The sequence below is a fragment of the Indicator indicator genome, chromosome 18 (genome assembly GCF_027791375.1).
Source record: "Indicator indicator isolate 239-I01 chromosome 18, UM_Iind_1.1, whole genome shotgun sequence".
In the NCBI taxonomy this organism is placed as follows: domain Eukaryota; kingdom Metazoa; phylum Chordata; class Aves; order Piciformes; family Indicatoridae; genus Indicator; species Indicator indicator.
Window position 1 is genome coordinate 6,567,218 of NC_072027.1, and position 60,948 is coordinate 6,628,165.

The 60,948-nt window shown below is 43.1% G+C and overlaps 2 protein-coding genes across 14 annotated transcripts in view; both read right to left on the reverse strand.

Annotated features, from left to right (window-relative positions):
- The window catches only part of EBF1 (EBF transcription factor 1), a 279,795-nt gene extending 277,103 nt beyond the window's left edge, over positions 1 to 2,692 (reverse strand). For all 13 annotated transcript variants that reach the window (XM_054389196.1, XM_054389201.1, XM_054389198.1 and 10 more), the window contains exons 1-4: positions 2,559 to 2,692; positions 997 to 1,153; positions 648 to 711; positions 332 to 387 (exon numbers count right to left, since the gene is read on the reverse strand). In XM_054389196.1, the coding sequence (XP_054245171.1) occupies positions 332 to 387; positions 648 to 711; positions 997 to 1,153; positions 2,559 to 2,692 (411 nt within the window). The remainder of the gene's footprint in view (positions 1 to 331; positions 388 to 647; positions 712 to 996; positions 1,154 to 2,558) is intronic.
- A 17,874-nt stretch (positions 2,693 to 20,566) lies between these two features.
- RNF145 (ring finger protein 145) lies at positions 20,567 to 55,679 on the reverse strand. Its single transcript, XM_054388925.1, has 10 exons — positions 55,496 to 55,679; positions 45,021 to 45,129; positions 38,822 to 38,913; positions 34,147 to 34,382; positions 31,348 to 31,523; positions 27,236 to 27,376; positions 26,083 to 26,265; positions 24,207 to 24,354; positions 23,140 to 23,496; positions 20,567 to 22,024 (listed from the first exon to the last, which is right to left on the reverse strand). The coding sequence occupies exons 1-10, from the start codon at positions 55,677 to 55,679 to the stop codon at positions 21,581 to 21,583; spliced, it is 2,070 nt and encodes a 689-aa protein (XP_054244900.1). The 3' UTR covers positions 20,567 to 21,580.
- Positions 55,680 to 60,948: the final 5,269 nt, after the last annotated feature.

A 60,948-nucleotide genomic window follows, 5' to 3' on the forward strand; every position in this document is an offset into this window, starting at 1 on the left:
GGAGGTGTCCTCTGTACTTTTCGGAGCTCCCAAGCCCGCTGGCTGGTAGGGTCCGGCGAGGACCCTCCGCACTGCCCCAACGCCGGGGTCAGTCCCTGTGGCTCGGCCCTGCAGTCCCCGGCTCTGCGCGGGTGCGCAGCGGAGAGTGCGGCCATGCCCCGCGAGAGGCGGCAGCCCCTTTCCCGCCGGGAGGGAGCCGCTCCGCGCCGCGGCGGGGGCGGGTTTCGTCTCCGCGGGCCGCCCCGACCGCTGCCCAGGGCCGCCCCGACGATTGCCATATTCCAAGCACACCCCGCCTCATCCTCCTCCGCGGGCGTCCCGCAACACCTACCTGTTTGGTCATGGAGTCGATGAGTCGAACGTAGAAATCCTGCTCCGTCCTGATCCCTGAAACAAGGCAGAGGGGTGAGGAGCGGGCCCTGCCGGCGACAGCGACCTGGGGCTTGCCGGAGGGCTCAGGACCCCCCGACGGGGTCGCCCGTGTTCCAGCATTGCCGGCCGCAGCCGGGCTGTGCCCAGGCACCAAGCGCAGGGATGCGCAGAGCGGAGCGTAGCCGGGGCAGCGGCTCCACGGCCTCCAGTAGGCTTCCCAGCCGAGGAAGCAGCGGGGGGTGGTGAGGCTGACCCCGGGGGCTTCTGGCCCTTACCATTGCTGTAGAGCAGCTGCAGGCGGTAGTGGATCCCGTTGTTGGTCTTTTCACTGTTGGCTTCCTGAAGTCAAAGAGGACACGGGAGGCCAAGGGTAAAGGAGGAAAAAAAAAATATATCATATGAAGCTTCTCCATCACTCGCACACCGGGTGCCCCCAGGGTTGAACAGTGCAGCTCTCAGCTCACTTCTCTGCCCCAGGGAGATCATGGAAGACCCCCATCCCAGGTCCCCTCCGGGACAGGGAAATAGAAAGGCGCCTGGGAGACGGCGGTGGGTCCCGGGACAAGCCAGTGCCGCGGGCCCGGGAGAGGCGGCCGAGACCCCGCGGGGCGCCGAGCTACTCACCTTCTCCTTCTCCACGAAGCCCACGAAAGCAGTACGCTCGATCTCCACGGGCTGCCCCTGCCGGTCGTACAGAGCCAGGACGAAGTGGAAAAAGTTGGACTTCCTCAGGTTGGAAGGAGGCTGCTTCTCGAAGTGAGCCCGGGCCAGACCCACTCCGCTGGGACCAGAAAGAAGCGGATTAGTGGCAGCCCCAGCGTTGCGGCCTCACAGCCCCCGCAACCCCCACCCTCCTCAAGCCGGTTCCTGGGCCCGTATCTTCTCCCGCCGGGACTCAGCTGAGCTCCCCTGGGGCTGAACATCCCCCTCCTCCCCCGAGCCGTCCCGGGGCTCGTGCTCCAGCACAGCCACGCCAAAAGCCCGAGTACACCAAATCGGACACCATCCTGCCCTGAGACGAGCCTGAAACGCCAAGCAGCCCCCACGACACCCACCAACCCTCCCCGGAGGCCGTGTCCGCTCGCAGCCGGCCCTGCATAGCGGAGGAGCCGCGCTCAGAGCCGCCGGAGCGTTGCCCCGCGGACCGGCATCGGTCCTGCCACTTCTCAAACTCGGCTCGAAGCTGTCACCCAAGCAGCGCCCATGTGCCTTATCTTTCAGTTTCAGTCCTGCAAGCCTTTCCCCCCCGCGGCGGGGTGGTGGGTAAACAGCGCGACGGCAGCCGAGGAGACAACTTGAAATATTTCAGGGTTGTCCCTGCAGAAACTTTCCTTTCCTTAGAGGGCTCCAAAGGGAGGGGTGCGGGGCGAGGTGGGAGACACCGGGAGATGTCAACATTAAACTTCTTCGCTGATGCCGGCTCCGGGGCTCAGGCTGCGAATCCGGCATCAGAGTTTGATTGTTTGGGTTTGGGGGTTGTTTTGGTTTGTTTTTTTAACATGGGGAAGAAGATGGGAAGAAGAAGAAATAGGAGAGAAAGCGAAGCTGAACACAGCTTCACCAAATCCGCCACCTATTTGAAGCTATTTCTTTTTAAAAATCCAAGATAAGTGGCAGAGGTTTTACAAAGGGGCTTCGAATTTAATTTCTCCTCAAGAAAGCTTTGCAAAACTCCCTGGTTATCGGAGGAGAAGAAGAGAGACTGCTGATTCTGACAAGGATAAGGAAGCGAGGTAGCGAAATATACTTTGGATACATCCGTGCAGAACTCACTGCTTATCGAAGAAGGAAAGTGTCATTTGGAGATCTTAAGACGAAATCAGCAGCAAACATAGTTTTGATAACTCCTTCCTCCGCATAAACACAAGGAGCTCAAGAGATTAAAACTCACCTATTCCTACCCAGCGAAACTCGCCGCTTGCAGCATTATTATTATTATTATTATTATTATTATTATTATTATTATTATTATTATTATTATTAATGTCATTCCTACGGAGCAAGAAGAATAAATATTTAACTGGCAACACCAACACGAAACTCACTGCTGTTAGCAGAGCTCCAAAGCTAGCTTTTTGTTGGCTCAGGGGTGAAAGGCGCTGCCCGCCCGCGGGGAGCCTCGCTGGAGGCGGCGTGTGCCCCGGGGCGCGGAGCGAGGCGTGGAGCGGGGCGCGGAACCTGCCTACCTCTGAGCGGCCGTGCTGGCGTCCAGGACGCCAGCTCCCTGCATCCACGTCCGCACTGCGTTCATCCCCGCGCCGAGGGGTTCTTCCTTCATGCTGCTCCCACTCCGCTGGATGCTTTCCTGAATCCCAAACATGAATCAGAAACAACAAGCGCAAATCTTCCTTCTTTACTCAAAAAAAAAAAAAAAGTGATAAAATCGCCAAGCAGACTCTTATGTATGGGGCTTCTCTCTCCCTTTCTCTTTTTTTTTTTTTTTTGTCTTTCTGCAGCTGATATCTGGAATCAAAGCAAGTCAGAGAAAGCAAACACAGGCACGCAGGTTAAAAAAAAAATATTAAAAATCCAAAAGCAATCAGAGCCCGGTTTTGTTGCTGTTGTTCGCTGCGTGTGCAGTTTGTTTGGGTGCTTGCAGGGGCTGGCGGGGTGCTGGGGGTGGTAGCAGCGCTTGCAAGCCGGAGGAGTACTTGAAGTCCCTTTTGTATGAAGACACCCCTCGGATGGCAGCAGGCAAAAAAAAAAAAAAAAAATCTCGGATGGCAGTTTAAGAAACAATAGGACGAACGGGAGCTGCGGCAGGCTCTGCTACATCAAGTGTCATTTTCCAGTGACAAGAGAGGCAAGTTCCCCCCCCCCTTTTTTCCCCCCCTCTCTCTTTTCTTTCTTTCTTTTCTCCCTCTTTCTTCTCTGCTCTCCCAGCCGAAGCGCTCTCTCCACTCTACTCCCTCCTTCAGCTGCGCAGGAAGCGAGTTGCCGGAGCCGGGCGCACGCCGGGAAGGCAGCGAGAGGGGCGCACCCGCGGCGGTGGCGGCAGCGCGGACGCTCGGACGGCCGGAGGGAGACCCTGGGGCTCCCGGTGCCCGCGCCCCCTCCCTCTCCCGCAGCGCCGGGGCGGACTCGCCGTCTCTCCCTATGGGAGCCACTTTGACTGTCCCCGCCGCCGAACACGAGCCCCGCAGCCCCGGCGGGCGGGGGGCGGGGCCGCCCCAGCCACGCCCCCTCATTTGCATCGCGTCACTGCTGGCCCCCCTTGCGGCCGCGTCGCCGCCAATGGCCGTCCGCGAGTAGCCGCCGCGGGGGCGAGGCCACGCCTCCAATATTAACATAGCCCCGCCCAGACGCCCCGAAGGGCTTGGGAGAAAGTTGCCCCGAAGACCCCCCCCCCAGGGTGGGGGCATTAACACAAACATGACTGGGCCTTTGTTCATCGGCGAGGCGGCGCCGCTGCCCTCCCGGACCGCCAGGTACCTGCGGGGGTTAACAGGGCAAGACAGCACGGACACACACCCACCCCCTTCCTGAAGAGGGACACCCTGCTCTCCGCACCGATATCCCCCCCAGCCACTGCCAACCCTCGGCAGACACAACCCGCAGCACCTCCTCTCTCCCGCACTGCCCGCAGCCGGCGGGGATAAGCGACAGCGGTAATTACGAGGGTGGACGAGTTCTGCCCGTTTCCCTCGGGCCGGCCCTGCGAGTCTCCCTGCCAGCCCCAACTGCCCAAAGCTGGGGGTGCCCTGCCGGCGGTGCCTGGGAAAGAGAGGCCGCCGCACGCAGTGTGTTTATCCTCGGTACAAATGCCGCTGAAATCACGCGTGGAGCCGGACCTGCCCCGGGTCCAGCCAAGTTCCCCGCTGCAAATCCCCCGTTCCCCGTTTACCCCTACCCCTCGCCTTCGTTCCTGCCCTATCCCTGGGCATCTGTGCGCTGCTTTGTGGCAAAAGCACACAACTTCCGAACAGGACAGTTTAGGGATAAAGTCTGATTTTTTTTCCTAGGAAGTCTGATTATCGTTTTTTTTTTTTTTCCTAGGGAAAATAACAAAACCAATTTCTGCCCTCGCTGTGGAAGCGCTGGGCTGGTTGCGCGGAGGCGGAGCAGGCTCCTGGACCTGCTGCCCGTCCGTCTCCCTGCATCGACCCCCTGTATCGAGCCCCGTCCGTCCCCCCCGCGCCACTGGCTTTGCTGCCGAGCCGCTTCCCTCGACTCCGCGGTCTGGCCACCGCCTCCCCCGCGAGTCCCTGCCGCGGAAGGGAGGTGGCTGTGCCTGCTGCGTGGTTTATGCCTCCCCAAATCCAGGCTTGCGCAGCATTCACTCATAAAATAAATTCCCGCTAGCCAGGCTACTCGCCTTCCCCAGGGCGATGTCAGACCCCGGAGGCTGGGGAGGGGACCTCCAGACCCCTCTTTGAGGAGAGAAACCTCTGAAGAGTTTGGGTTATCTCTTAATTGCGCCCCATCACACATACCCTCCCCGCCCCTGCCGCTCCGAGGTGCTGAAGATGGTACTCCGAGAGCGGCGGGGGATTGCGGGGCGAGCGGCTGCTCCCCGCCCCTTCCAGTGGCTACATGGAGAGCAGTGGATCACACCGGGCGCGGGCAAGCCCGCAAATGCCCCATGAAGAGCACAGCTGAGGGCCTGGACCCGGCCCGCAGAACAGGCTGCTCAAGTACAACATGGTATAAGCACCAGCACACAGCTCCATGGGCACTCTAAAGCAGTCTGAGCCTCTTCCAGCAACCTGTACGTCACTTGGTGTGAACACAGAGCTAGCTAAACCTGAGACAGAGAGCTCTGTCCCTAAAGCAGGCACACAGTCCACTGACAGCACCCCACTGGCAATGAGAAACTGCACCCCATCCTTGGCCGTAGGCAAGACACACGAAACATCCCCATCCAAAGTACACAGTATTCTCACAGAAGAACTGATGCACAGAGCAAGTTTTCAAATTCCCTGCAGATGATATTTGAATCTTCACATTATCCTACTGTGTCATATCACAGGGATATGTGGAAGAACACAGACATACATGAATATTTATGCTATAGGTATTGCATAGGAGCAGTTTGGCCCCTGCAACGCTCTGTCTTATTGGTGGTCTTCAGGCTGCTGCTGTATCACTTGTATCGTATCCTGCCTAAATGCCTCCATGGTGAGATACATTTTGCAATTAAAAGCTATTTGCACCTGCACTGATTGCTCCTTTCCCCGGGCAGGGATCTGCCCAGGGAGGAATAATGCATTTGAATCAATATACTGAGCAGTTGGCAGATTTTGGCCTTCAAATCTGTTCAGGGGATCAGGGGACTGTTTCCATGCCTTTTCCAGGATGCTGAAGGGAACATCATCCCAGCAGCAGTCTGAGGGCACCTCCACAGGGCAGGGACAGCCGCCGCAATACAAGTGACAAGTTCTCCACTACTTTCTTCCTTGTACACAGACATATGCACCTCTGTGCCCCACACAAGCAGGCTCCCAGGAGGCTCCCACTGAGGGCTGGGCGAGATGCCACACCTGGTAGTGTAGTCTCACATACGGAGTCTCAAAGCCACTAACTAATTGCTGCAAGGACGAAAGAGTTAACACTGGCTCGACCCACACATAGGAGGAGAATGAAAAAACAAACAAACAAAGAAATCAAAAACAAAAGCAAAAAACCAAACCAGAGCTGAAACAAGCAGGGGATGAGAAAGTTGGGACTTTGGAGGGAAAAAAAAAAAAAAAAGAGAGAGAAAGAAAAGAAAGCACTGGCACCAGGCAGGAGACTTCTGTGCTCCATCCAGCCTGCAGAGGCCAACTCTGGTGAACCGAGGCTTTTCTTTTAAAGAATTCCCAGCCCCTTTAGCACTCACTTTCTCCACACTGCCTGGGTCTGGTTTCTGGACCATCACCACTGCACTCCACTGACTGCAGCAGAGCTGCTCCTGCATGCAGGCTGATATCACATCAGCTATGAGGCCAGAGCATATCACTGTGGAAAGCTGAGTTTGTCCTTTCCCCAGTATGGCAAATGGAGCTGGAGGACACTCCGCAGCCTGTCACAGCGGAGTCCTCAGTGGGCTGGCTAGGACTCGGTGCTTAACTGTTCTGCTGCAGAAGGAAACTTGGGCACATTGCAGCAAGGCTTCCCTGCAAGCCCTAATTAAATACTCTCAATATACAATGCAGAATAACCACACATGGACTTGACTGAGATTTGTTCCTAAGAGAGTAAATGCATTGCTCCCAAAGTGAGCGAAAGCCACAGGGCTGGGCTGAGCTGAGCTGTGGATTTTATCCGCAAAGTTTATCCCCTGCAGCTTTGCAGCGCAGGTAAGAGCGGCTTACGAGCAGGAGCAAGACATGGTCACAGCATCCCTAGTCATGGCAGCTGGGACCCAAATGTTGGTGGAAGGGAAAGGAGGAGGAAAGGGTTGTGCCTGAATTACTCATCCTGTATAGAAAGGAAAAAGGGCTCTTGGGGAACAACTCCCTTAGAGGCCTTTGAACAAGGGGTTTATGGAAGTAGGTTTCACTGCAGAGGACAAACATAACCTCGATGAGGATGGAAACAGAAGTCCTGCAGAAGAGGAGTCTCCTGCATGGAGAAAGGCCACTCCCTGCCCTGAGGCAGTTTCCAAGTGGACCCAAGGCCCCTCTTGCCTCTGACCTGGAGTTTATCCAGAACAACGCCCTCCTCCTGCCTCCAGTCCCCACTCCCTCTTGTCACAGGGAGAAACAGTTAGGTCCTGCTTCTCTCTGCCCAGAACCCAGGGGGAGGGAAGAAGTGGTTGAAAATGGGAATTTCTGAGAGAAAAGCCTTCTATCCCCTCCCCCCTGACCTTTGCATCTGGATGAGGCACCCCCAAAGGGACCATGCTCCTTCCTGCCCTTCTGAGAAGAAGGCAGACGAACAACAGATCCATGCCGATGGGGGGAAAGGGAAAAGCAGCCTGCTCTCTCAAGGTGGAACTGAAAGCAGAGCACCCAGGGTCTGAGCACGTACCTGCTCTTTCTGCTGACAGAGGAAATGGAAGGGGTTTCAGGGTTTGGGAACAGTTCACTCGTATCTTTCCCAGCAAAGTTGCTTTTCATGACTATTTTCCTTATGGCCATCAAGATCCCATTCTGATTCAAAGCCTTTCCATCCACAGATAAAACCTGTGTTGACTCTGGCAGGTAATGATACTGTTCAGCTACATGGGATGTTCTATTCCTCTGATCTAGCTTGCTCCTGGAGAAAAGAACAGAAAAAGTCTCAGAGGACTGTGGATTGGGATACGACGCTCTGCCTGCCCTGTTCAAGAGGGATTTTGGATGCCTCTGGGACCAAACAGAGGGTCTGTCCAGTGCAGAAGTATGACAGAACCCCACTTTTACCCTTGCTCTCATGAATGAGCAGTAGCAAGACAATGTAGATGGAAAGGTTTTACTCAGGAGCTTTCCTTCTCATGCCTCTCCTGCCCCTTGGGCACTGGAGCTCAGGATCCACGAGTTGTCCCGGACCAGTTATGGACACGGGGCTATCCCGCTGGGCAGGGGAAGGTTGACAGCCCTGGGGCAGGCGTAACTCCTGCGGGCTGGAAGCAGCTGAGCATTGCGGAAATCCTTTGCCCATCTAGCCTTCATGGGGCAAGGGAGAAGCGGGGTCCCGCTGCGAGACCCCGGGGCAAGGGGCCTGTCAGGCAGCAGCGAGAGATCGGCAGTCAGATTCTCTCCCAGGGAGCAGTTAGAAGGAGAACAGAGCGGAACAGGGGGATAAGCGCCCCCCACCCCGCCCAAGCTTAGCCTCCTCCCATTATCACCTGGGGCAGGAGCCCCGCCAGCAACTCCCTCGGACTGGGGGGCGAATAGAGCTAGGGAACTACGTTGTAGCGAGCCCCGCACGACGTGGAAGGCCGGGGGGGGGGGGGGGGGGTGGAGGGTTTAACCCTCTTCTCCGCTCTCATGGGCCGGAGAGGGTCAGGCGAGCTCCCCCCGGAACCCTCTCCTCCCCCAAGCCCCGGCTCTGCTGCGACCGCGGGGGAGGGGGCGGTGCCGGGCTCGCCTCGCCGTGTGGCTACGGCGCCACCTGGTGGCCGCGCCGTGGCGCCGCTCTCGCCGGCACTGCGCTGGGCTCGGGTAAAGAACAGGGGCGATCCCCGCCAGCCTCCACTGGCAGCCCGGCACACATTCATCACCTTCGTCCTATGGCGTTCCCGAGCAACGCGTCCCCACACCGACAGCAAATCGAGCCTGAGCAGGGGCGGTGCAGAGGTGTGGGGGCGGTGTAGGTCCTGGTTGCTGTGGCCCTCCCCAAAGCCTGGGGGTGCTCGCACGGTGCTGCCACTCGCGGGCAGGGAGCAGAGGCGTGTCAAGCTGTCAGCGCTGGTGCTGTCCTGGGCTAAACACGGCTTCAGCTGTGGTTGGACCATGACCATGGCTTGTTAGTGACAAACTTGTTAGTTCTGTTCCAAGAATCTCCCAAATCCTTAACACATCTCAGGACCCTCGTGGCAGCCCTACTCATGCTAAACAGGCAACGAGGAGATAACACCCTCAGTGTTCACCAATAAGAGCAGGTGAGATCTGTGTCTTTAGTACGCTACTGGAAACTGCGCTGTGCCATGGATGGAGAGCTGTAGGTTTACATTCACTCAGCGCTCACCCAAGCTTGCAATACGTTTAAGGCTGGTTTCTATGTATTTGTTTATCCTGGCAGCCACTGGCCAGGTTATGGTTATTTTATTACACAAAATCTTGCTATGATTTTTACATTGTCAGATCAGCAGAGCATGTAAACATATAATCAACTGCTATTGGCTTCATGGAGATGTAAGTACATGTCTCCCATTTGAGAGGGAAAGGAGAAGCCCAGAGGCATGCACTCCTTCTATGGGAGAGAGGATGAGTTCAAGCATATTACACAGAATGGATTTAAACATCTACTAAAGTTGGCACATGCTTTGCTGAATCAAGACTGAATATTATAATAAGTATGTAAGTGACTCAGGAATCTATAGCTCCTTTTTAGCATTTACATAAACTGTGAGGAAAACTATGAGGACTTTGCATCTTGGGATTTTGACTTCAAAGATGCACAAGCACATAACCCAAAATCCAAGGTTCTTCCTTCAAATAAAGGAGTAATAAGAGAGACACATAACTGGCTGGGCTGGCAAGTGTTATGTTCTCTGTGCCTAGGAACTGATTGCTCAGAATTTGGCTGTTCTTTTTGTGCTGACCATTTTGAAACCTATTTTCTCCGGCATTCAGGTTAACATGAGAAGGTCTTATGTTAACAGAAGAAACAGAACTAAGTTCATCATCTAGGCTCAGACATTTTGCCTGGAGCTGGAGACATACCTTTGACCAGTGAGATTCTGCCAGAAAACAGCACAGAAGTACTTCGGTTGCAATGAAATTTAAGATACAAAAGGATATTCAACTTTCATATGTACTTTCCAGTGTTTTGGATGACTCAGAGGTTGTGTGATCCAGAAGAGGGGATTTCTTTGTTTTATCTTTGTCCAGAATCTGTGTGACTTGAGGCAGACCAAATACATCCACCTGGACTTCTCATGTCCCTTCTCAGGATCTTTTCTCCAAAATATTCAACCTGTGTAAGCAAGCAGTAAAAGTTCTGGTAAAGACACAAACAGACAGTACCCATTACATGGGAGGAAAGGACTACAGTCGTTAGGAACTCTTAGTTACCCTGTGTTAGAAAGTCTGTACATGTTTTAAAGGCTGCATTTTAACAGAGCTAAAGTGCGCCTAAATGCTCTCCAGAACAGAAAACTTTAGAGAGTTGTTGTTCACTATCCAGCATTTGTGCAGGGGCTGAGACACCTTAGTCCTTATTCAAGCACAACTCGCATTGACTTGCACAGAGAAAGGGTTGCCTGTCTGAGCAGGCATCTGTGTGCACGTGAGTTTGTTCCATATGCACACATATTCATTATGGATGATACACAAATGCTGCTCATGCTGCCTGAGCAGATTGCTATGGTAAGGCTCACAGCCCACCGATCTCACTGCAGGGCTTAGAAAGTGTTCAGAAGCCTCCCAAAATGTGCTACAAACGATGTATGGAAAAATTACTTCCTCCAGCTCCGAAACAGAGTCATTGTCACGGTGTGATGAAGGAACTGTTAAACAGACACAGCAACAACACTGGAGCTGGATTCCAGCCAGGGTATTTCAAGCAACTTGTAAAAAGTTCACCAATTCTTTAATGACTCCACCTGGTTAGAGCAGGACCTCTGTTTTATGTGCCTTCCAGAAGATATGTTGCAAGAGAAATGTGTCTTAGATGATATGAATCAAACCAGTTCCTCTAACATCGTGTTGGTCTGGAATAGCTGTTGACCTGATGGAGTGTTAATGGGAACATTTATTTGTTTCTTTATCACTACAAAGATGTCATATATACTTACCCTGCTGCTGCCACTGTTCCCAAAGGGCTGTCAGCACAAGAGCCATTATACCATGACTGCCGGAGGTAATTTTTTTCCCCCCTCACACATTATTTCTTCAAATGATTCTGTAAAAAGAAAAAAAAAAGAGAGAGAGGAAGAACTTGGATACAAAGATTGCTGGTAAAAGAACAGTGCAGTGTGACGTGAGCCAAAGAATCTTTTCTAAATGCCTGTCAGCCTCTGCTTTTATTGCTTATGGAGAGCAACACACACGCAGCCTGAATCTGCCTTGGCACAGGGGGTGTGTGCTGCTCCTGGCACAGTGAGGAGGGGATTTGCCACCAGGACCTTCCAGCGCTCTCCTTCACAGTATATCAGAGGTTGGAAGGGACCTCAAGAGATCATCAGGTCCTTGCTCATAGAAACAACCAGGTGAAGTTTGTGGCCACCCTGGGACTACACACCTGCCCTGTGCAGAGGGGCTACCTTTGGGTGGTATACTGTTATCTTTGTGGGTTTTCAGATTTCTGGCTTACATGAGAGCACAAAAGACTAACACAGAGTGTTTTGCTAACACAGTCATCAGTAAATAAAAGCTAAGCAGAAGCCCCCTGCCTTTACCTGCGGAAGAAAGAAATCCCATTACATTTCCTTTGTGTTATGCAAAGACTTGACAGTTTAAGGAAATTGTTAATGGGACCTTTTACTGCTGGGTCACTAGTTCAAACCTGGCTCTGTCGGTAATGGCCAAGAGTATCTGATGAATGTTTGATGACGTGAGATTAAAATATGGGTCTCGATCCATTTATCAGTAGAAAAACCCTTCAACAACTTGAGCCCCTGAAAGCTAATCCCAACAGAAAAGCCTGCAAGGCTGGAGCATGAACAAGCCCTCCACAGCTCCACACTAGATCAAGGTCAGGATGGGGGCATGCAGATGGAAAAGCTTACAGCAGTGATGTCTGTGCAGAACATTTCTATGCATAAACAAATCCACTAGTTAATGCACTAAAATACTTCAGTAACAGGACAATATGAGAGAGGCAGATCTGGTATTGTTCTCAAAGGGAAAATGGCCCTGGCATGGAGGGAAGATGCAAACATTAAGAAATCCAGGATCAAGAACTGGTTTGTACTAGTGCCAAAACTCAGAAATTCACAGTTTTGCAAGCTGAAAAGTTTTAGTTTTATTTGAATTTCTCAATATTATAACAGTACCATGAGATTGAAACTCAAATGCCAAGGTAATGCGTAAGGAGTTAGTAAATGTCCTTTTTTTTTTTTTTCCCCCATTTGAGATCAACAGGGAAATAATGCCTAATTCAGTACCATCCAAACTGTCCCTTGCTTTCCAAAAGCATAGAGCAACACTGGCAGAATCTGGCAACTGCTGACAGGCAGAGAGATCAAGGGCTGCTATCTGAGTAAGAAACAGCAGCCACTTGCCCTTTGGAGCCCAGCCTGCCTCCAAATCTGCACCAGGCCAGGTGCACCCTCTAGACATAGTCTGTAATACAGATGTGCAAGGTCCAACATAGCAATGTTTCCAGGACCTGCTCTGTACCCTCCTGAACTCCTTCAGTGTTTATCCTTCAGGAATCAACCCAGAGACCCAAGAAAAAAGGTAGACCACCAAGAAAGGCAGGGCTATGTCTGCTGCGAGCACTGGCACCATCCAAGAGTCCACACTACATGTTCCCAAAATAAAGTGATGGGAAAGATCTGCATCCCTTGTAAACTCACCAAGTGCTTGCAGAGCATTTACCAGCCGTTTAGAGTAAAATTTAAAAAGTGTGAGGGCCATCTGGTGGGAGCAGGGAGGGGGTTTGGCTTTACCTCCTTCTTCTCCACGGTTTTGCCATGGGCCAAATCCAGCTGGAGGGGATGTGCTGACATCACTTACCTTGGTAACACACCTTGCACCTCAAAACATCCTTTTCAAGGGAATTATGTCTATGATGACTACGTCGCTGCCAAATGGAACATGCCCCTGCCAAGTGCTTCGGTGTAAGTGACAGACGCAGCTGCTGGAGCCAGGGGCTGGTGTGCAGGGCCACACCATACCTGCAAAAAATACCTGAGCACCAACTGCAGCATGAACACTCACCAGGGATGGAAAGTCTGGTGCTGCAGGCAGGGAAAGGCTCCTCTGCACCATTTACAGCACCAAAGCAGGATTGTTTCTGCCCAGTAAAGCTCAGTACTGACTCACTGAAGTCAGAAGCATTTACCTGACCACTGGAAATCCTGAAGGTCTGGGGCTCAGTCTGGTTCTCCACACCATTTCAACAAGTACAACACATGCTAGGTGGGAGTGCTGGAGTTAGAGAACTCAAACTGCAGCCTGCAAACACCACCCCAACAAGTGTCTCCTCTGACAAATGAAAACAGGACTGGCAGTCACCTTTTTTTCAGGGTGCAAGAAATGATCCCTCGTGCTTGCATTTGGTTTTGATATCTAGAAATTAAAATTTGATTAATCACACAAGTTTCTCAGAGGAAACAAACTTACTGCCTCAGAGGAATCTGGAGCATTAACCACCACCTGACATCATCTTGCAAAGGAAAAAGTATCAGTGTCACCAAGGAATAACACAAACTGCTACTAGAAGCCATGATCCTGCTCTAGGTGTGCTGGTGCTCGCTTTGTGCATGGTGCAATCTTCTTGGCCAAGGATCTGCGAACACTGAAGCTTGTGCTTTGCTCTGTGCCAGAATAAGCCTTCATAACACGGTATTTGGGGTAGACACATTTTTTAACTCAATTCCTTCCATGTGGAAAATTAAAGCAAAAGAGGTTTTTTTTTTTTTTTCATCATTCCATGAGTCTCAGATATGCTAGGAAAGTGCTGGACAAAAAGCTATTAGCCAAACAAAAGGCAGTGGGGTGCTGTAACGTGGGTCTGGTACGAATAGGCAGCACACATGAAGTAATCATCTTATACAGTACCCCTTGTTGAGCTCAGCAAGGTGCACTCCCCCAAATCCCATACCAACAGGTTACCAAACACAGCTTCAGAATGAGTCAAAACCCAGAGTTTAAAAGGCAGGTGTGACCCTGAAGCTACACCACTTTGCTTCAGAAATCTCCAAGACTTTGGGGTTGCAAGTATAGAGAATTGCCTCCTAATTTTAATATTTTTCCCCAGCTACATAACATTTTCTACAGAAGACTCTGTTCCTGAGTTTCTGGGATCTGATCCATATTGATCCACACATGCTTCTTCTAGGATCTTTTAAGGCTGCAGAACTGACAATTTCCACACTAGTTACAAAATAATTACCCATAATAATTTAATAATGAGCTTTCCCTTTAAATTATTAACATGGGTAGCCAAGAAATTGTCAATTTTAACAAGTTTAAATTCAAATGATGAATGTCAAATCTGTGTTAAATGAGACCAGCAAATTAGCAAGTAAAATATTTATGCAAGAAGGCAAAAGATATTGTATTCAGGGAGCTGAAGTGGTCTCCCATTGGAGTGTCTGACAATGGCATGTGTTTTCATAGCTCAGCTTCAAAACCCTGGGCAAAGGGAAGAAAACAAAATGTCTAAACCCATAATTGAAGCTGGACAGTGATGACTGACACCCAGCGGGATTTCACTAGAATCCAAGCAATTCTCAGAATACCCTGGGGCTATATTTGAGCGGAGATCCTGATCCAAATCAAATATTTTTATCATATAAATCTTTATCTGTGGGAAGCTCCAAAGCAAGGAATTGCTTCATGACACCTATTTGCTTTGTCACAGAGAAATGGACTCGGGTTTTCTGTCTGTTTTTTAAGAAAGGGACGGGGGAAAGTCTTTCTAGATGTGTTACAGCATCTTCGTGGTCCCCTCTAAGTGTAAATCCTATTTTCCCCATCAAACTTTGCAGACATAATCGTTAGTGAGGCATCAGCATCGCGGGAAACACTCTGGGATGCAGTTCCGAATTTAGTTGGTGAAGTCAAACGTGGAATTATTTTTATAGCTTTGTTGGTTTAGGTTTTTTCCCAGTAAAACTCCCCGGGTACTATTTAAACTCGCAGCCCCCAAGCTCTCCTGCCCCGCCCGCCCGCCCGCCGCCAGCCCTCCGCCAGCCCCGCTGCACGGAGCGGCACTGCCCCGCCGTGGCCGCTGCCGGCACCCGCGGCTACTCCCCTTCCCGGTTCCCTCTTGCTCCTGACTCCGCCCCTCTTCATCCTAGTGTCACTGAGAAGGAGAGAAGTGAACCCTCTGGAAAGGGCCTCTGGGCTGTGGGGCAGTGTGGAGCCCCGTCGTGCACGGGGCTTAATTTCACTCAGATGTTTACATAAGGGTCTGAACTTCTGTAGGACTTGTCTGTAAGGGTTGGATCCTCAGGGGTGAAGCACAGGTTTAGTGCTGGTTCTCTGCCCAAGGAAAAGTTTGATCCCATACTCTGACAGTAAGCGACATCAGAGGAGCATGAACCTACTGCTCCTCCCATAAAAGTAGAGCACAACCAGGTATGGAGCCTGCTTGTGTCTGAAACAAAATGGGACAATGCAGGATCCATCAGTGCACAGACTCAGCTAATGGAACTCTACAAGCACAACATTTGTATTTTGGGTTATGGACAAGCCTGAGATGTCAGCAGCCCCCACCAGCAACAAATCACCCCTGACCTAGCACCTGCCTCTAGGGTCAAACAGTTTTCAGAACTCAGCTTAGTATTCCTTGTCCATACTGAGGGAAAAAAGTGACCCTACAGCTTGCTTTAATTCTCTTGTCCAGCTCCACACCTTCAGGGGGAAAAAAAAAAAAGGGGGGGGGGACACACACCTGGAATTCACCAGTCCCATCATAAATGCAACTCAATCTGGTGAGAGATGGCTGTGTAGGCCCAGTTTTTGTGACAGTGCCTCCAACCACTTGAGTCAATCCTCACATCCAGGTATTACAGCCCGGCATGGGAGCAGCCACAGACCAGAGACCCTAACTGCACCCCTTGAACTCAACAGGGAGCTGACACACTTGGTTGTGTCCTCCACGGTACTTAAGGTTAATATTTAAGCACATGAAAGTACAATGAAGAATTTTAGTAGTATCCAACAGCCGGATCTGAGGTTGTCCCACTGACTGTTTCCCACCACCTGTGCAAATGAAGCTCATTGCAAGCCTTTTTGCAAGCAAAATGACCAGATCATGGAGCTAGACGCAAAACGCAACCACATGCGTGCAAAGATTTTTACCCTAAACCCAAGAAGCATCTTAGCAGGTTATACTTTTTCATTTTTCTTTACTTACCAACACACACTTTCTAGCACAGAGGGCCTTTGAGAAATTAATTTCCATTGGAAAAGAAGCAAGGCCTGAAACAGTTTACAAAGGAAGCCATCTTTCAAGGACATTCTCTTTTAAATTGCACAATGTGGCTCTTAGCAAGGAAAATAAATAAAACTTAATCCCTCTGCATTCCAGATGTTTTGGTGTTTGTTTTTTTTTTTGTTTGTTTTGTTTTTTTGGTTTTTTTTTGTTTTTTCTACCAAAGCTAGGCACAAACAATGAATTTAAGGAAAACTCAGACTATGGTCAATTAAGAAACTGCATATAATTTCATTTCTAAATACCAGATACCTATTCAATTAATTGTTTTAATCCAATTAAGGAATTTAAAGTGTAAAACTGACTGGGAATTAAGTAATTTATTCACATCACAGTCCTGGGCTTTTCACATCTGTTGCAGCACAGTTCTGCAGATCATCTGGTCTTTGGCTGTTGTATTAGCCAAGAGGGTTTCAGCTACCACATTTATTTAAGGATGTGGATTATAAGCCTCCAGGAAACAGCAACCACTGGGAAAATTTGGGTCTAATTACTTGTAATACACACTAAAAATTTTTCTTTTCTTTTTCTTTTAATTTGGTTTGGTTTCTTATGCATATAAATTGCTTCTCTTTCACATCTCACCCCTTTAATCAGGGTGGCCATCTTCAGGTTTACATGAGGCAGATAGACTCTCAGCACTGTTTAATACACTCCGAGTTGTAGAGAGCTCACCAAGTGTTGCAAGCTACCTTTACCTCTACAAGACAGTGTTTGTTTACGAGAGAAAAATCAATACCTTAGAGCCACAGAACACATTTGCTGAGTGGTTTATCAACTGGATCATAAGTTCCTTTATGAAAACAGATGGAATTTCCCTGCCCAGAGTCTCCACATCAGCACCAGGCATTCCCAGGCACCACCATCCAGTGCTGCAGCGCTGAAAAACGCACCGAGAAGTCACCACACCTCTGGCCTTGGACTTACAGGGTGCTGACAAGTAGAACAGCCATCATTAAAATAAATAGGCATTGTCAAAAAGAAAGCTTCTATCTTCAGGGCATGGGGGAGTGAACAGTGACCTGTAATGTGGTTGAACATACCTACCAAAAATAAGGGGACCAATTAATTTCTAAGCTCAGTACACTATGAAAAACTGATTTTTCAGTTGCATTTACTGACACCTTTATATGTGCAAGCAAAGCCAAAGAGTTTAGTAGGGAAATGTATTTGTCATTTCTTCCCCAGGAATGTTTTTGTGGGATGACATCACAGGTAAGACTTAGAACAAGCAATCCTTACAGGACAGACTTAGCTAATATGGGACTGCTCCAGACACTGCAGAGACTAAAAACGTAGTGCTAGAAAATCATTTAAATCATCTCTTCACACAAATTTAACATGCTGGAAGAAGCAAGTCAGCACCAATCCACAGCCCTCCTCAGGGAAGTGTCAACCAGCGGTGGTCCATGGCCCATTTCTTCTTGGGAGCTTCCAAGCTAGCCATTACCATGCCATGCTGTACTTCTTGCTCCACACCAGGCAGGCTTCCTGCAATTTGCACTTCTGAATGCAACAAAACCCAACAACATCAGCTTCACTGGTTAGTTTCCTTCTCAACACAGCTGGCTTCCCAACAAAACATGCTTCAAAAAGCTATTCCTTCTTCCCAACACTGATACCAATTTTCTTCTATTTTTGTATCGTACTAGCTAGAGGTCATTTGAATTTTGAATCAACTGAAATCAAACTCCTTAACTGTCCCTGCCAGTTAGGGAAAACATTAGAAGTTTGTCTGCAAACATTCAGATAGTTTAGCTCAAACTTTGGTCTTTTTTTAGGAAAATAATTGAGGCAACTTAGAAATTAAATTTAAAAAGGATGAGGAAAGAAAGGGACTCAGAATCAAGTGGTTTTCCCACAGTGGAAAACTTGTGCATTGTAAGAACTGTCTGCTCTGGCATAAAATGAAGTGCTTCACTAGGAACAAGGAAGGAAATAGATTCTGCTGCTTCAAAATAAGAAAATTTAAGCAAGCTGAGAGCAGCACAATTCAAACTAAAGCTTCCAAATCAAATTCCTAGCCACAGACTTGTTTGATCTTCTCATGGAGTCATCTCACCTTGTGCAAGTGCATTTCCAAGCCCAGAGCAATGGGCTCTGTAAATCAGCAGCGCTGGGGTACTCGAGAAGACTGACTAGACACACACCATCTCACCATGTGATCAGCACTCCTATTTCCAACAAAAAACCAACCAGCCATAAAATTCCCAACTGCTCCCATTATATCACCTAGCTGGAAGCATCTTTTTGAGTCCAAATGTTCGTCAATCACACCACCATGAGAGAAGTCTGTATGAAGATGATTTCCAGCCTCAGCCTAGTTATACCCTGATCATAAACACTCAAAAAAGCATTTTTTCCCCATTTACTCATGCACAGCTGCAGAGAAAAATAAAATCAACTCTGAGCAGGCAGTGTCCAAGAGGGAGTTCTGCACCAGACAAAGCTCAGAGGTCAGGAGCATTCACCCAGATGCTCCAGAGCACTGAGACGGAAGGTTCATTCCATTCCTTACGTCCCTGTTCCCCCACGGCAGCCTCCATTTTTCTCCTGTTCCCCTCCAAATTAAAGTTTATTTCTTCCGCAAGATCTAACTTGGCATGAGTTTTGGCAGTTCTCATTTCATCCCTGCACTTCCTGACCCCTAAAAGATACAGCCTGCTTGGCTTATACCAGTATTTCTTTCCCACCCACCCCTATTCCTTACAGGCTTATTTTTAAGTTCCTTCTAGAGCTATCTGTCCGCAGTTGTTCAGAAAATGGGATTCTGTCAGCATTTTTTGAGTTGAAAAAAACAAAAATGAAGCAAAAATGAACACACATAGATACCCACACCATCCTCCTTGAACTTTCTAATCCAGTTGATTTTATTAACCAGTTTACTTCTGCCTCATGAACCCTTCAGTAACACACACAAACACTCCACCTTCGCTTGCTCTCTACAAACAACTCTTTGTAATGGTGTGGGTACCTAACAAAGGTAACTTCAACCTTCCAAGAAAAGTCCTCTTTCTAAGAATTCTGTCAACTACCACCCTCTCCTCCTTTCTCTCCATTCTCTCCTGAAAATACTCCTCTTGCAGTAAAAAAAAATAGTGCATCAGAGCTCTTTTCATCTCATGATGCCCCTCTTGCCAGGATGCAGGACTCTACCAACACTGCCTGAGCCCCCACAACTTTGGCACCTTCTCCAGTACAGAATAGTTGCTTTTGGTTCTCTCCAGTGGGAATCCTGCAGCATCATTTCTCCTAGAAGGAAGCACTTACCTGCCTAGTCCAACAGTCTCCTTTCCAGTCCCACATCCATTCTTCTGGCAGGCAGCACATTTTTGTATCTGTCATGGGTCTGCAGATTCTTAATGAGCAGTCCTCAGGCACACTCACCTCTTACTGATGTTGGTGTAAATCCACAGTCCTCTCTATAGCTTTTGCATTACCAATTAGCTATGAATAATTTAGGGCAGAAATTAGAAAGTTCATTGCCAAGAGATCAGTCAAGCTGCGAAACAGCTCGGCATAAGCAGCTAAGGCAATTTTTTTTGTTGTCTTGTTACTTTTACACCACCACTTCCTGTATTAAGGCAAATGATGATGTGATATATTGTGTGGGAGAGCAATGAACTGCAGCTGATGTCCTCCCGTGATCCCCTTCTGCCCTACTACCCTCACGTGAATGCTGTAGATGAGTACAAGTTCCTCTCCTCCTTTCCTTGCATTCACTCTGAGGCATCTGTATGTATGTAACAACACCTCCAACCTTCACGAGACTTACCAAGCTCTTCTCATTTCTTGTTCCCAGCCTCTTGGAGTACCATTTGCTTTCTACCATGGAAGTGAAGTCGTAACATTTAAAAACTTCCTGTCACTAGTATGAGGAACTTCTGGGGTAGTTTTTCCACACCTAGGGACAGCAAGCAGGGTTTAACAGAATATCCTTCAAGAACACATTCTGTCAATTGAAGGAGTCTTTTTTTCACAATACCAAATACTACTCTGTGACAGTGCTGACCAGAAATCCTCCAATTCCTGCCTCCATAGACTTTTAAGCGTGGCTAGAATGAAAAGAGTCGAAGTTATGCAGTGCCTCAGTGTTCTGCTATCTGTTCCATAGTTGTGTAAGACCAGGTGGCAAGGACCAGGGGAGGCCAGAAGGTATGACCAGGAAACACAGCACTGAAATGGAAATGGGAGAGAGTGTGTGTGTGCATCAGAAGTTCACCTGATCTCCAAGGGGAACAGAGAGCAACTGCTGCTGGACTGCCTCTCAACACATGCTTAGGAATTCCAATACAAGAATCACATGACCAGGTGTAAAAATCTTCAAATGTAATTTATTAAGACATTCAGCTATGTCTGTCAGTCTACATCCAAATTTACTACTAAAAATAAAATAGTATCACATTTCACATTAGGAATACCGACTTTGAAAAACACTTGAGTCAAGCCTACCGTATAAATAAATGACTAATTTCTCTTCTTATCAAAATTCACATAAAAAAATTGCCTGCCCCCAATTCCCAACTACTTCCCCACCCCAGTCCCTAATTCTACTCGAAGCCATGATGCATGTAAAAATTTAAGTATGGACATGTCCTTGTCAAAGAAAAAAGAAAAAAAAAGGAAAAAAAAAAAAGGTGCAAACCTATTAACAGCTTTAAAAGTGGCATTTGCGGAGTCTGATCATACACAGTAATGTACTCATTCCCAAAGTGCAAATATCGCCAGAGTTTAATACTGTTTTAATTCAGCTGCAAGAATTAAACATTACACAGCACAGCACTGTGAGGCCTCTATCTGTGCCCTAAAACTCATCCCACTTTCCTCCTGCATGCAGTAGCAGAGGTCAAAGTGTTCATCAGAGCTTTAGTTTACTTCATGCGACCCTGACTGTGCCCATTATTAGCAAAAGTTTCATATACATCAAAATATTGAAGACTCCGTCATAAAAGTCAAGAGTCACTATAGATTACATGAATTCAAATGCAATTGCCCCACCAAGAACACCCAAAGCATACACATGACATTAAGAGTGCTTTCATCTTCTAGTACAATCACTGCTGTTGTATCTTTTTGAGTTTTGCTCACGTGCCATAAAAAGATTCTGCCAGCAACCAAAGCTGCACCTCGGTCAGAGACAAGCAACTCGCTGCACTGAACCCTCTGGGGTACCCTGGTCATGGCTGTAGGTGACACTCTGAGCTAAGCGTTCTGTCTGTCTGTCTACAACCTCTCACAGACCTCTCGCTCTTCTTAGCCCTCACCTATGTCTTGAAAACACTCTTTCACTGCAATTTATTTCCAGACATCCTTCCTATGCCCACAGTTCAGAGAGCTTCTGGAGTCATCTACTACATCTCACTGGAGTTACCACTACCAAGTGGCCCATAGAAAGTCAGCATGGGAGGTCACATTTGGACCAGCATTAAGAGCTAAACTTCTTTCACCACAGCTGTGGAAGGACAGGTTTTCTTCTGAGTCAGACTTGGATCTCTGAAATGTGTTTGTTCCCACATCGTCCTCTGTCACCTTAGGGCTGGACACAAACCCTCAGATCTTGAGCAAGGCACCCCTCTGGGGCTGCAATTAGTTCTGCAGCACAAGCTGCTCCCTGGTTGGCCTCACATGGGTTTGGGTCACTGTCCATGCTTGGAGACTTCTCCATCTCAGCGGAGGTCTCCAAGCTGTCCTGTCCATCAGCAACCTGTTCATTGCTCTGGCTAGGGCTGTCTTTCTTATTTGGCCCATTGTCATGTTCAACACCAGGGGGTTCAGCTGCATCTCTAGCTCTGGTATTTTGCTCTGCACTAGGATTTGGCTGTTGAACTGGCTCTTGTCCCAGTCCTGGTAGCTGTGAAGGGCTCTTAAGTTGGCAGTGGCACAGAGGGCAGGTTTCTTGCACATAGAGCCACTTCTTAAGACAACCAGCATGAAAAAAATGGCTACATGGTGTGATTACAGCAGTTTTCATATCCTGAAAGACACAAAAAAGGAAGATTGTATTATGTGCAGTCCATTCCTCTCACCCCACACATTCAACATTAGCGACAGAGGAGACAGAGATAGTCCATACGCAAGTAAGAGAAGGTTTCTTCCTTCATACCAAGATGCCTTGACGTTTAAACTCATCCAAAATTCAAACTCAGGCCATGTCTGGCTGTTTTTATTACAGGGATTAGAAATGAGGCAAAAAGCTTTTTTTGAAAGGTATTATTACATGTAAATAAAAGCTTTTGCAGGATGAAAGACACAGGATTAGTTGGCTTAAGAAACCGTTGCGAAAGTTAAAACCAGCACTGGCAGATACAGCATGTAACAACAGCAAACCAAACATGAAGTAACACCCTGACCCTGTCAGCTGAGACCCAAATATTACTGGCTGGTGTTTCAAATGCTGTCATTCCACCTGGCACCAGCAGGTTTACTGGCACCAGATTCTTGAATCTTCAAAGAATCTGCAGCAAGTTTGGAGTCAATCTCATTTGCTTCGACTACACACGACTAATGTTAGGGTGGACCTTTCACTGTCATACAGAACTACAATTTCTATAAGAGAAGGATTTTGGAGCTGGAGGTGCGATAAAGATACTACTTTCAGCATTGATTTCAAAGACACTTAACCTTTCAGTAATTAGATTTCTGTTCTAAGACTGACATTGAAGATGAAGTGGAGGTAACAACGTCTAGAGACTGAGCTGCTTATACGGCACATCAGATCAGCTACTGGGTACACACTGTCCTTCAGCAACAATCTTCCACAAATGAAGAAAGGGCACGTTTGCTATTACTACTGAGACAAATTCAACCTAAACATGACAGGTTTCAAAGCTCAAGCACACAGTTTGTTGTGTAACTGGAGAAAAAAGTATGAAAGCTTAAACTATCTGTACTCATAAAAGCTATCCACATGCCAGTGCTCTAAATCTATTTACACAAAGCAGAAATCTGGGTAATTCAAATAACTCCTTGAGCACAACATTACTCGTTTAAAACATGACTCAAGTAACTTATTTTACTACTTGCAGACTGAACTTGACAGTCTAGAGGTATTTCAGTTCCAAGTCAACCTTTCAACACTTCCATCCTTACCTGGTAGCAGATGGCACAGATATCGTTGTGTTGCTCCAGCTGCTCTTTGGTGGCAACGGGCAGTGATTTGATCTTATTCACAGCGTCTCTGCGAAGAAGGAAGCTTTTCCACCCCAGCTGGGCCCGCAGCCACACGTTGTAATAGGAGTGAATGAAGATGATGACAGAACCCATCACAGTCCATTCCCCAAAGACGGTTTCCGAGACGCCGTACGCCACCACGCAGAGAGCAACCAGGAACTCCAGCAGCCGGTAGGTGCCATTCACATAATAAATCACATCATCCATATTTTCTACTGGTTCTTTTCTGAACTCCTCCACCATAAACAAAACATAAATGAAGAGTGTCCCAAGCACCTGTAACACAGTGCAAGACCATGAGCTCAGCATTCGATTCTGAATTGGAGCTTAAGTCATTCAGCATTGGCACTGAGCTTTGCACACACAATGCTCCCGAACCAGACAGGGGTCAGGCAAGCCCCAAAGCAGTCAAATTGCTGCTGAACTTCAAGACAAACAAAAGTCACTTTCTCACAAAGCATTTAGGCTTGTTCCTAAGTACTTCTCGTTCTGTACTCTCCTGAGTCCAGAAGACAGCCGAATTGATTAAACAAAAGTAGCATCATGAGAGGGGTTTAATAAATTTAGTAACAACAACAACAAAAAAAGTTATAACAAATAGTCACAATACAAAACATTTCCTGTATTTACACCACTTGCTTTGAAGATCAAATTACTTTCAAAGAGCCACAGCTAAGTAACAATACATAAACGACTGCTCTGGAAAACAAACATACTTTTTATGGTGACCTTTATGGCCCCAAAAGCCTTCTTGACTTTACAGCTGGAAATAGACTTCCATTCATCCATGTTGTCAGCCCACCCCTAGGAGATCTTTAACCTCAGATATAGGTCCTAACTAACTAACTAGATAAATAAATTAATGGTATCTTGTACTTCTACCCTCCTATCATCCCTGTTCTGCCATCACGTATTTCCACCCCCTAGAGTTAAAGTATCACAGTTAATGCAGAGCTTCACAGTTACTACAGGGCTAACATTCCTACCTGAAGAGAGGTTAGAATACTGCTGGAGATAATGATCAACAGCCAGAAATCCATGTGGAAAAACTGACAAATCATGTAGGCCATATACGCAGGGAACACGAGTAAGAACAAACAGAGGCTGACTGCTCGGAAGTGCTTCCACAGACTCCTGCAAACGACACAACAGGCTTTTATTTTTCAAGTCAAATTTGACTGTCAGAATAAGACTAGTCTGACTGCTGGATGTAGGCACATTAAATGTTTGCTCAAGGCTTTAACATGTTGAAAAGAGTTTCTATTTTACTTAGGCAGTCTCATTCCCAGCAGGCATGCTTGTAACACATACAGCCTGATAAGCTCCTTCCCCTCTGACCTTTGCTGTTTTCAATACAAAGATAATTATGGGCCAAAATTCACCTACAGTAATTGTCACAATGAGTCAAGTGTGTGGCTTGACTAATTACCTGAGATACTGAATGCTTCAGATGAAAATAATTTAAAATAAAGAACATTATTAAATATGCAACTGGTTGTACACTTTTCTATGTAAACAGAGGTCTTCCCGATTTCACATCTATTACAACTCTGACTGTTTGCTAATAAGCATGGGGCAATGACATTTCCTGTCATCACCAGATGCCTTCACAAGTACACTCCCCAATTCAGGGATCACAAAAGAGGAAATGTAGCAAGACTTGGACATTCATCTCTGACAGTCCTTTCTCTGTCCTTATTTACCTCTTCCTAATCTCTCCCTCGGCCTAAACACACCATCGATCTTTTTACACATACTCATTTGTGATGACTTTCAAAATATGTCCAGTGATTTACTATACTACCTCTACAGGTTCCTCATTTAGCTCTGTAAAAGTGAAAGTATTGGGGGCACAGGAGAGCAGCTGAAACTGGCTCATTTAATGCAATCTGAAGAAACATCAGAACACTACTATGACATCTGTAATTTTGTGCCTTTGAGTGAGGGGAAAAAGGGAGAGCTGAAGTGGAATTTAACATGATCCCAGGTGATTTAGAACTGCCTGGAAGATTTGGCAGAAGACAGTTAAAACTCTTTATCACCACAGACTGCTTGTTTAAAACTGGGCAGATGCTCATATCCTGGCTCTACTCCCTTTCACTCTGTTAATATATTTGAGGTTAATATTGCTGCAGGCAGAACACACTGGCTACAAGTAGCCTCTAAGCTAAATAAACTCTCTACACAATAAACCTTCTCTTTTATTTCTTCACTTACCGGTTACAGAAAGGGAAAAGGCACAAGCAAATTAACAAAGATATAAACAGATTAAAACAAGCACACCAGATACCAATACAGTCTCCAAAACACAAACTTAACTTAACAACCATCCCTCATGATCAGAACATCTGGTACACTAATGCAAACCTTCCACCTCTTGCTCTCTGCCAGTAATCCCTATCCTTTTGGGATCACAACCTCACAAAACTATAGGTTTTACAATATTTAACACAAAGTCACTCCTAGAAGCTTTCTGTCCTCAGTATCTGTCTGAGACCACTGCATTAGAGGGAAACCTACCCAACTGCAGAAGAAGTTAAGCAAAGCCATTCTGCAAATCCACACAATGGAGTGTGGGTGGGGAGACCACAGGCAGTGGAATCCTGGATTGGCTTAATTGAGCCAAAGTTGCCTCACCCCTGTCTACCAGCATACTGCATGGTGAAAAGTTCTCCTGTGTGCCCTTGAGGGAGGAGGACAGAGAAAAAACTAGAGAATGTAGACTGGAAAATAAATCAGCACAGAGAAAAGGCAGAGTAACTTTACAAGCTACTAAAAATCCAAATCATGCCATCAATTACTAATTTATCACCTCCTAAAATGGAATTGAGTAACTTTCAGTTTAGGAAAACAATCTCTTACTTGTCCCTTGAGGCTCCCAATGCCAAGACAATAGGATCAGCAATTTCCAGCATGGACTGAAGTATGGATGCCACAACAATAAAAAGAATAATACTGAGCAGGAATGCCCGATGCACAACTTGGAGCTCAATCAAACCTGTCTGCACAGCCAGGATCAGGAGTGTGACTCCTTCAGTCATTCCCCTGCAGGTAACAGACAAAGAACAAACAATCACATCTTACTGTGTGCCAACGCTGGTTCAAAAACACATCTAGAAACACCAAAACAAGCTGTTTCTACCACAACCCTTCAAATGTCACTGATTTCAGCTTTTACTGATGTCAATAATAACAGTAATAAACAATGTATTATTTCTGTACCAACACCAAATACAGCTGTCTGCTTCTTTTTGGCTTGGAACCTCAGCCTGAATTTAGTACCTCCAAGGAGCATAATTTAGCACCAGTATTTTATGCAGTTAAGTACAAATCATCCAGCACCACATGCTTCCTCAAAAGATACTTTTATGCAGACTGCTCCTGAATAACACTGATTTATACCATTTTTTATTTCCACATCTTGAAATCAAAAGCATTCTTTTGCATATGGTCTGTATTTTCTCCAGAGTTAAAGGCTGTAAAAACTAGAAACAGTAGTGTCATACCTAGGATCCCAATTTCATATTAGATAAGTTGGGACAAGTATTAAGAAAAGGCAGTTTCTCTATTTGTCTATTGCCCATAGCAATTCACAGGCAATCCATACAATGCTGTGTTTTAAGCCTCACAGATTAGTAATGTTTCACACATGACTACAGGGCAAATGACAGTAAATGAGAAAATGGAAATATGAAGTGTTTATATTATCCAAGCATTTGAAAATTTTCCAGTGACTCATGTAAATGAAAGCACTAAGATAATCAAAGTGTGCAATTTTAAATCCTGACTAACAGCCCTGAATTTGTTACAGAAATGAACCACCTCCCAAGAAGTCCGTGACAAGCTGTGTTTTTACCTCAAATCCTTCCAATGCACACAAACTGCCAAACAAGAAGGCTGTCAAGGAGACCCAAGACTTCTTAAGTTAAAAAAATTGCAATGCAACCTGTGTATTTTCTACTTAAACTTTTTTAGTCTGCTTCTTTTTAGACCCTAAGCACAATAAGGCACTTACCTGTTCATAGCAGGATCATTCATGAATGCTCGGTAACCCTGCAAGTAAAACTTGCAGAGAGTCAGAACTCCCAAAGCAACAAAAGAGACTGTGAAGACCAAGCCCAGCAGTGAGTATGGAGTGCTACAGCATTCAGCAATACTGGGAGGAGAGAGGGGAAAAGCAAAATGAGAAGGTCCGTCAATTAGAAGCAATATAATGAACTCTCCCCTTGCCCTGTTAATGATGCATGCTGGTTTCAAAGCAAAATTGAATGGGTTTAATGAAAATACTGAAGGCTCTACACCACCATGAAATCCTCCTATGAAAAAGTATTCTGTCACTTCTTTCCAAGACACAACTTCATCTCAGCTCCACAACTGATGCTGCCTTCTGGCTGGAGCTGCACTGCAGTGTTTGTCTGATCCCCCTGCAGCCTGTGCCACACGGTGGCACTGTCCTGCTGCCATAGCGTTTCCATAGCTCAAGTCAATCCGTCAGCCACAGGCACCTGGGCTACTCACTGAAATTTTAGCCAGCTACCAGAAACACTGACTTAAAGATGGATTCACTAAGGCACTTTCCACTCAGGTCCCCAGTGGTGCAAACAAACATCAAAACAATACAGTTTGAAGCCTGGGGCAGATAGGGACTACACATCTGGAAATCCTCACATACATAATCCAAGGTAGTATCTCAACACCAACATTCATAAAAAAAAAATATGAAAAATCAAAAACATGTCCTTATAATTAATCAACTGGAGAGTGAACTAGTCCAGTGCTCTGGCAGAAGAATTTTGAGGAAACACATGCTTCAAAAATAAACAAAACTTGTCCAAGAGACATTTATTTTGCCTCTTCTAACGACTATGTTAACAGGAAACCTCCTTTGAAAGTAATTTACAGCAGAAAATGTTGATGTGTTTGCATATACTATTTGCAACACTTCTGGTCAGCCATTAGATTCTGCTTGTTTACCAATCAAGCAGGTCTGGAAAAGCTTTTAGATGTTCCTGACAGAAAAGGTAGTGAGAAACAGTATTTAAACCAGGTATTTCTGAAGAATATTTGAGGAACACTAAGTTTTGCTTCAAAATATTACCAGAAATGAAGAATCCTGGCTTTTTGGCTGATGCCCAATCCTTTTTGGTCAAAGTAGTTTTATTACCCTTCCTAAACTTAATTCCAGATGATGTACTGTGCAAGTGTCCCAGAGGAGCTTAAGAGCTCAAAGAGAAGCCTGGGGAGCTCCCAGTGTTATATTTATGTGTCAAGCACAAGTTTCTAAATTGTCCCAAAGCGCTGAACTCTTCAAGGCTTTTCCAAAATCACAGCAGTGATTTGAAAAGGTTTTGAGAGTAACATCAAGGACAATGAAATGTACAGAGCAGTTTTTAAAGAGCAAGCATACAAGCAAGAGCTTTCCCATCCAGCTAGAACAGATCGACACTACTCTGTTTTAAAGGGGAAAAAAAAAAAAAAGGAAAAAAAAGAACTGTTCGCTCTTCCCCCTCTTCCCCCACCCTGCCCCAACACATGAATTGAGGTAATTCAATCAAACTATGGATTCAAAAAATCAAGATGGATTTTTCATCATCAGTTCAGCCACAAAAATCCTTGCCTCAGGTCTTTCAAATGACACAAGTGTACATGGGTTCAAGGGCAGAAAGCACAAATTGATGGAAATCTTTTGAGGGTTACTGAATACATATTAACCATATTTGACTAATGGAGGCTGACAGCTGGAGGTGTATGTGGGACTGAACAGGTACTGGGCAGCACCCTGTTTGTCATACTATGAGTGGGTATCTTTCCAGGCACCCATTTAGGGCCACTGCTGGAAAATGGATCCTAGGCTAGATCAGTGTTTGGTCTGATACAGCACAGCCAACCCTGATGGTTTTAGGAAAATCGGACACAGCTTTCTGCACATCCCAACTGCTCTCACCTGAATTCCAGCCACACTATTTTAAGCAATCATTACACTTAAAGGGCACAGATGTAGAATTCACTCACTTTCATGGTGTGATGGTTTGAAACTGTCTTTTTAATTTTTCCTTGCAAAATTCAAAACAGAGAAAGTGAAAGAATGTAAATAAGTCACTATTGGGTGTAAGAAAGCAAAATAACGATTGTTCTAAACACTTCCATTGGATAGATAGAAATGTTTAAGAACTATTACCCAAAACAAAGTAGGCATTCGGCACATTCTGCGTTCGGCAGTGGGGGCAGTTGCTGGGCTGTCTGGCTGCTGTTTCTTCTTCTCTTCTGGCTGAAGATAACACGTACTGACCTTGGCAGCTAAGTTAACAACTTTCTGCTTAACTAACTCTGCTTCTCTGTCCAGGGGTGTCTGGGGGGGAAGCTCCTGGGAGAGAGAGGCCCCTTTGGGAGGGTCCCCTTGGGGGGAAGCAAAGGGAGATCGATTGTGCTTTTTCTGTTGATTGTATATATTTGTGAATGTCGTGAATTTTGTATATTTGTACATATTCATTGCATTTCATCTGCTTGTAAATACAGCTTTTCATTTGCTTCCAGACTGGGCTAGCCTGGTTATTGTCGGGGGTGGGGGGGGAATTTCAGCTCACACTGACACACATGGAAGAGCACATTTTTTATTCCAATTTGTTAAACAGATAGCACTTCATTATTAACTGGCCTGACAAGGTACTTTGGCTCCCTCCCGAAGGATAAAAGGCTATTTATTAGTAGCACTACCTGAGTTTGTAGTTTTTAAGACAAATAAGCATTGCTTATTTCTCTACTGTGACAGAGATGAGAACACTGAGAACATCTGAATAGTTTTTCTGCACTTTTCCTATTGCAGGAAGAACTTCAGAGATGAGTTAGCATATTCATTCACTTGGATCAAGCCAATGCAAGTCTGCAAAGCAAGTTCCTGGTTTTGGCAAATTTAAGAATTTGGTGTAGGAATAAACTCAACCTACTTACAAGGAAGAGGATAGCCTCCCCCAGCTCCAACTGCTAAATGCAGTACTCTATTGTAGCAAAACTAAAATTCCAGCAGAGATGAACAAGAAGAAAAACTTCAGACACCCATGGCTTAGTTAACCAGGTAACAGTAATCAGTGCTCTTACATAATGCAGTGTGATGCTGTAATCAATTTTACTACTACATAAAATAAATTCTCTAGCATTTCTCCTTACTGATAATGACTTTTGACAGCTTACACTGTGGCACCATAGATATACACACACACAGAGGCACAGAAAAGCTAAGCAATTGGAACATCTGATGGGAAAGCTGCAGGGATGAGCTAGTTACTCAGACAAGCTTCTACCCAACCAGGAGAACTAGTGATGCATCATCTCCAAATAATGCCCTATGTTACCTATGTGTTCAGACAACCATTACCTATTTTCTCTCCATCCCATTGTTACCCTATCTGATTTGCCTAATCCAGCTTCTGCAACACACCCAGTTCCTCTCTGCCTCACACTCCCACTTCCTTTGGTATTACCAGCAGCAAAGGCACGTAGGGGCCAGCCAGAAGAATCCCTCAAATGCTGCCTTTCTCTCAGTAAAAGCACTAACACAGGCCACTCACCTTTACCCTACAACCAGTTTTTACAAAGCTTTTGGGAATCTGCTATCTGCTTGACCTTTACAGCTCTGCTAAATTAATCACTGGACTCAAAAGTTACTTTGACAGTTGGCTACTTCAGCTGTTAAAATGACCTCGAGAATGTGTCCCACACCAGAATGAAGAAACGAGATGTAAAGGGCTCAACTAGCAACACAATCATGAATAAGATACCAGTTGGAATGAACTTCAGCTGAAATACCTCAAACTTCAAACCAATCTGTATACTGCAAAACAAACTTCAGGACCAAAGCTCGAATTACAGCTATGCCCTCATCAAAAGAATATTTTGCTTTCTTTGGTAATTCTCTCCAGCTTATGCTGCCTGTTTTGAATGGGATACATTCCTCTGAAGGACAAGCTTAACAGAGCTTACATATATGGCCACTATGGTAAGAACAAACATTTGTTGAGAATTCAAATGCAATAAAGGCAATCTACCTATCTAGTCTCTAAAAGAGCAGCCACATTCATTTCAGAAGATAGTCAATCCAGAAAATGGGCTATTTGCAGACTAGTCAGTTACCTTGTCAAGAAGAGGAAGAGAAGCCTCTCTCTTGAGGCAGGCTGGTCCCGGGTACTGAAATAGGAATAGATCTGAAGAGCAAATAAGACAAGCCAAAACACCATGAAAAGAACTGGGACAACCAGCTGGTTCCAGAGAGACATCCCCAAAGCCAGGAGACCATACACCTCCACCACCTGGGCAAGAGAGAAAAAATAGAGTATGTTATTGGTGATTTGATAACAAAAATATAGGCAACAGCATAGCCACAAGGAAGCTAAGGATAATTCACATGACATTAGCCATCCCAAAGGAAAAGAGGAGGTACATCAAACTACAGTTTGAGAAAGGATGAGCCCAGGTTCAGCAGTGACATATTACCACTGTCTGTCTTGAAGCAGGGAGAAGTACCTGACTGTGCAGCAACTATGAGAGCAGCTGAATGTTCCTCCCTATGAATGAGTGGCTGGGAGCTGCTGACTGCAGCCTGCTCACAGCTGGAGGGATGAGGACACGCCTCCAGGTCATGCACAACCATCTCAGACCTTTCTGCCCAGCTTAAATCACAGCAAGGTTGTTTTCTCTATAGCTACTGCCAAGTCACTGCACACACTAGATACTGAAATATGAGCCACATCACTTCAGCACAGTACATCTGTTCTGCTCAACTGTTTAAGGAAAAACTTAATACCTTAGACATGTTATGTCTAAGTAACTCAGAAAGAAAATATGATGGTTCTTAATCCATCAAGTATTTTGAAATTCATGCTTAAGAGTTATTTCAAAAGACTCTGAAGCCCAAATTACTTCTTTTGTAATGCAAAAACAAAGTTACAATGCAGTCATTTCCAAGAAGCTGGAACCCCATATAGCTGGATTTAATAGGAAAGGTCAAAAGGAAAGCCCTGATAACTACCATTTCCTCATCACCTTGCTTCCCACAATGACATACACCCATAACAGATACCAAATCTTATCTTAAATAGCTGCCTACTTAAGTCTTTCATGACAAGCATGAGGCATATTACGTTCATGGGGCCTGCTGCAGTATGTGGCTGATCAACAAACAATATGTTGCTGGCAGGGATATGCTGCCAACCTCCAGCTTTTAGCTCTGCACACAGACTTGTGAAGCAAGCGCATCTGCCCTCAGGGGGGACTCCCTTGGCCTGAGACCAATGCAAGCAATCCCATGCAGCTCCTGGCAGAGTGCTCCACCACACTGGAAAAGGGTCATGCTATGCTCATAATGCAGACTCATAACCATGAGGTATTTCTGGCATCTTCTGCTGCAAGTAGATAGCCAGGGCTCTAGACCTGCTCTTTAATTACACAATTAGCCACAGTCTGAAATACACAGACAAAAAGCTACCTTGGCCACCCGTTAGGACTTGTCTCAGGCAACACTTCTAGTCTTTAGCATCCCAGTATTCACTAAGTTTTGGCACTGATATCAAAACAGCAATCAAATCTAGCCTAAAGTAATAGTAAACTCACAAACACCATGATGAAGGCATTACTGTAAACTAATAATGACATCAAGTTAGAGCAATGGAAATACAAGTAGGAAAACATTCAAGGTAAAACAGCCATAGGCTCACCAGGAATAAGCATGCTCAGTTTAATTTGTAGTGGAGTGGAAACCAGTTACATAAACACGCTACAAACCAATGATTTTCTTCTGCCCTGTTTCAGGAACACAGGTGAAGAGACACAAGCTCTTCAGAAATTAAAATTTGCTGAACTAATCAGCAAATCTACAAGTAGTACTGGATAAGATCAGACTGTGCTAGGTGCTGTACAAGCACAGAAGGATAATCCTCCTTGCTTCAAAGACCAATCACATATAAAATAAATAACCAGGCAGTAATGATCAATGAGAGGCTGAGACCCTGGCACACCACACACCTACTGCTGCCAAGTTTTTGTTTGTGTATGACAGATATGACAGCAAAGAGGAGCTTTAAAGAAGGCTTTGAAAGAGCTTAACGAGTTAGTTTTCAGACTGCTTCCAGACTGGAGAGCAGAAAAGCAGTGACTTGGTTTGAAAAAAACAAAAGACCAGAAAGTGGTGAAAGCTAAAATAGCAGGTCGGTCAGAAGTCAAGCAAGCATCAATCTTTTTATATTGAAATATCCAAATATCCAGAAGGATGCATATATTCATATATGTTGTTTTTACATTAAAAGTGTGAGGTGTGATGCTGCCGTACCACTAACAAAGTGTCTTTTCAACTCAGTATGTATGACATGTCAAATCATTAACAAAATGGATACACGTCAAACAAACCTTCTATAGCTATCTAACAAAAGAGCAGCAATGCTGCTATTCTGGAGACAATTGAGATCACTGCCTGTGAGCTACAAATCACTCCGTCAGTGACTTTTACAGTCACAGAAATCAGCTTCAGTGTTACTCCCAATTTAACACTACTAGAATTACAAACACTTTTGCTACAGAAGGCTTTTCTTGAAATGAACAGCTACTACAATTAACGCATGGGGATTATGTTGCTCATTTAATGAGGCAATAAATAAATCCCATTCTGCTGAAATCTTGTCTCTTAGCCTGGATTTGGGAGAGACTAAGCAAAGTCCAAGCAAAGCTTAGCTGGCCAGTAGGCTGAAGTCTTAACTGCTCACTCACCTAAGTTACCATAAACTGAAGACAGAAGATGCTATGGATAGTAACACATCTGGTTTGCTAAGAAAGCATGAGTTACACACAGTGACACAGAACATAGACAAAGTATTTTTAATTTCTGCCCTGTAAAAAGAGTTCAAGCCAAGGAAAATAAAATTGGCATGTTTGCTGTCTTACCTGGACAAGCTCTCTGTATGCTGATTTCGCCAAGTTATAGGGCACCAAAAGATTTGATGCCAGAAAGTAGAGAACTTCCAAACCAGTGAAAATCATGGCAAATTTGTTGATGATGACAATGGTTTCTAGAGGGACCAGGCAAAGCCGTGCCAGCAGAGGGAGCATGTGAGCAGAGAAAAGCCAGATCTGCTTCGTTTTCATGACGCAGGAGCAGAGCGTACATACCACCAGCTGACCTGGAAACGCGACACGGGATTTTATAATCAAGCTGATTATCCCCTTCAGGAAAAAAGTCTTTTAATACGTTATCTTTCTATAATGCTGTTATCAACATCCAGCATATTGTGACAGTTCTAACTGGGACGTGTGTTATGAAACCAGGCTCCCCCACATCTTTTGCTGGGTCACAAAAGTTAACTGTTTTCACAGGATGCAAAGCGCACACCTGCACTTTACAGGTGAGTGAGATGTACACCCAAAATACATGCAGAATCTTACACAGGTTAATATGAAGTCCCAGGAACAAATCATGCAGAGGACAACCCAGAAAGTAATCTTTTCCCTTAACATCCCCAGCTCGACTGAAAGCCCATTTTGTATCTGTACACATGGCAGTAGCTTTTCTGAAGTCCACCTATATGACTATGTCATCCTGATCTATGCTTTCAGAGCAACAATATTTACACTGACAAGAGGAATTACTGGCCAAGAACAGCAACAGGAGAACAGCCAGGTCAGCAGCTGAGACTTCAGTAATTTCATAATGCCCAGAGGCAGTTGCTCAAAATTATCACTGAAGCTTGCAAGTGACAGATAATTAACAACTAAATTCTCATTTAAGAGCTGGCAGGGACACAAGCACGAGCCCATCTCTCCCACACACCCAGAGATCTGGAGGGTGGTATTTCTAGAGCAGACCACTTCAGCGTAACTGCTCCCATTAGAGTCACTGGAAGTTAAATGCTTTATCTGATGAAACAGGACTGGGGTGAAATGCACAGCCCCTGGGTAAGAACAATTCTCATCATTTCGCAGTAAGGAGAAATTTGATTGCTTATTATTTAAAGCAGAACCTTGTTCACCATCTACCTTAGCTTACATCCAAAAGCCACAATATGTGGTACTAAACCCAGCTGCTTCACAGCTACTTCCACTGTTTGCATTTCACAACTCTTCTTCTCTGTGAGCAAAACACAGACTAACAAAATCAAGGCTGTTAACATCTCTAGGTCAGTGCTAACTCCATGTGTTCACATAAGCCTACTGACCTTGCAAGCCCTTCTAGATGGGTTGGGGAGGGAAGCTACAAGAAGAGACATGGCAGCGCCAGGGTTTTGCTTTCATTCTGCCTTAGGATAGGGCTGCTTTCAAAATAACTGCAATTGAGCTGAATGCAATCTCTAATCCCTACTACTTTACCATACAAAGTCCCTCCTCCCTCACTGTTCTCTTTCAAGTTTAAGTCCTACTATCAATTTGCTAGATGTATTTTTGAGTTAGAAAGTCTCTCTTCAGAACAAGCTACCCCTGCTCTCAGCAAGACATTATCAGCATACTGGGTCTTGTAAGGCTCAGAGGAAGTTACTCTACTCATCTTTTTTAGAATTTCAACAGACTCCAGCTCTGAAGCACTCTCCCTCTGCTTTGTTGTTCTCTGCCCACACACAAGTTGCCATAACCCTATTTAAGACACCACCAGCACGCTGCTGTGTGTAATATTCAGCAGCCTGGCACAGTCGGCTTGCGAGGATTTCTGCGAGTCATGGTAACTAAGGCAACCCAGCCCCACGCAGAAAGGCATTCAAACACCAGCATCCAACATGGTCTGAGAGTGTCATCATCTGAAATAAAATATTGCGACAACACTACGTTAAACAATCCGGCCCTCTGGATCACTCTGGAGCTCTCTAGCCAAAAACCAGGACCTCTGAGTTCAGTCTCATCTCATGCAATAGCAAAATCTGCTTTTCTACAGTAGTGATGTGCCGAGCACGCTGGTCATCCCTGCTAAACATCTCTGACCCTCCCACTTTTTCCATTTAAACACTGTCATGGGAAGGAGAACTGTTGTTCACTATCAAAACAAAATACAGGAGCATTTTCTCTGGTGCCCCAAATCTACTTCCTGAAGTATGCATCTTGTTGATTCTCAACCACCTCAGAAAGGGCATGAAAATTTCTCCACTGGAGTTCTCAGTGACCGGTACTTCTCATTTTAAACTGGGAAGTAGCAGCACCTTAGTTCAGGATGGACCATCTTTCTCTGCGGTAAATCATAGTTTATCTCCAAGTGAGGTTGTACCCTGTCAGTCATCACACATAAAGCAGGATCAGTCAGAAGAAATTAGTTTGTACCTCATATCAAGTCATATAAAGATTTTAATGCTCTGGCTAGCTGCTAAGACTAGCAAATCCAGATGAATGTTTGCACTCTGTAAACCTAAATGGTGTGGACCAAAAACTGCCAGACACAGCTAATGAACCTGACAGCTGGAATCCTCCCTGTAAGACACCAGGCTCCTCCACTAGGGAATGAGGTAATAAGGAAGAATTCTATTGCCTTAAGTTCCTGCCCATTCTCCTCCCTTCACAAAACCTCCACAAATATGTTAAACGGTGCTGACAGGTATCCAAAGCCTCTCAGCTTGTAAGATAATGAAAAGCATGCAACAAGAAACCAAAACAGTACAGCTGCTGCTCAAGCCACTTTGAGAAGGGAACTGTCTTCATTTCAATCCCAATATTAAAAAGCTGATGTTAACAAATTCAGTGACTATATCATTAAATTGTTACACAAAACCCAGGATGTCTTAAAGTTAGGAACATATTTGTAACACTAGTCAATCAGTGCTGAACTAGATGCAGGGGCAGAAACAACTATGAGAGCCCACTCAAAAAGTGCTAACAAATAAAAGCATTAACAAAGCTAAAATTGTCAACTGGCTGGCATACTGTACATCACCCCCTTAATTCTGACCAGAACTTTCAGGAACCTTAGGCATATTGGTAGCACCATTACTGTCCCATGCACCTGCCTCACTGACTTCATTAACAGTACTGGTAGCAAAACACTCTGGCAGAAGATGCAAGAAAATGGTGGAGCAAAGCACTCGTGTTCATTTGGTTGTGCAGATGACACAGTCCAGTGCAGCTCCTGAGACACAGCAGATTGCACTGGACAAATATGCTTGTGTGTAATAAATTTGAGAAAGTACTTCATCTTCACACAAAATGCTGTTAAGCCTCAAAGCCTACTTTCACTGGATAAAAACTAGCATTATCTTTTTCTCACTTACTTTCAATGGAAATTAAAACCTGGATGAAGCATAACAGGCCTGACTCTCAGTTTGGCTTCTGACTAAATGTCACTGAATGACACAGTGTGTCCTGATTTCTTCTTGCCCAGGCCTGCCTGATGCTTTGAGATGTTTTCTGAGAGATTCTGTTTAATCATTGGACCCTGCATTGCACCTGAGATTCAAAGGACTAATTAGAAATGTTTTCTCACAAACATGATAGACTGAAGTCTTCAGTCTGTATTTCGGTGTCATTTGACAAGACAGCACAATATATATAGAAATTCAGAAAAGAGAAGAAATTATATCTAAAGATTTCCTTTCCTGTTCCTGAAAAATACTAATGCTATTTCTATTTTAAAAAAATACTAAAAGCAAAACCAAATGCTGCATTTGAAAGTAAAGATGCAGGCAAACAGGAGATGGATGTATTCTGTTAGTCCTAACATACTGTAAACTCATTTATATCTGCCAGTAGCAGCTGCAAGTAAACAGAAAGCAGCTGAGTTTTGCAAACAGTACATGGCTGACTAAATCTGTCAATAATCTGATGAAAACCATAGATCTTAGTGAAGGGAATTAAGGAAGATTTTTCTTCCAAGCTTGTCTCAGGCTTAATTTTAGAACACATGTGGGGTGTGCGTATTCCAATATCCCTTCAGCAGAGCATATGGTATGGTGTAGCCAACCTTAACAGTGATTTTTTTTTCTCTTCCAGTCAAAGTTCAAAGGGTAAAGGAACAGTATAGAAAGTCCAAAGGCAGAGAAGTAATCTCTGCCATTAATTATATACAATTTAAATGTAGTATTGACTTCTTACTCTAACTCATTCATTAGAACTATTCCTGGGACTCCGTTTAAAAAAAAAAAAAAAAAAAAAAAGTAGCCCGTAGTCACTTGCACACATCCACAAATCTGTTTCATCAGTTTTTTGTTTTGGTTTGTTTTTTTAACAATGGAATGACAGTATTCATCCATAAAGGAAAATAAATACCTGTACAATGCTTACATTGACAAAAGCAGTACAAATACACATTATTACTGTAATTTCTACTGTGCTTTTCACCTAAAGATTATTACAGACACCCCAGTCCTCCTGAATCTGATTGCAAGTCTGAAAACATCATAGGGGCACAGTATGACAAACAAAGCTAGAAAATACTTCAAAGCTGCAAGTATGAGAGCATGGACGAATCAGTGGCATAGAAAAATGCAGGCTGGAAACACCTAGCCTCCCATGCCTCTTGCATATTAACAAGAATCACAGCTACCAAAAGTGATAAGAGAAATTTGAAACCAAGAGGTAAAACATGCATGGGTTTCAATGATGAGAATTAGGCAAAGCTCCCTCCTGCACCACACATCTTTAAAGCACTTACCTACTAAAGCAGTCATGAAGCGATTCATAGAGAGAGGTTCCAAGTACATTGGCCCTTCATATCCTGATTCCAATTCGCTCCTCACGTAATCCCTACAAAACATAAACTCACGAATTATTGAGTTCCATCTGATCATAAAAGAAGCAATGTATATATTCCACACATGCAACTTCAGTCTATGTTACAGACAACTAGTTAAATTACTAAGAGCGATATTAACACTATTGTTATGGCAGCCTCACAGATGCAAGGATCCAACCGAGGCATGACTTCAGCAAGAGAAGTATTATCTGTAATTAGACTCACTGGCATAGCTGTAAAAATCCTTTGGGACATACAAGCTGTTCCTCAGAGCGTGGCCTGAAACTGCTTATTGACAAAGCCTCTTAAGAAGCTCCATTCCATTTTTAAGTATCCTTATTAAGCGTTCTTCTTCCTAATCATAATTTCTTCTCTCACCAAATCCATATGAAAACATGCAATTTGCAAGCTGGACAGAGAGGTTTTCCAATTTAAAGCTTAAGAGTATTTTGCACCTAACAATCTTTTTGCACTGAATTAAAAAATAGGTGTGAAGGAGAAGTGACAGTCATGAACCAGAGAATTGCTTCTTAATCCTTTTATCCAACACGATTTGAAAGTCTAGCTCTCTCCTGGGAAATTTGGGGGTCTAAATGCATACCCTTGCATTGACAGATTACTGACAGTTACAGTGAGAGAGTCTTGAAGATGTGACATTTGTAATTTCACAGGAAAGGCTGTCTGGAAGGATGGACTCAGGTAACCAAAGAAAAAAGTAAGAGACCAGGCATTTTTCTGCTTTTAGTGATCATCCATCAGCTCTGCCCTCAAGCAGGCTAAGATATGTAACAGCAATAGAACTCAATTGTGGGAGTTTCCAACTACAAGCAACCATTTTGTGCTTCCAGGAAGCAATCCTGGAACAGCTCTGCAGTAATTCTCCAGTGACTCCTTAATCCCCTGCCAGGAGACAGCAGGCAATACTCATGACCCTTTGCATCCAGACTTCCAGCCTTTTTCTGCCTTGCTTTCTGACCCTTCCTTTTCCATTCCCAGGGTGGCTGCCACCCCACCCTTGCTAGGACACGCCCAACTCTGCCACCAGCAGCACAACTAAGCCTGTGCTGACAATGTCCAGTCATTCATGTCTAGCTGCATCACATGCCAGGAATGCCAGACAGACACACTTGATCTGAGCTGGCATGAAGCTAGCAGAGTCTGTTTGCTCAAGGGACATGGCACTTGCATTTATTACATATATATCAGTGAGGCCCGCCATGCTCACTGGGAACAGACGTGGTCAAATCAAGGCCAACAGTACCAGAAACCACAACTAATACAAGAACTGTGCTTTTATTTCAATGCAGAAAAATATGTAACTGTGCTACTGGAAGCATTCATTTCTCCCCAGAAAAGTGGAAATACAAACTTCTAGTATTAGCTTGCTAGCCCAACCTAAGTTAGTCACATTTTTGATTTGCAAAAAAAAAAAAAAAAAAAAGATCTTTGGAATTTAAGATATAAATCCCAAAGTACTAAAACAAACACTTCAGAGTCTGTTCTTCACAGCTGACAATCCTGCCTACTCACTGCAGCATTTCGAGTGTCACAGTATATGGGAGGTATGTTGAAACAGGTTCTTCAGACTGTAACCTACAATTAAAAACACTCGAGGACTTGAAAAGGCACCCAAGACAACTGATTCTAGATAAAACTTTCCCCCTTGCTATCAAGATATAGCTAAGCACAAGAGGTTTTTCGTTTTCTTTCCAACACCTACACAGATCTAATTTCTGGGACAAACTTGAGCATTTATTTGTTTCACAAGAACCTGCAGAAAGCACTTTCTGAAAGCAGCAGTGACATAAACAGGATAATCCATTAGAAAAATGGACAAAAAAATAACACCAGTTGCATTGTGCTGAAGAGTCCAACCCCAGGGCCAGGGAGATGGTTAGAGGACTGGAACATCTCTCTTACAGGGAGAGGCTGAGAGATCTGGCTCTTTGGCCTGGAAAAAGAGAAGACTGAGAGGGGATCCTAGAAAGGAATGTTAATATCTAAAGGGTGGAGGGTCATAAGGATGGGGCTGGGCTCTCTTCAGCAGTGGCCAGCTATAGGACCAGGGGCAATGGGTACAAACTAGAACACAGGAGGTTCCACTTGAACTTAAGGAGAAACTTCTTTAATGTGAGCGTGATGGAGCACTGGAACAGGCTGTCCAGAGAGGCTGTGGAGTGTCCTTCTCTGGAGACTTTCAAAACCTGCCTGGACACATTGTTCCTGTGGAACCTAGGCATACCTGGGTTAGCAGGGGAGTCAGACTCAATCTCCAGAGGTCCCTTCCAAATCCTACCATCCTATGATTTATGTGGAAGATGGGTTTTAGTATTAGCAATTTCATGTTCCACCCTCTAATTTATGATGAAAGCACTGGCTGCTTCTAGAGTGCTTGAGAGAAAGCAGTGAAACCATCAAGTTTTTTCTACCTGTTAGGAAGCAGGTGACAAAACCGTCCAGGATACAAACTGTAGCAAGACAACCTCACACAATTTAGCTAAGACATGCCAACAAAGCTGTACTTACTGATGTTTCTTTGGCACCAGAAATGTGCCTTGAGATAACTCAAATTCCTTCAAGCTACATTTCTTGCTGTTGCCTACCCAATTCAGTCATGGGCATAGAGGTCTGTATTTGGTGTAATTCCTTAAGTAACTCTCATTAACTGAATTTTAGGCCATGCAGCTTGGAGAAACAATGTTTTAACATCTCCTAAATTTTTTAAATAGTATTTGTAGATGATGTCTGAATAAGGGAAGTCAAAGCAGTGATTCTCTTATTACCAGTACAAACACAAGGATCTTTTGGCGCAGACACCAATCAGAAGATGCCTCGAACAGCTGCAGTGCCATACAAGATGCTGAGAAGAGCAAATGCCTGCACTCAATTTTGATCAATTAAAGCTGTATTAAGCAGCAGCTTTTTACATTAGAGAATTGTTCACTTTACTGCAGCAATGTAAGAAGACAAGAATGCTAAAATCATTATTTAGTAGTTAATGAAATGACTGAAACTACATTATTACTTTAGAAAGCTAGGATGTAAGAATAAAGCTTGGATCAGATTGCCTGCTGCTCATTCTGTAGATGTATTCCCAACCTCATTTGATTGAGCTGCTGGACTGTTAACATGCACTCAGAGACGCCCATGACCAACAGTGATCTAGAAAGACAGAGACGCACTGCTTTACACATGACCATTTTTTGTTACTCAAAGTGCAAATAGGTGTTCTCTTATTAAAAATGTGCTTCAGTAATGACTGACATTAGGCACAGTGGTTATCTGACCTAATTGACTCATACAGCTGACATTTACTTTGGCTGATTAATCTTTGCTGTCAACATCAAACATACTCCCATAGGCTCCAAATGTCTACAGAGAACCTTAAAACTAAGTGTATTTTAAGATTATCCATAAGAAACAATTCAGTTTCTTGCTCCCTCCCCATCTTCTCATTCTAAGCTCTTCAAGGCTGAACACTTGAAATAATCATAACAAAACTACAAAACATGAAATATAATAATGATGTGATTTTTGTTGCTGTTGTTTTCGCATTAACAGTGTGTTTAATGGAATCATCTCTTTTCTGTATAACTATCATTTGTTTTTCCCAGTTTTATTGCTGAAAATAGGGAAAAGAAATGTGATCCTTTTAAGCAAGGCATTGGTGCAGGTACATTTAAAGTAAAACTAGCATCCATTTTCCTTGTCAGGAGCAGTAGGATTTTCATTTCTAAAGATGACTTCTCCTTTTACCATAAACAGATGGTATATTATCTCTACCCAAATTGCCATACAATGTAGCATCTTTTTGGACTCTCCAAGTGTTCACAAACATTATGTAATCAATCTTTACCCATTAAGGTAATTCTCAGTCTTGCAGATAAGGAAACAAACACTGAAGAAGTTAGGTGATTTATCAAGGTTACACAGACCGGGAAGTCTGAAGTCAGAGCTTAACTATTCACATATTCTTATCCCCAGACTTGCAGCCGAACCACAAGCTATTTCTGGGATGGAAAAAAGGACTGAAAGCTGAAGTCTTTCAACAAGCTCAGAATTTCCAGGACACTGCAAAGTCACAAGTACCAGCTGATTCTGGTCTTGTTCTATAATTTGCATTAACCAAACTGGCCTCAATATGAGACCTCTTCATCTGTCTTAAATAGCATCCCAACTGGTACTGCATGGAAGCAACTCACAGAAGTTTTCAGCTATAAGCTGAATTATTAACAAAAGTCGCTCAGAAAGAGTTTGCACATGTGACTACTTCACGTCTTCTTGTGATCACTCTGCTAAATAGAAACTCCAGAACTGGATAGCTCTGGCAATAGAAGTAATAGCTCCACTAACATTTTGTGTGCCACACTTTTTTTCAATACTAAAACTAATGGGATTCAAAAATTCTTTTGAAAAGCTACTGCAAATGTCACTCCCCACATTATATAAAGATGGTTGCTGCTGAGAGCCCCTTGCACCGTGCTTCCTTCCAACACAAGTCAGTCTTATATCTACGGAACGGGTAAGCACACTCAAAACTGTTGGCAACTGCATTAGCTTTGCAAAACAGCTAGGGAATACTGCTAGACTATTTGAATCCTAGACATCTTTTAATTACACGTATTTTTGGTGCCAGTTTATGCAAGATTTAATTAAAGTCTTTATTAAGTCATTCCATGAGTATCAAATAGAGAAAGCTCAGTACAAATACACCAAACAGCTCAAGCAATAGTTATCTAACGTGTTTCAATGAATCCTGTAAACTTTCAAACCTCACAAAGAAATAGAAGTCAATTAAGATTACATAGAAACACAAACAAGAAAGGTATTAAAACCAAACACTATGCTATACTTTATTGTAGCAATCAAAATCCATACCATCTCCCTTCCTTTTAAGTAATATAGACCCAGAATGGTAGAAAGATCTCTAGCAGCAAATATTCTGGACCAAAGCCCTGTAACTCATGGGTATTTGTTACTAGGCTTTATCAATTAAGAACTTGTGGTGAAATAAAAATGTTCAGGTTGCTTTTTCTAACAAGTAAGCCTTCAGCCCTGTAAGAAACATCCACAAACTGTATCTATAAAAACTCAGAACTCCCCTGAGGATGATAAAAATGCCTCTTTCCTTCCAACCCAGGCAATGAGAGGCTGTAATTCCTCTCTTGCACTCTCATCCATTCAGGAAATCATTAACTGCAACTCTGACAACCACAACAGTGACATGTCAAGTCACCACAAAACCTTCATTAACACTCCCCTGAACTGCAACACACTGAGTAGAAGATCTCCCAGCACATGCTTTAGAACAACAATTTTGATGTAGAAATAATGAACCTATTACTTGACTTAAATCAATCAAAAGCACATTTTTAAATGTTTCCCATCAGCAGGCACCAAAATAAATCAGGCTCTAGTCCATATTTGCAAAACTTCCCATGTGAAGCCATTAATGTGATGGCACTCTCCTTGGTTCCAATTAAACTTCTTGTCAGCATGACAGTTTATGCTGGCTTTCAACAGATTTAGCTGAAGCCAAAAGAAGATGATTGACTCTGTCTTGTTCAGCTCAAGAGCTCTTCAGCCTCTTGCTCTGCATTTTATTTTTTGTATTTCATTTTGCTCTGTTTTTTTGTTTTCATTGTAAAACATATTACATAAGCAAAGATGAATTCAAGAATAAATACCACCATTGCTTTACTTTTATCATCTTCCATATTTCTATTTTCTCTCTCATCACAGGAGTCAGAAAACATCTGCTTTGTAGAATGCTCCAGTGCTGAAAGCATGTTAGCCAAACCATTGAGTAACTCAGATTACTACATCAGAGGCTACATTTAGTTCTGTGTTAAGTGTTTTATCTCCTCAGGTTCTCAGGTTAATGGACATTACACTCTACAGAAATGTAGGTCAAAATTCCTTTTAAATCAATGCAAATACACCAGAACTACCTGACTGCATATTTAATTCTGGATTTTTTTCAAGACAAAGAACAGCAAGATGTATTTAGGTTGCTGGCATAGAAAAAAGGCCTCCACAAAACCAGACCTATCCCATTTATACAAGATATTAACAAAATATCTTTTTTCCAAACTGAAATGAAGCCATTCATTCTTACCTGGAAATTTGGTGCCCAGCATAAAGCAGCAACGCAGTCAAAAAGTACAGGTAAAGCCGAACCAGGTGTTGCCTTGGTAAAGTTAGGAGCACAACACTTAAGATGTAACCTGTAACAAAAAGCAGAGGTTGGAATTTCAAACATTACCTAATGCCAAATATCTTAACATGAATTAACACTCAAGTTATCCAGATCTCTTTAACCACCTTTGTTTTCATTTGGTTTTGAAACTCACGTACCTACATTTTCCTCTCATGAAAACACAAAGCACACAAATCTGCCACTTTTCCTTTTTTTCCCCCCCATGAACAGAAATAGCTGAAACAGCTTCTCTAAGATTTCATCTAGATGCCAAGAAATGGACTTGATCCACAGTGCTTTAATGACTAAATTAACATAACCTATGTAACAAAGGGAAGACGGGCCTAGGTAGCCCTCTTTTTCCAAGTGAAAGCTCAGTGTTGCAGGGCTTTTTCCCTATCCATCTGAACTCAGTCAACTGATGATAAAAAAAAAAATCCTTTTTTCTTCTTCAAGTAAAGGACACACAGAACACTTTTCCATGCTGATTAGCATCACACATTTTAATTCTTCCACTGTTTCTTCATGGTTTAAAGACACCTTTACGTATGCTCTTAATGTGAGATGGAGACATGGAGATACACATAGGCTGTTCTCCACACCAGCAATATTAAAGCACATTCAAGTTATTAGTGTTGCATAAATCAAGGACAAGATTTGGCACAGCCCAGGATTTATAGGTATTTATAGCAGTAGTTCCTTTACTACTTGTTAGCATTTAGCAAGCCTGTGGAAAAAGACCTGATGCAGATAGAGCTTTACTCTTCAAGACCATAGCCTGGCTGCTCAGCAGCCTCCCTAACTAGCAGAGCACTGATTCTTCTTTTCATATATGCTCTTGTTAGGATCCTTAAGCAAAGCTCTACTTTGAAGTCCCCTTCAGAACTGAATGGTACACGTCCATTCTCTTCCCTTTCCCAGAGACTGCAGGTCAAAAACCCAGCACATGGTACCCTTACTAATCTTTATTTCTGAGCTCTCCATCATAATGCAGTGCACTCATGCTCTTTCTGCAGGTCAGCTCAAGTGCCTAGCACTGAAATCCATTTAGGAGAAAACCCCAGCAACTGCTAACAATTTCTGCAGCTAAAACCAAAATGCTATAGAAGAACTTATCCTGACACTTAGAGCTATACCAGTTACACTGCATTCAAAGTTTCATCAATCTGTGCAGCAACACTAGGCATAGACTTTTTAATTGAATTAATTTATACATTATTTCAAGTTATTTTTAAAAAGCTCAAAGTGACTCTAGATCAGGCACTCCTAAGTAATGGGACAACTAGTTACTCTAAAACAGCTTGAGAACATAGTCCTGTATTTGAAAAAGATACAATTTCAGAGTCAGACAGTGTTTATGTAGAAGTACTTCAAGGCTACTTAACACCTGCCACCTTCAATAAGCCATCTCTGTAAAAATTCTACAAACAGTTAAGTCTTCAAGAAGGTAACTTGCAACGTTTCTAGGAGATTGCGGCAGATTCATAGGATGCCAAGCAAAGGTCAATTTGGATGTCAGCAGTGATGCTAGAGAGACAAAGGTCATTCAGTTATCTTTTTAAAAATACAAATATAGAACATATACAAATATAAAATTTAACATGAAAGAATTTTTCAACTACTTTCATAAAGTAGATATGACAAGTTGCACACCTGTTTGAAGATACATCTTTTCAAAAGCTGAAATAACTGATAATTTCTTTGATTAAAATGAAGTATCATACAAGTAACCATCACCAGTTCCTGTACAACATCCACTTGATTTATAAAAATGATCCAAAACCTGGAACCATGCTACTGTGAGGACAGGCTAGGAGAGTTGGGGTTGTTCAGACTAAAGAGAAGGCTCTGGGGAGACCTTACTGCAGCACTTCAATACTTAAAGGGGGGCTTATAAGAAAGAAAAGGAAAGACTTCTTAATGGGGGTAGTAGCAACAGTAGAAGGGGGTGATGGTTTTAAACTAAAGAGGGGAGATTAAGGCTAGACTATAAAGAAGAAATATTTTTTTTTTTACAATGAGGATGGTTAAACACAGGTCCAGGTCACCCAGAAAGGTGGCAGATGCCTCATCCCTGGAAACATTCCAGGCCAGGCTGGACAGGGCTCTCAGTAACCTGATCCAGTTGAAGATGTCCCTGCACACTGCAGAAGGTTTGGACTAGATGACTGCTAAAAGTCCCTTCCAACCCAAACCATTCTGTGAGTCTATGACTTATTTTGAGCTTCTTAAAGGATCATGAAACATGTCACCACAACACCTTCCTTCTGGCAACTGTTTTACACAGAATATGCTTCTAGTTAATACAACACAGCAGATAGCCTGAACTGTCCTCTTCCTTAGCAAACATCTGTATTTAACAGAACTCCTCATCTCTGTTCACCACCTTCCTTTTATCAAACATACGAATGTCAAGAGAGGGAACTCCTCAGAAGAGTCTTCATGAAGACATTTAACTAGTTTGCACCACATCACAGCATCATGAGCCAGTCCCAGCAGCTCCCACACCATTTCCAGATATTCTTAAGAACTCATCTCTGCTGTACTCATTGCCTTCCCTTGACTGCTTAGCTAGGGACAATTCTCTCATTGGGACAACTCACATGGCACAACCACATATTACTCCAGCACTTGGGATGATCTCTCTAAACCTTTCTCACTATAGTTCATAACTCACCTTCAGGTGGAGAACTCAATGGAGTTTATTATGCAGTCTTTTATTTCTCTGTTACCCTATAAATAGTCTAAGAATACCTGTTTACTGTATCTGCATTTAATCTCTGTCACCTTTATCTTATTTTATCATGTTAAAGTCTGATCCTTGGCCACATGATGATGTATTTGTGTGGTGCTGGGACAATGTCTGTGAAGAAAGACTTTTTCGAGGGCAGTAACTGCACTCCATTACTGTCATGTTAGGTAGCACTATTTAAGAAGTGACAGAAGCTCATTCTTCTGAAAACCATCACAACTTCAACCACAACACAGCAGGATACACTGAAGGAGTGGAAAAAAAAAGACCAAATACAAATCAAAGGATGAGAAGATTACTATCACATGTGCCTTTTAAACAGAGGGTTTCCAAACAGCACAGATGCTTACAACACTGCACCAGGAGGCAGCGTGAGATAGCCAAGGTTACTGCAGAAGCTTGAGCAATGAATTCACCGCTCATGAGTTTGGGCTGGAATTCAAGCTTTCACTCTGAAGCAGCCATTTGCTCCAATTGTTAGATTTTAAAAGAGAGGGAGAATGAGAGACATTTAAAGTAGTCTTATTTACAATTCCCTCTTGTGCCTTGATAAGAGAGGGATTTCAACACACTTCATACTGCAGTATTTACATTTTTGCTGCGGAAGCCCTATTCCCAAAGTGGTACCAACCTCATTTTTATTGGCAATGCTTCTGCCAAGGCATGTTTAAAAAAAAAAAAAAAGGGGGGGGGGCAAATAATTTATTACCAAACTCTCTCATTGCAGAAGAAAGGACAGACAAGCCCAAATTCAGACATAACAGCAGCAAAACTCTATTCCCTTTGTTCTCACTCGGACAAATTTTATAATTAGCGTAGAGCATAAGCAAGATTGTACTTCTAAACAAAGAACCAGGAAATTAAATTTCTCACAGCAGCTTTCTCATCTAAATCATTACATTCTGTTTCCATTTGCACCTCCTCTGTCAGAAGAACCCATGTTGTTGAGAATACATATCCCTTTAGAGAGATTCTCCACACACAAGGATTTGCAGTTTGAGAAACAGTTGTCTTACTGGATAACCTTCAGACATGGGTTAACAATAACTAATGCCTGCTTCCATCCAAAGCTTCCCCAGCTCTGAGCCTGCAGTGAGCACTCCCTTCCCTGGATTCAGGCCATGCATGCTACTGACACTCTTGGGGCTTGGTGTATTGTGCCTTTGAACCCACTGAATACAGTTCTGCTTAAGTGTAAGCAGCAGGGCCAGTGAAGCACAAATTCCTGCCCTGGTAGAGAAACCTTTCTAACACAGGTTAAAAAAAAGACAGGCGATACAGAATAAACTCTCTCCTGAATGCAGTAGTAGTGCCCTAGTGCTAGGCTGCCAGGAAACTGAATTGCATGCATAGGCTTCCAGCTCCAAGGATTGCTATCGAAGACCTATTCTGTCAGCCTTACAAATATACAGTCCCACCACTGACTCAGGAGCACAAGGAAGCAGAAAACTTCTACTGCCACTCCTGCAAGACAGCACAGGTTCAGGCCCCACTGGAGAAAATAAACAATAATTAGCAGAAAAGCTAAGTAATACATTTCTAGACAAGAATACATGTATTAACTAGCTCATGACTTCACTTACAATTTGTTGATTCAGCTAGATGAAAACCTCTCACTGTGCAGTGCTCATTGTTAAGGTAAGCAGCAGCTCACCAATTGCCTTTCAGCAATCTCTTAGTATTTGTGTACCACCACTATGATTCCCAGCTTCCTTTACCCTACACTACCTCTTTTCTGGCTCAAGTGCCTGAGTTTTATTGACATGCTGCATACAATGGAGGATTCTAGAGCATGACCAAAGTTGCAACTCATCCTCTTTTATGAAACGTTTTAGTGATCATTTGCATGATTGCAGATCCCTTGTGTCCACTTCACATTATTACTCAAAGTTTCCAGCAGGTTTAATCTAAAAAGGAGTACTTTGCACATGAAAGAGTTTGTAACAGTTCTTAATAAAACCACACCATCTCTTGGGAGTGCCAGAAAGTAACAGCACAATTGCTTGGGTTCTACCAGGAAATGAATTTGAAGGGCTCTAACTTCCAACTCATCCACATCCTAGGAGGGTAAAAGGTCCATCTTACAACAGCTTGCAATGCAGCTTGCTGTGAGCTAGCAAGTTGTGAGCCACAGAACAGTCAAAACTCCTGTTCCTCCTGACTCAGTGCAGGATCAGTGCACTGCTCAGTTAGTTATTTCGTTTCAGCCTAATCCTTGACTGCCTTCATTTCAGTTTAACCAGACAGCTTTCTGGCCACAAGATCAAAGCACCAGTAACAAGGGACAAACTATATTTAATAAGGCAGAAGTATTATAACAACAGTCGGTACCTTTATTTCAGAGTGTCTAACTCTCAGGATAACCAGTCACCACAGTGATTGTGCATCGATTTACACACAGATTTAATAAACTGCCTATGTCTAAATCATCTGTCTCAAGAGTAGGTAACATTTAAATTGTATCCTTTAGAGCTCACAGAGTTAAAGACATAATCCACAAATTACCAGGAAGATTTTGTGACATCTTCACTGGAGGCTAGCTCAAATCCAGAAGGAACCCTAACAGCCACTCATTTAAGAGACAAAAAGCTCTTGTACATCCTCATTCATATTATGCATCTTGGGAAGGATAACTCAGCCAAACCCAGTCCTCTGAATTCACTGGGACGGCTCTCTTTCTGTGAGTGAGAACAGTTCTTCATCTACATTGTTAAAAAAGCAATGTCACACAGAACCTCTGCCATACAGAACGGTCTCTCCTGCAGCTGAGGTGGCTCCCACACAGGGCTCACACAAAACTTGCTCCATTGTAATCAGCCTAGAAACCATACTAGGGAGCACTTAATGCCAAAATCCCTATCATCTTTTCATCCAGCCTGTCTGACCATGGCTAACTGAATACCTATTCAAGGCAGCACAAACATAATGGAGTTTAAGATATTTTGCAGGTTTAGAGAGCAATGTTTTTGCATGGCAGTCGCAAGGCACACTTCTTCCTCACCCTCCCACTCAGATAGAGATGCCCAAACAACTGGCATTCATTCCAAGAAGTTCTGTACTTTGAACATGGCAAACACTCTGCCCTCTAGAAAGCATTGAAAAATTAGTTCTAAACTGAGAAAGCACACACATAAACATACCTGCACAAGGAGATCAGTACTTACCCAGTCATGGCACAGGGCAACTATCAACAGAGATCAGAAATCCTGTTATCAACATCTACACATCTCAGTGAAAATAATGCCAACACACCAGTTCACTCCTTACTGGGGTGCTGCCATCAGTTTCAACAGCTGTTTCTTGAATTTTCAAACATTTAACAGATCGGGCACTAAGTATGAATAATCCAAGGACTGAATTCCCTGCAGATATTTGCAGTGCTGTCTGAGCAGACAGACTACTTCTGATTCTCATCCTGCCATATGACTTAGAGGCTGTTTCTATAACACAGCATACCTAACGATCAGAATTCTGGGACTAATTACAACCGTGGGGAACCTGAGTACTGGGAAAGAACACAGAAGTGAAACCTTAGAAATACAGTCACAATGTATTCTAAACTATGAACACAAATTACCATGTTGTCATTAGACATTAGCTGAGGCTCAAAATTTTAGGAGTCTTTCAAGAAAGCTGCCTTTTTTTTTTTTTAATAAAAAGTGATGTAGGTTGCCAAAAAGCGATACCAGCTTTATAGAGAATAGTTACCACCATATGCTGAGAAAGCTGCTTAGTAAAAGCTGACACTAAAGAAGCAGTACAGGAATTGTCAGTCTCTAGAGCTGGAAAGAGAGTAAAGAGAAAGCTGTATTTTGAGTATACTCTCTACCTTCTTCTGTGTCTACCAACCACAGCATGCACTGCATTTTACTCAAGAAGAAAATATGAAGACATGGCAAGTATTTTCTTTTTAGGAAATAGAGAAGCATGTCCATGTCATAAAATTGCATTTGGTTAAAAATAACTACATTTTAAAATAGTAACACTCAGAAAATAGTTCTACTAACCATTTATCTAAATGCTGCTGGCACGAGAGAGATAGAAGGCATGGGATAGCAACCCCAGAGATGCAGAATCTGAGCAGCACTTCATCTTTGTATGCATTAATTTAGCATTACACGTTTAGTCATGCAGCCTCTTGAAGGGGTTGCTTCTTCTCATGCTGAAGCCTCACACAGCACTTCTTGTTGTGTACCAGAGTACTGTTCCTCCCCACTTAAGAAGAAAGGCATCAGAAAAAAGCAATCCCCATATAACATCTTCTAATTAATGCACAAGAGCTCAGAGGAAAGTGGCCAGACCTAAGTAGAGAGCCATCAGCACACACAATGGCAGTATGCTCTGAAGGTTTCTCCTCCCTCAAGTCCCTTTCATAAAGACAGCATTAATAGCAAGTAGTTCACACCTAGAAATAGGGATTGTGACCAAGACATTAGGTTAGGAACAGAGGAGTTCAACAAACAGTTGTGAAAGATGATATTCCTTACACCTGTTCCAAGTATTTAAACAGAGGCCTTCTGTTTTTCCCAATGTCTGGTTTTTTTTTGAAAGGACAAATACAGTTCAAGAAAGAAAACTGCTCTTATTTTATTCTTTATTTTTATGCTATACATAGCATGTAGTTAGTGCAATTTTGTGCCTCCAGTGTGACAGTGACTTAAATTCCAAGTCTGACTGATTACAGGCTAAGCTCATGACCCTGCTCTTGCCATCAAGCTCAGATTACTTACCAGTTAGCACAAGTAGCATTGCTTTACCCTTCATGGGAGGAAATTACATGGTTTCAACCGTTTCCTCCTTCATCAAAAGAATGAAAAAAGAAGTGACTATCCTCTCAGAGCTATTCTGCAGAGCAGAAAGCACTTAAGTCTGGAGGTAGCAGCGTGCTACACTACCCTACCCAGAGGCAGCAGAGATCTTTCCTGAAGTAGAGGCTACTTCGAATTTACAGAAGATTATTTTAATGAAATCAAAATGAAACCAGGTTATACCTGTAACAGGACATTCACAGGCCTTGTACACCTGCCAAAGCAGTAACCACAGTGCCACTCAACAGATAAAAGTTAATCAAGTTACTTGCAATTTTTCTGATATGAAATTAATCTGTTTACATTCACCAATTCTAACCAGCCATTTATCTCTGCTGTTTACATTGCTTTATGCATATTTTGTTACATTTCATGCAGTGGAACCTGTGGTTTAATGGTTATCAGGACTGAGTATTTTCCTTCACTGAAGCAGATAAGGGCTGTTTCATATAAAGATATGAAAGGGGAAAGTTGTGTTGAAGGAAAAATTGAATCCTAGAGATTTTTATTGCATTCCCATATAACTGGAATGTGAACCACACTGTAACATACATCACTTGATCAAAAACAATTGGCTTTTCAAACTTTAAGTCAAATAGATGGAAGAAAATGAGTGCATTTAAAAAGGAAATATACTCCTGGAAGTCCTCAGCTCTGAGCAAATTTCCAGCTTTGTATCTTTAGCTTGGGAAAGGTTCTCAATAGCTAGATTGGTAGAATTTATTGATTTTTACAGCTCTCTAATCAGATCATTCCTTGAGTATCTGCCTAAGATAAATGCACCCAATTTCCTAAGCTGCTAGAAGCACTTCCGTAATATGGTATCTTACCCTGCCTCTGTAAGAAATCCAACAATTGTTTGATATTTCAAAGCTGCCACGACATTTGATGATACTGTGCTTCCCAGCTGCAAATATAAACAGGATTTCCCCCTCCTCCCCCCATAAAACAAATCCTAAAGATTAGCATGTTGAAACACAGCAATAGTAAGCTGTTATTTAAATTACACACCAGCAGTTAATTTTCCCCAGCATAGCTTCAAAGAAATTATTTCTAAATCTGGTGGAAAAGTACTTAGTTTTCCTTATAAATCCAATTTATATATTTTGATATGTCATTTTAATTAAGGTTATACTGTAAATTGATGCAATTAAATCTATAAAAAATCTCATGTAGGCAGGCAAATTGATTTAGCCCAGCCTCACACTGACACAGCTAAAAAAAAGAAGGAATTTAAATGAATCACCTTTATTTGAAAAGTACTAGCAAAGTTTTGTCACTGCCAACTGCCTGAAAAACTTTTAAAACAAGCAATTTGTTTGATGATTTCAAAACTCTTCTTGATCAGCAGCTACCAGCTGGAGCAGTAAAGATACACTCTGCATTGTAAAAGCAAAAAGAGAAAGAATTGCTGACTGATTGTGCACTAGCACAAAAGCATCACTTGTATGAAGAGTCAGAATCCACTGGTTTAGGACAAAAATAGCATCCAGGTGAGAAATACTTTGGTAACAACACCTACCTGTAGTGCTTTTATTGGTGCATCTCAACATACGTAAGCAAGGACAAGGTTAGTAAGTTACTATAAAGTGGGACTATATCCCAGCTGGAAATTACCCACATCTCAATAGCCTAGGGTATTAGAAACTGAGCTGATAAACTTGTGCACATACAAGAGCATGAGAAAGCCAGCTGTAGTTACATGCCACCCTGGTCCTGTGTCAAAGTCACCAGCAACAAGCTTTCTCCTACAAACGCCTGAAAAGGGCACAGAACTGTAAAATCACTAAAAGTACCTTGCTATTCCAGCAGTATAGTGGAGTTGTAACAAAGAAAGCCACAGGTGATTTTAAAAGCAATAAGTAACTTCCAGACAACAAACATTTAACAGATTAAAAAAGTCACATGCCAACACTTTTTTTTTTTTTTTTTTTTGCAGTCAGGATTAAAAACCTGGACATGCTGCTCTGAAAAACCACAGTTCTCTAACAACTTAACTAAAGGAAGTTTCCTTTAGCTAACTGCAGTACATCTTTATCTGCCAAAGCCATCTACAAGGAAGAAACACTGCAGAGTGGGAAAATTATATGCTAGTCATTTCTCTTCAAGCTAGGCAGTACTCATTGGCTATCACCCTCAACAACCTAGATCCAATCCCTAATTAACCCTGTGTGCAGTCACCATCTGAATCACATAACCACCTGGAGAGCACATCCCAGAACATCAATCCTTTCATCTCTGAAACACAGACGCCTAGCATTCCAGAGCCAGACCTGCAGGCCAAGGTTCAAATTTTAGCTCCCTGACCTGTGTTTATAATTTTGTCCATGTATCTAAAACACAACCTCACAACATATATATGGTTCACACATTTGTGAACTGAAAAGCCATAGCCATACAGCTGTAAGAGGGGTAACCTTCTGGTGCTATTGTGACAACTCAAACTAGGCAACATTTTCCCTAGTCTCTTGTTTAACATCAGTGACATAAGTTACAATACTTCTTGTCTGCACAGCATTTCACAGCAGCTTTCTCACCAGCCACAGACCAAAGTCACTGTGCTATTCTTTCAGGGCATCAACGTATTTCCAGACAGCAGTTTTACTCTATTTACAAATCAGGACTAAATAACAAAGTTCATTACAATTCCCTAGACAAGATTTCTTTACTGCTAATATAAACAGTCCCTTACATAGAAGTATAATGAATATATTATCATGACATTTGTAGTAATCAATATGTTATCATGCTGTTACCAAATTCTTAAAACTCTTTTAGCAAGTAAAATGGTGTTTACTCGAGTAGTGTTTTCTCTTGAATACATGTACACTTACCCACATAATGCATATTAAGGGCCAAGTACTTGTACTGGAAGAGAGGGTTGTTGTGCAGGCTACTTCTTTGGATCTGCTGGAAGAAAGAGCTGACATCCCATCTGTACAAGACATCCAAAAGCATGATGCTCGGGACCCTTAGGGCCACATTTAATACTGCTTCCAGCTTCTCCTTTGCAGCCATTCTCTTCCCTTCCTATGAAGTGGCAGCAGACTGTAAATAGCACAAGACAGAGAAGAGTAATCAGATCAATTGCACTGTACAAACAGCTATTAGGCTTTGTGATCATATGAATGGGGCTTCCTGTGTGGCCACAAATGACTGAATGAATCAACTGAGTTAAACTCAAATCCTGACAGGAGAGCTTCTGGTTTTTGCTATGTAAAGGTTAATTTGGTGGTAATATTTCCACGGTGATAGTATAACATGGGGAAGGCAGGGAGCAAGGCATTAATGACATAAAAGCAGTTAAAGGGCGTGAACTGACTGAATAGACCTTCATTCTTATTTGCACTACTGTAGTATCCAAGACCCCAATGTACCAGGTACTACACCAACATTAAGACAATATGCTTTAGAATGCAAACACCAACAAAATTTAGAGACTGCCTCCACTCAACACTATTCCTGTGTTTCTCAAACGAAGTAATCACCAACTAAAATAGTTCTTAAAAAAATGTAGATTGTCTTCCTTAATGCCAATTGAATTAAATATTTTTAATAGCTAAGATTAAAAAAAATAATTCATGGCATTCGTTAACATCTACAAATTTATGTATTTATGGAATTTGAGGGCTGTGGGGTTTAGGACCAATAATCCAACTGTTCTGCTCACTTATGTATAATTCACCACAAGAAATCATACAAACAAAAGACCCTATCTTCAGTCCTGAGTAGAAGGTAACTTAATTTTGGAGCTTATGATCAGAGATGGATGATGGAAGACAATGAAGGGTGCTTTTTTTTTTCCCTCAATTGCTGATCCACAATAGCATCTTAAGAAATGCCATCACCAACAAGACCATTTTGAAGAGCAAAATGATCAGTTTCCATATCCTGTCTGAGCACTGCCTTCAACTGAGACTAACAGTTGCTCCTAAATGAAAAGTGCTGGGTTTATCACTGCCACCTGCCCACCCAGGGAACAGCATTCCCCTCAGGCTGTTATCTGTGAGCCACCACTTTCATACAATGGAAAAGAGAAGTACAGATGAAGCATTCAAGGCCAAAGTAGGGATGACCCAGCACATTTTTATGCATGAGCAGCCATTCAAATAAGTAAAAACAATCATTTGCAGTACAACTGGTTTTCAGATGAGTTCAGATTTAAGAAAAGGCTCCCAATCCCAATTACTAGGAAGACAACTGGAGAGAACTGCATCTTGACCAAAGAAAAAGAAAATTCTGCACTTAGAAGTGCACATTTTAAATACAGTTTCACAGGACTTTACTCATATCGTCCTTGAGTAAGTTTTAAAAGTTCTTGCAGTTGTGCAAGTTTTACACTATGAATCCAACACTGAAGGACAGCATGAAAGGTCATATATGGAAACAACAACAAAAGAGAACTTCCTCTTTTACGGGAACACACATACACTCCTCATGTTTTATTTGTGTTACCACGGCCAAGATGCTACCATAAATTGTCCACATGCACACCTAAAGCTGTCCTGACCCTTGCCAAGGCATGATGACAGAAAATTAATTCAGATCAACTCAGAACAGATCAAAACTGACACTGGCTCAGTAAACCACAGGTTATAAGGCTGCTGCTTGCCCCCATCTAGCCCACAGTCTTAACTTTTCAAGTTACGTAAATGCAGGGACTTTTCACAGCACTCTTGCAAGAGGTCTACAAACCCCAAAGACAGCACATCCTTCCCCTGGTGCAGGAAGTGCCTCCCCCTGTATCAGGCATCCCACACAACACAAGTGTTTCACAATGCACCCCAACACAAATTAAAAGGTCAGCCAGAAGACTACAAATACTTAGAATGAACAACCAAAACCACTGCCCAAGCAGCTACTACAGAATATCAGCATTCAACACAGCATGAGTGAAAGAAGGAGTTTAAATGGATGGTGGTGTACAAAGAGAAGTCGGGAGGTACACAGATTGTACAGAGTTTTCACCAGGCTGCCTACTGAAATACAAGCCCATGCTTAGCACACAGCTGAACTAATTCCTGACAAATTATTTTAAACTTCCTGGAATTAAAAAAAAAAAAAATCTTTTGTTTTGCCAAATTTTTAAAATTAATTAAAACTTTGAAATGAAGCTGCCTGCTGTTTGGTTTTGGTTGGGTGGGTGGGTTTTTGGGGGATTTTGTTAGGTTACTTTTCCAAGTAGATCAGGGCTTGGGGGTGGGCAGGAACTGACTTAAAGGTTTTCACTCTGTCAAAAGAACAGTGATAACCACCACCTGATTTCAAATGACATTCTGTAACTGCCAAACCTTTTCAAGTCACCACCAACAACCAAACATATAGGACAATAAGGAAATTTTCGCTTGAGTTTTCACTTTCCTTAATTACTCCCAATACAGAATTCCATTAATTTCTCCCTTCAGCACATTGAAATGAAGCTGAAAAATTGTGCTTCCCAAATCCATACACACATACCAGAGAATGTAAAAGAACTGAAATATGCAGCATTTATATTATCAAAGAAAATCTGAATTTTGAGTCCTGTTAAAACAGAAGCAAAACAAACTTTGAAAACCACATAATGTCACAACAGATACCAGAAAGCAGCCACTGCACCTCCGTAGCATGTTGTCACTGACAGACAAAGCACCCAATACTAACAAGAAACCCTTAAAAATGAACTCAACTAGAAATGCGGATGTGTTAAATAAAGCCTCAGTTGTAACTGCTGCCAAGTTCTAACAGAATGTAATACAGGCAAGCAACAAAGTCATTGCTCTAAGCTCATTATATTGTAAAGAGCTCTCACAATACATTATTCTGATTGGTGTAAAACCAAACAAAACCAGGAAAAAAAAAAAGCAAAGAACAAACAAATAAACAAAAAAACCCACCACAAGGTTAAACCTCTAAAACCTTTGGATAAATGATGACAAGAGTTGCTGCATGCTCAGACATTATAAAAAAATAGGTCACTGTCGTAATATAGCCAAAAAACAGAATTAAGAACAGGACTGGGAAGCCTACAGTTTGTGTTTCAATTTCTTTTTCTCTCATGATTTCAAACATCTTCCCGTTTCAAATGAGGGTAACAAAAAGAACACTATCAGGTAGAACTTCAGACTTCACATCATAAGTGAGTGCAAGCACAGTTGTCCTATTTCACCAAAACCACCTTTCAAAAATTTCCCATCCTAACTGATCGTTTATCAAAACACTTGTCTTCCAATGCTACAGTACTTTTCCCTCATCTGACATACCCATTTTGTCAAAAGCACATTCCTCTTTAGCTTTACAGAAAACAGAACAATTAGCAAAACACCATAGAATAAAAATAAACAAAACCCCCAAAGTAATCTCACAAGTCTGTTCTAGCTCATTCCATTAGCAGAACAGATTAGCAGTAAACTCAAAAAACCCAACCAAACCTTTAAAGATGAGACACACTTTACCTTTAACAGAATTTTCTTTCTGAGGTTCTTTCATCACATAAAATGTTACCATTTCAGCTGAAGTTGTGAATTATGCTGCTTAAATGAGTGTAACTGTTGTATCTGCACCAACGTAAAGAAAAATCTATCACATCACAGGCAGAAAAGAGTCACTGGCAAAGCAGTACAAGAGGCCACACAAAATCTGTGCCCATTTATCCAAGCAGGTGAAAAATCACATTAAGAGAATAGAGTTTCTACATTTAAAAGAGCATTTATTATAAAGTTACTTAACAGTTACAAAAATATGCTGGAATATCTGCAAATTTGAGTTATTCCAACACTTTCTGTAGTGATTTTTGGTGGCAGTAGATACAGTAATTCCAGACTTGATCCTGCAGCATTCAGCCTGACATCTATGAGCAAGATGCTCATTCTCCTACAGGATTACAACATAAAATACTTGGAAAGATTAATGACTAGAAAACAAAAGAGATAGTTTTGATTTCCGCTCCTCACATCTATGAAATTTTAGTTACTTTGGACACATCCATTAACTAGCAGACTTTGATCTGCTGTCCAGCTTCCACTTCCAATTATTTTTCAGTGCTACATTCTGAAACCAAAAGCATCACCAGGAAAAGCTTCCTGAAGACGGCAAAAAAGAAAAAACATAAATCCAAGCCAAAATACACATCTTTTACCTGTAACTATATAAAAGCTCAGTGTTACAGTTCAAAACCTAAAATTAGACCCTTTAGTCAGGCTGCATTTAGACAGTCCTCAAAAACCCTTCTTCTGTATGCCTGTCCTGTTCTTGAGAGCAAGAAGAAAGGAATCTGAAGTACAAAAGAAATCCATTCTTCAGAGACTTAGATCTCTCTATCACCAGTTTATGAGGGAGAAAAGGGAAAGAACAGGAGAACAGGACTAAAAGGTTTATCAGAAATATATTCCCTTTGTGAGTCTACGGAAAGAAAAAAAACACAACAACCAAACCTAGAACTCTGGAGAGTATGTGAGTCACCGATTCATCAGAACAGTTCTTTCCCATGCAGTCAGCAGCAAGGAAAGCAAAAGATGTCTTGGTCCCATGCAATTTAAATTGGCTAACAAGGACAGCACTCAAAAATTTCTGCTGAGAAGGCCACTGAGCATACCAAGTGTACTAACAAAGCATCGAAACACTGCAGATGTGCACGCTAACACCAGCGTTAGGATCCGGTCTGCATTTCCAACCGTGCTCTGTTTTCGTAGCTCTCTAGAGCAGTTCAGTAACTCAAGTAATGATCAGAAACTATTTAGCCTTCCATTTAAAGGTTTAGAGAGAGACGCTCAGCAAACAGACTGCTTGATCTTGCTACATACGAAGATAACAGGAATAAACAAATTAGTCTTTCTCCTACTTTTCCCCATCTGGTCTAACAATATGGATTGCTGTGGTGGTGTGATTGGAGAACTGCTGTTTCTACCTAGAAAACAAATAGATTCCTACCCATCCAAGACTTACTCAGTCGTGAAATGAGGCACAGCTAAGTTTAATAATTTTGAATACAAGACATTGTGAAAAACAACTTTTACTGCAAACCAAATTAGGTCAACTTCTTATCTGCTGATAGGGACTTACATGAGCATGCATTCACATTCAAGACATTTAAAAATGGACAAAACCAACAAAAGACAGTTAACTGCATAGAAAAAAAAAATCTGTATTTCCAACTTTCATTAATTCTAGTGAGTTTTATACAAGGAAAAAGAAAATCAGTTCAGGAAATTAGGATACATATCACAGAGCTGTGAGGCTAAAATTTTCTTTAAAGATTTATTTCTGGAGTACATTGATATGCTAAGCGCAGTTCCAGGACACTCTCAAT

Bases quoted from the DNA above. Each gene is read 5' to 3' on its own strand.
- RNF145 (XM_054388925.1), bottom strand. From the start codon at position 55,679: ATGGCTGCAAAGGAGAAGCTGGAAGCAGTATTAAATGTGGCCCTAAGG. The intron at 31,524-34,146 runs GTAAGACAGCAA...TCTCTTGCCCAG, and splicing joins CATACAGAGAGCTTGTCCAG to GTGGTGGAGGTGTATGGTCT. The intron at 24,355-26,082 runs GTAAGAGATTGT...TGTCGTTTGCAG, and splicing joins TTGGGAGCCTCAAGGGACAA to GAGTCTGTGGAAGCACTTCC.